At 41.8% G+C, this 72089-nt stretch overlaps 2 long non-coding RNA genes across 3 annotated transcripts in view; both read right to left on the reverse strand.

Annotated features, from left to right (window-relative positions):
- Positions 1–41482: 41482 nt before the first annotated feature.
- Positions 41483–43449, reverse strand: LOC127923008 (uncharacterized). The gene is made up of 2 exons (XR_008112939.1): positions 42330–43449; positions 41483–42235 (listed from the first exon to the last, which is right to left on the reverse strand). It is a non-coding gene; the product is annotated as an uncharacterized LOC127923008 (long non-coding RNA).
- Positions 43450–58356: 14907 nt separating this feature from the next.
- LOC118383501 (uncharacterized) overlaps positions 58357–72089 on the reverse strand; it is an 18266-nt gene continuing 4533 nt past the window's right edge. Inside the window, exons 2-4 of one of the 2 annotated variants that reach the window (XR_008112960.1) lie at positions 68532–68608; positions 59803–59874; positions 58357–59125 (exon numbers count right to left, since the gene is read on the reverse strand). This is a non-coding gene — a long non-coding RNA (uncharacterized LOC118383501). The remainder of the gene's footprint in view (positions 59126–59802; positions 59875–68531; positions 68609–72089) is intronic. The other variant, XR_004825622.2, reaches the window with a different exon arrangement.

Genomic DNA, 72089 nt, shown 5'->3' on the forward strand with positions numbered 1-72089 from the left:
AAACATATCGGTAGTCTTTTTACTTCTGACTATGGTTCACTGTTAAATCACGTGAGAGAGTAATTGTTTGCCAATTAAGTCCTTCCACACTCAGGTGGAAACCTACTGAATAAGTAATAGAATTGTAAGGAGAGGAGAGGAGTATTCACACTCTCCCTCTAACTAACTGCCTGTTGCTTGGTGGCATGCTCTAGTGTTGTGTACGAGAGCAGCTAAGCGACAGTAATGTGACTGTAATATCAGACGGTTGGCGTCCGGCCTGGGCTGATTAGTGTAGCCCAGGGTCTGACTTACTGTGTGTTGCCTTTGCTGAACATCCTCTCTAATCTGCTTTAGGTCCCAATTAGCAAAGACACAAGGCATCTAGTGAGCACCCTGAGCTGTAATTATACAGCATAAGTATTGGACTGCTAATGTTTTGGCTCTCGATTGCGCCATATGCTACAAACACAGAAAAAAGTTCCCATTTGTTTTGTTGTCTGGGAAATTGAGTGTGTTGTGTATGTCTGATCTAGGGAAATCGAGAGTGCTTTTTCAGGCATTTTTTTCTGATGCCAGCAGCCTAAGCTCTATCAGACCTCCACCAATTTGGTTCACACCAAAAACCTTCATACAAACAACACAAATTTAGGTCATACTCTAAAAATGTTATTTGCTTCCCCTCCCTAATTCAGCAAAACTCAGTCGTAAGCAGAACTTGAAATGCTTTTTAAAAGCACCTAACATCTCTCTGGTTTCTTCCCTTCCTCTCTGTGAGGCAGCCAAGTGTCTGCATGAATGAGCATATTGATCTGTTAGGTGCCATGCAATAGCCTCCTGCGTGTTTTTCCTCCTCTGTTTCAGTGCTGTGGGAACAGATGGCACAATCCTCCTCTATAGCTATGGGTTTTTCCTCAGGCAGGTGCCATGGCACTATAACATTATAACATGGCACTATAACACTATAATATTTTTTTGGTTTTACCTCACTAATGATGAGTTCAGATTTCAATGGCACTAGCATTAGCCTCCTCTATAGTTTATGTTTATAGCTGTGTATGTTTTACCTTAGATGATGCTAGCATAATGCTGTTAGATATAGGTCCTAGCCTCTGTAGCTATGGGGTTTTCCTCAGGTGCCATAGCACTAGCCTCTTGTATGGCTTTGTGTTTTCTCTACTATGCTAATATAAAAGTGGCAAAGCACTAGCAATAGCCTAAGCTATATTTGTGTGCTTTTTACCTCAGTATTCGCTGTACACTAGCACTATGGCACTAGCACTAGGCCCCTCTGTAGGTGAGTGTTTCTCCCATCACTATTCACTATACTGTTCAGTTGGGTCGTTGTTTATTCATTTCTCAGTAGAAATCTTACCAGAGAGCCATCACACCACCACCCAGATGTTCTCACTACAATGGAGAGAGACTCTGGACCACATATTGAATTATCAACCAGAGCTACAACACACCTGTATAATTAGGCTTTCAGGTTTTTAGCCTCAGGTTTTCTAGAGGCAAATCATCGGGGGAAGCACGCAATTGACTATCACATGACTGGCTTAGAAGTACCCAAGTACTCTCACCCCCTAAAATAGGTTACGAATAATTACAGTAATAATAACATCTCCTGTAGCAGATACATGACAGACATCTGAAATCCTGCATAATTCTCATTTCTGTACGGAACTCACAGCCTTTTACCAGTTGAACAAATACCAGTATAGTTCTCAGTGAAACAATGTAGGCTGTCTTCTACAGAGAGCCACTCGTGACACACACATCAGATAAACTACAACCTAATTACACTATAAATCCATGACTGACACTCTAAAGGCATATTTCACAACATTGTGAAAGATCAGGGAGCCTCCACCCAGCTCTGACAGCCAACCAACACCTGGGTTCACCTCACATCGCCTCAACTGAAGGCTCCAGACCCACCCTGTGACTTTTCCTGGTTGTATAAGACATAATGTTGCTACTCCCACTTGTAGACATAACCTGGGTTCAAATAGTATTTGTTTAATTTCAAATTTTTCAGTCGTGCTTGATTGAGCTTGTCTGGTACAATGGAAGCAATGGCGATAGTCCCAAAGGTGCAAACCCTACATATCCAGCACAAATACTATTTGAACCCAGGTCTGCTTCTATTTACAGTAACACAAACTGTGCTAATTCTTCTTGGCATTAGATCCATTGGGTGCATTACTAATGGATGTGATTGAAAAGAAAATGTATTCTGATGTGTAACAGTTATGCGATCCTCTCACCGCACTTCAAAGCAGGAATTAATGGAATTAGATGGTCAATGCTTAGAAAATGTAAACGGATTTAATCAGAAGCTGAAACTAGGACACGCTGAAACAAAGAGTCATTGCGTAACCTTTGGACATGGTTTGAATGTCTTTGCCCTTCCAGTCACCCAGACACTGTAGTTATGGCAGCGTTTCCCAAACTCGGTCCTGTGGATGCCAAGGGGTGCACATTTTGTTTCGTTTCTTGCCCCACACTACACAGCTAATTCAAATAATGAACTCTTCCTTCATCTAATTTTTTTTTTTTTAAATTAGCTGTGTAGTTCAAGGGCAAAAACCAAACCGTGCACCCCTCGGGGTACCCAGAACCGAGTTTGGGGGACTGAGCTGTGGTATCAGTTATGAGTCAAGGACTATATTGCAGGGGCTTTTGTATTATGTCTGCAGAAGAAGTATGTAGTCTATGTGATGCATACTGGCAAGCTGAACATGAACACACATACTGACACATTTCTTTCAACAGTGAACAGCAACAATGGAACATTTCCACATTCACCAGACAGAATTTGTCTGCTGTAAACAATAAAATGTACGCTGTAAATCTGACACATACTTACCAACTGAACAAGGCTAGACCAGCCTGGAACAAGAATAGTGGTAAATTCCCATCCACAGTGAAACAGGAATACTGGCAGAGTTCCCATTACCAGAAATATGTGTAGCACTTGGAAACAGTTGAGATTTTTTTCCCGTAACCATAGTAGTTAACTCCATCTCCATCTTGTCTCTAGCTGATCACTGGAATGGAATTTAAGTGAAACAATGATATGCATTTATCCTCCAATTCCCTGAGTTTAATCCTGTTAATCTATCTGTAAAATCCCTCAAACTCACACACTGTATTCCTCCTGCCCAACGTTTTCACAGATTTGTATATATATTCTGTGTCTCTATATTGTATTGCTTCAGTACATTGAGAGTCAAGTGGATTGTCATACAATAGTTGAAAAAAATACATTTTTCATTACATAGCACTAAGACTAGGGCTGTTAGAGTTTAGACTAGCGCTGTCATTTTAGTGCAAAACAGTGTTTTTACCACAGTTAATCTCATTGCCTGAAACCATTCAAAATACACTGAAAACATTTAAAATACACAATCTATTCAGCTAAAAACAACAATGCGATATCAAAACAATTTAACATTGAGGTTAAAGAAAGTGTGCTTTATCAATTTCCCCAATTTTGCTTACGGTTTACATTGGACAGAATAAAGACGTTAATATTCTTCTATGGCTTTTTGTATAAAATTCTTAAATTACAGCTCAACAGTAAATCCTGCTTGTTTTAATCATTTGACAGCCCTAACTAAGACACAAGTCATTATGATAATATTTGCAAAAGTAATTCATAATACAGTACCTAAGAAAGAAGCCACTGTGCCTCTTACTCCTACTGGGTCTCCTGAGTGGCACAGCGGTCTAAGGCACTGCATCTCAGTGCTTGTGGTGACTCTACAGACACCCTGGTTCAAATCCAAGCTGTATCACATCTGGCTGTGATTGGGAGTCCCGTAGGGCGGTGCACAATTGGCCCAGAGTCATCTGTATTTGGCCGTAGGCCGTCACTGTAAATAATAATTTGTTCTTAACTGACTTGCCTAGATAAATAAAGGTTACGTTTAAAAATATATATATATCATAAATGTACTAGTACCTGAACAACTACATGTGGATTGTTTTAATTAGACATGATATCTTAACTTGCGAACAGCCATCCTATACTGTAATTAGATTAAGCAGAAAAAAGCTCAAATCCCAAACGGTTGACTCTCACTGAAAGTGTAAATATAACACACTTAAGGAATTGTATGTGTGTGTGTGTGTGTGTGTGTGTTTGTGTGTAGGTAAGAAGTCTGTCTTCTTTAAGTAAGACTTCCAGTCTGGCCCCCCTGGGACTAGTCACTGTAATTTATCACATGCTAATTAATAGTTTAAAGCCACACGCTCTCTCTGTGAGAGAGAGAGAGAGAGAGAGAGAGAGAGAGAGAGAGAGAGAGAGAGAGAGAGAGACAACAATGAGATCATCACAAGATGCTGGCACCAGTGGAGCCATGAAAGCAAGGACACCACCATATGTTTGGATATATTCAGGAGTGATGTATAATGATTAGAGGACATATTTCTTGTCAAATCCAATTGTTATTTTATTTTTATTTTTTCTCTAGAGGGACATGGCGACTAATGCTATTTGAGTGGAAGGTCTGGTTCCAAGCCTTTTGTTTTCATTATGCTGAGAAATATGGCGAAACCCTGTTTCACCCACCATGTCAACACCTTGACTTTCCTTTTTTTTATATATAAATAAATAACTATAGATCCCTATTTTCATGAAATGCAATGAAATTGTGTCAAATAGAAAACCTTGGCTATAATGCAGACTTAAATGAGGGAAAAATCGTTGTACGTGTATCATGTATTATTTCTTACATCAGCAATACCTTAGACTAGAGCAAACACTTGGGGATGTGTTGCTAGAACAGAGAGTGTCTGTGTTCTGTGGTCCTTTTATGTCAATTGCTCCATGGTATCAGCGGTATCTCATGGAGGGATGATCACAAAAGCCAATTAAGTTAAGTAACGGAGGCATAATGTTTGTTAACAAACACAATCTCAACACTAAGATGATACATCAATCACTGATGTTTCTGCTTTCTTCGTTAATTATGTTTGGTCTGACAAACATATTGGACATGACTAACATCACAGGGTGTTAATTTATAAGAATATCAAAGAGAATATCTACTACTATAGTATTCTCAAATTCACATTAACATGCAATGTTTTGTTGTAATAATATGTATTTATGTCCCAAATACATTTTGATATAGATTATGCATGGTAGAAATTTGGTAATTTATAATGATTTTTTGAAATGTGGGATAATGTGGAACTCTCATAAATGTACATTATGAAAACAAGAGTGCAAATCAGGTTGCGACAACATACTAAGGAAAACCAGTTTAAACTTACACTAGAGCAACACATTTGAAAAACAAGAAAAACAGTATTTCTACTAGACAAGTAGCTATAACACTTGGGACCACATAGCATACATAGCTCTACTGAGTTGCGGTTAGATCTCGCTAAGGCAGTTGTAACTAAGAAGAAAGGGGCAATACAACACACAATGTAGCCAAGACTCATGGATCCCCTAAGGAGTAACTGAGTGTAAACTGGCCATCTTGACTTTAGCACAAGATGAAGAAGTGTGTACCCCACTAACTAACTGACTGAATGAATGAAGACTTAGATATGTAAGTCATACTTCACTTGGATAGTCATGATTTTCAATCTGTATTATCAACAAACTATCTGTTGATAAGCAACTGCGTGCTAAGGTTATGGTTAGGTTTAGAATACAGGTTATGCCTAGGATTAGGAAAAGGGTTACGGTTAGGGTTATAGCTAGGGTTAGTAGATAGTTACTTTAAATGTTACTGTCATATACCAGAAGGGACACAGGTCTCTGGTCTTGTACAGCTAAAAACAACATTTTTGTTCCTCGAAAACAAAGTATGGTAAAACAATTTGTCACTTCACTGTTGTCAAGGATGTTCAGTCACCTCCCTGACCAAGGACTCCACCAATTGCTCGGTTGCCCAGTTGCCCAGTTGCTCAGTTTGGTTTGGCGGCCAGCTCAAGAAAGTCTTGGTGGTTCCAAATGTCTTCCATTTAAAAATGATGGAGGCCACTGTGTTCTTGGCGACATTCTATGCTGCAGACACTTTTTCGTACCCTCCCCTAGAGCTGTACCTTGACACAATCCTGTCTCGGAGCATTACGGACAATTCCTTTTAACTCATGGGTTTGTTTTTGCTGACATGCACTGTCAACTGTGGGACCATATATAGACAGGTAAGTGCCTTTCCAAATCATGTCCAATCAATTGAATTTACCACCGGTAGACTCAAGGATTCTCCACGTAAAAAGGATCCAACTGAACTCAATTTAGAGTCTCATAGCTAAGGGTCTGAATACCTATGTAAATAAGATATTTCTGTTTTTTAAAGTTGTTTTGTGTGTAGCTTGATGAGGACATTTTCATTCAATCCATTTTAGAGTAAGGCTGTAATGTCACAAAATGTGTTAAAAAGGCAAGGGTTCTGAATTCTTTCCAAATGCACTGTATATATTCGAACTTGCATCCTTTTGGTTTAATTAGCTTCCCTATATGTAGTAGTTTGACCCACCCTTGTTTTGTGCGGTATTGTCTTTTGTTACGTGTGTACATATTAGGTCGTGGTGTATTTTATTTTCTATACTGGACACCCTGTGGTTTTGGGTTGTCTGGTATAGTGACCTGCGCCCTGTATTGTATTGGGCTTATCAGTTTGGTGTGCAATAGTAAAGCACTTTACTCCGTTACTCTCTTTCTGCGTCTGATTCCTGTACAAACACCTAGTCCCGCATGACAGTATGTCAGGTGACCTGGCTGGAGGTCCAGGTTGGCAGGGTGGGATGTAGCGGTTTGAGGTCAAGGGTGGAGCATTTCCCATACCAAGCTTTGATTCAGCCAGTCAAAATGCTGTTGATGGTGCATCTGTAGAGATTTTTAGCATCTGAGGGCCCATGCTAAATCTTTTCAGCCTCCTGAGGAGGAAGAGGAGCTGTTGTGCCTCTTCACGACTGTGCGGGTATGTGTGGACCACGTTAAGTGCTTATTTATGTGGACACAAAGGAACTTGAAACTCTCTACCCGCTCTATTACAGCCCTGTTGATGTGGATGGGGACGAGCTATCCCCTCTTTGTCCTGTAGTCCACAACCAGCTCCTTGATCTTACTGACGTTGAAGGAGCGGTTGTTCTCCTGGCACCACACTGCCAAGTCTCCTCCCTCTAGGCTGGCTCAGTGTGGCCGAGGTGTCAGCTTGGTGGAGGTGTTGTTGCCTACCCTCAACACGTGGGACCGGCCCGTCAGGATGTTCAGGATCCAGTTACAGAGGGAGGTGTTCAGTCCCAGGCTCTCGAGCTTGGAGGAGATGATGGTGTTGAATGCTGAGCTGTAGTCTATGAACAGCATTCTCACAGTTATTTCCCGTCTTTGCCAGGCGGGAGAGGGCGTGCATTTGAGATTGCATCATCTGTGGATCTGTTGGGGTGGTATGCGATTTGGAATGGGTCCAGGGTGTCTGCAATGATGTGTGTCATGACCAGCCTTTCGAAGCACTTCATAACTACAGACGTGAGCGCTACAGGGCGATAGTAATTTATGCAGGTTACTTTGGAGTTTTTGTGAACAGGGACAATGGTGGTCAGCTTGAAACATGTTGGTATTAATGACTGGGACATGGGTAGACTGAAAATGTAAGTGAAGACACTTGCCAACTGGTCTGCATATGCTCTGCGAATGTGCCCTGGTATTACGTCTGGCCCTGCAGCCTTGTGAGTGTAAACCTGTTTAAAAGTTTTACTCACATCAGTCATGGAGAGCGAGATCACACAGTCATCTGGAACAACGGGGGCTTTCATGCAGGACTCAGTTGTTTTCCTCGAAGCGAGCATAAAAATGTATTTAGCTTGTTTGGGAGTTCTGCATCACTGGGCATCTCACATCTGGGTTTCCCTTTACAATCTGCTATTATCTGCAAGCCCTGCCACATCCGAGAAGCATGTAATACGAATCCACCTTCCTATTCCACCTATTGTCCATTTGCATGTTTGATGTCTTGTCAGAGGTTGTGAGGCTTTCTTGTAAGTAGCGGTCGGTGCCATTTAAGATGAGGGAGATTAACGTTTGTATTATGAGCATGGTCTTATTTCTATTACAGCATATTGGATGACTGTGATTCATATTCCATTCACCCAGCTCAATGTAACATCGATAGGTTTAAGCTACTACATGACACTCAAACTGTTTCTATACCGATGATCATAAGGTTGCTACAACCTAGCCTATGAATGAGAGTTTACAACGTAGTTCACAGGTCGAGAAATTTTAGAAAATCAAGGTGACAGACAGTGACACATTTCAATACCGCCTTGCACACTCTTGTCTGAATCTAGCTGATCTAGGGTATAATCATTACTTATTTAACCTTTATTTATTTAATTAGGCAAGTCAGTTAAGAACAAATGTTTATTTACAATGATGGCCTACCAGGCAAAAGCCTAACCCGGATGAAGCTGGGTCAATTGTGTGCCGCCCTATGGGACTCCCAATCACGGCTGGTTGTGATACAGCCTGGAATCGAACCAGGGCCTGTAGTGACAGTGCCTTAGACCACTGTGCCACCTGTGAGCCCCAACAGTTGCAAATAAGAGTTTCTTAATGGACAAATTCAGGTATGTTTGTTCAGTTTGCTTCCGTTTAAGAAATGTTTTTCAACAGAATCTGAAAATGAATACACCCCTGATCACACTCAAACACATTTTACTTTCATAGCAGCCACATGCAAACAGCATGATCATTTTGTGCGTTGTATAATTCCTTCTCACATCTACACGCTTTCCTCCTCTCACCTATTCCCTTCACTTGTGGACTTCACTGCACAACACATCAGCTGTCTGTGACCAGGCAGAAAAAAAAATACAAACTTTCATATCATAACCCGCTAACCGCTACACAGAGCCTACATCATTGTCACCATATTAGTTAACTTCATAGTGTGCATTCGTAAATTCACTCTGGCAATCTACTTTGATTTCAGAGCATTCTCGTCTGAGTGTTCCATAGAGCAGATTAATTTATGAACGCGCAATGCCCGTTGAAAATGACCGGTGTCAGTAAACATTGACTAAAAAACTTAATTAAATTTTCATCAGCAGCACAGTTACACACTATATTTAACATGAAAACAACCTAACAAGATTTGCTAGGGTGAGTAAAATGGTCAGAGTGAGGTGTTCTCTCATTTGTGTCTGGAAGTAGCTTGCCAACTTTAGCCAGCTAGCTTGGATGCTTGAATGCCGTTCTGAGGTCAAAATGCTTAGATCAACCCTTCTCCCTGGCCAAAGCAGGGAGCAGGGTGTGTTCTCTGAATGCTCCGAGAGTGAAAAACTCTAAATTTACGAACGGACAATCTGACAATGCTCTGAATTTATGAACTCCCAGAGTGTACCAACACACCCATAGTCAACATAGCTTCCAGAACTAACACATTAGTAAACCCGCTAGCTACAATCATGCAGCATGTGCAGCAATTCCTTCACTTTTTGGAAAAGCATTCTAGATTAAGCTGGTTGAGAGAATGCCAAGAGTGTGCAAAGCTCTCATCAAGGCAAAGGGTGGCTATTTGAAGAATCTCAAATATAAAATATATTTTGATTTGTTTAACACTTTTTTGGTTACTACATGATTCCATATGTGTTATTTCATAGTTTTGATGTCTTCACTATTATTCTACAATGTAGAAAATAGTAAATTAAAGAAAAACCCTTGAATGAGTAAGTGTTCTAAAACGTTTTACCCGTAGTGTAAAAGCTTAGCTTGACAGTGTAGGATAGCTATAGCCAGCTAGCTAACATAGATGCACAATCGAGAGCATCCTGGCGGGCTGTATCACCGCCTGGTACGGCAACTGCTCCGCCCTCAACCGTAAGGCTCTCCAGAGGGTAGTGAGGTCTGCACAACGCATCACCGGGGGCAAACTACCTGCCCTCCAGGACACCTACACCACCCGATGTTACAGGAAGGCCATAAAGATCATCAAGGACATCAACCACCCAAACCACTGCCTGTTCACCCCGCTATCATCCAGAAGGCGAGGTCAGTACAGGTGCATCAAAGCTGGGACCGAGAGACTGAAAAACAGCTTCTATCTCAAGGCCATCAGACTGTTAAACAGCCACCACTAACATTGAGTGGCTGGTGCCAACACACTGTCATTGACACTGACCCAACTCCAGCCACTTTAATAATGGGAATTGATGGGAAATGATGTAAATATATCACTAGCCACTTTAAACAATGCTACCTTATATAATGTTACTTACCCTACATTATTCATCTCATATGCATACGTATATACTGTACTCTACATCATCGACTGCATCCTTATGTAATACATGTATCACTAGCCACTTTAACTATGCCACTTTGTTTACTTTGTCTACATACTCATCTCATATGTATATACTGTACTCGATACCATCTACTGTATGCTGCTCTGTACCATCACTCATTCATATATCCTTATGTACATATTCTTTATCCCCTTACACTGTGTATAAGACAGTAGTTTTGGAATTGTTAGTTAGATTACTTGTTGGTTATCACTGCATTGTCGGAACTAGAAGCACAAGCATTTCGCTACACTCGCATTAACATCTGCTAACCATGTGTATGTGACAAATAAAATTTTATTTTATTTTATTTTATTTTATTTGATAGCATCCCTATCTATTTGAGCAGGTGTTTGAATAGGCTGAACTAGCTAGTGACATTCGCTAGCTAAGTTAAAGTGAAAGGCTTCTGGCTTCTTTTAATTTTTAAAGAAATTAATTTGTTATTATTATTAATTTGTTCAAAAGCATTCAACTATTGTCTTTCTCTCTTTGAGTCAACTAGTCAACTACTCACCACATTTTGTGCACTGCAGTGCTAGCTAGCACAAAATATGAATTCTCTGATCCTTTGATTGGGTGGACAAAATGTCAGTTCATGCTATAAGAGCTTTGATAGTTTGGAGGACGTTCTTCGGAAGTTGTTATAATTACTGTGTAAGTCTATAAAAGAGAACCATGAGCCTCCTAAGTTTTGTATTGAAGTCAATGTATCCAGAGGGGGATCAAAATGTGTTTTTACTCAATCTGCACCATGGCACTACCCTACAAAGAGCTGTTGAGGCTACTGTAGACCTTCATATCAAAGCAGTGTGTTTAATTCAATTATTTGGTAAAGTGAATAGATTTAGGATATTCCCTTCCTCCTCTGAGGAGCCTTCAGTGGCCCAAGCCCAAACAATGGAGTAGGGTCTGGTGGAAACAAGGGAATATGTCACGGCTTATTTCCTCCTCTTCGTCTGAAGAGGAGATGTAGCAGGGATCGGACCAAAATGCAGCGTAGTTCGTGCTCAACATGTTTTAATGAAAGATGAATAACGTGAACACTACACAAATACAAAAACACCAAACGTGGCAAAACCGAAACAGTCCTATCTGGTGCAAAGAACACAAAGATAGGAAACAATCACCCACAAAGTACCCACAGAATATGGCTGCCTAAATATGGTTCCCAATCAGAGACAACAATAGACAGCTGCCTCTAATTGAGAACCAATCTAAGCAACCATAAACATACACTATACCTAGAAGGGGGACAGCCCCATGAACATACAAAAACCCCTAGACAAGTCAAGACAAGACACAAACATCACCCATGTCACACCTTGACCAAACCAAAATAACAAGGAAAACAAAGAATAATAAGGTCAGAGTGTGACAGTACTCCCCCAAAGGTGCGGACTCCTGGCCGCACACCTAAACCTATAGGGGAGGGTTTGGGTGGGCGTCTGTCCATGGTGGCGGCTCTGGCGCTGGACGTGGACCCCACCACACCATAGTCTTTGTCCTCTTAAGTCTCCTCCTAGGAACGGCGACCCTCGCTGTCAACCTAGGATTGGCAACCCTACAAAATGGTCCCACTGGACTGAGGGGCAGCTCGGGACTGAGGGGCAACTCCGGACTGAGGGGCAGCTCAGGACTGAGGGGCAGCTCGGGACTGAGGGGCAGCTCAGGACTAAAGGGGAGTTCAGGACTGAGGGGCAACTCAGGACTGAAAGGCAGCTCCAGACTGAAGGGCAGCTCCAGACTGAAGGGAAGCTCCGGACTGAAGGGCAACTCCGGGCTGGCTGACGACTCTGGAAGATCCTGGCTGACTGGCGGCTCTGGCGGATCCTGGCTGACTGGCGGCTCTGGCGGATCCTGGCTGACTGGTGGCTCTGGTGGATCCTGGCTGACTGGTGGCTCTGGAGGATCCTTGCAGACTGGCGGCTCTGGAGGATCCTTGCAGACTGGCGGCTCTGGAGGATCCTTGCAGACTGACGGCTCTGGAGGATCCTTGCAGACTGGTGGCTCTGGAGGATCCTTGCAGTCTGGCGGCTCTGGTGGCTCTAACAGCTCTGGACAGGCGGGAGACTCTAGCAGCTCTGGACAGGCGGGAGACTCTAGCAGCTCTGGACAGGCGGGAGACTCTAGCAGCTCTGGACAGGCGGGAGACTCTAGCAGCTCTGGACAGGCAGAGATTCTAGCAGCTCTGGACAGGTGGGAGACTCTAGCGGCGCTGGAGAGGAGGGAGGCTCTAGCTGTGCTGGGTAGGCGAGACGCACAGTAGGCTAGGTGCGTGGTGCCGGCACTGGTGGTACTGGGCCAAGGACACGCACCTCAGGGCGAGTGCGGGGAGGAGGAATAGGGAGTACTGGGCTCTGGACACGCACAGGAAGCCTGGTGTGGGGGGCTGCCCACCGGAGGTGCATTGAGGTGGCACTGGATAGACCGGACCGTGCAGGCGCACTGGAGCTATTGAGCACCGAGCCTGCCCAACCTTACCTGGTTGAATGCTCCCGGTCGCCCTGCCAGGGCGGTGAGGTGGAATAGCCCGCACTGGGCTGTGCAGGCGAACCGGGGAAACCATGTGTAAGGCTGGTGCCATGTACGCTGGCCCAAGGAGACGCACTTGTTGACCAGATGCGTAGAGCAGGCTTCATGGTACCTGGCTCGATGCCCACTCTAGCCCGGCCGATACGAGGAGCTGGTATGTACCGCAACGGGCTATGCACTCACACTGGGGACAACGTGCGCTCCACAGCATAACACGGTGCATGCCCAGTCCCTCTCGCTCTCCGGTAAGCACAGGAAATTGGCGCAGGTTTCCTACCTGGTTTCGCCATACTTCCTGTGTGCCCCCCACCCAATACATTTTTGGGGCTGACTCTCGGGCTTCCAGCCATGCTTCCGTGCATCCTCTTCAAACCGCCGCCTCTCCGCTTTGGTTGCCTCCAGCTCTGCCTTGGGGTGGCGATATTCCCCCAGCTGCGTCCAAGGTCCATCTCCATCCAGTATCTCCTCCCAAGTCCAATAGTCCTGACACCACTGCTCCTCCTGTCACTGCCTGTCACCACGCTGCCTGGTCTGGTAGTTGTGGGTGATTCTGTCATGGCTTATTTCTTCCTCTTCTTCTGAAGAGAGGTTTAACAGGGATCGGACCAAAATGCAGCGTAGTTCGTGCTCAACTTTGTTTTAATGAAAGACGAATAACGTGAACACTACACAAATACAAAAACACCATCTATCCTATCTGGTGCAGAGAAAAAAAACACAAACATCACCCATGTCACACCCTGACCTAACCAAAATAACAAGGAAAACAAAGAATACTAAGGTCAGAGTGTAAACAGGTCAGGGACAAAGTTGTGGAGAAGTACAGATCAGTGTTGGGTTATAAAAAAATATCTGAAATTTGAAGATCCCACAGAGCACCATTAAATCTATGATTCAAAATTTGAAAGAACATGGCACAACAAAAAACCTGCCAAGAGAGGGCCTCTGACCAAAACTCACGGACCAGGCAAAGAGGGCATTAATCAGAGAGGCAACAAAGAGACCAAAGATAACCCTGAAGGAGCTGCAAAGCTCCACAGCGGAGATAGGAGTATCTGTCTATAGGACCACTCTAAGCCATACACTCCACAGAGCTAAGCTTTATTGAAGAGTGGCCAGAAAAAAAGTAATTGCTTAAAGAAAAAACACGTTTGCTGATAGCCAAAAGGCATGTGGGAGTTTCTCCAAACATATGGAAGATGTCAGATGAGACAAAAATTGTCTGGCGCAAACTCAGCACCTCTCATCACCCCGAGAACACCATCCCCACAGTGAAGGATGTTTTTCATCGGCAGGGACTGGGAAACGGGTCAGAATTGAATGAATGATGGATGGTACTAAATACAGGGAAATTCTTGAGGGAAACCTGTTTCATTCTTCCAGAGATTTGAGACTGGTACTGAGGTTCATCTTCCAGCTGGACAATGACCCTAAGCATACCGCTAAAGCAACACTTGAGAGGTTAAAGGGGAAACATTTAAATGTCTTGGAATGGCCTAGTCAAAGCCCAGACTTCAATTCAATTGAGAATCTGTGGTATGACTTAAAGATTGGTGTATACCAGCAGAACCCATCAAACTTGAAGGAGCTTGAGCAGTTTTCCCTTGAAGAATGGACAAATAACCCAGTGGGTAGATGTGCCAAGCTTATATAGACATATCCCAAGAGACTTGCAGCTGTAATTGCTGCAAAAGGTGGCTCTACAAAGTATTGACTTTCTGGGGCTGAATAGTTATGCACAACTACGTTTTTTGTCTTATTTCTTGTTTGTTTCACAATAAAAAACATTTTGCATCTTCAAAGTGGTAGGCATGTTGGGTAAATCAAATGATACAAACCCCCCCAAAATACATTTTAATTCCAGGTTGTAAATGCAACAAAATAGGAAAAATTCCAAGGGGGGTGAAAACTTTCGCAAGCCACTGTAAATACATTTCAAATTATGTCAATATGTCCAAGGTCACAGATAACATGAAGTAGATATCTAATATAGTACATGCCTCAACAGGTCCTTGTGCATAAAGCAACATAGTTCGCTGTGAGCCATTGTCTTTATCTCACTAATCCCATGGCGTTAATATTGTCCTACTCCATCTACTCCCTCTCTTCATAGCCACGGTCAATATACAGTGCATTCGGAATGTATTCAGACCCCTTGACTTTTTCAACATTTTCAACACTTTTTCAATCTACACACAATACCCCATAATGACAAATTGAAAACAGGTTTTTAGACATTTTGCAAATTTATAATGAGTAAAAAAATATCTTATTTACATAAGTATTCAGAACCTTTGCTATGAGACTCAGAATTGAGCATGGTGCATCCTATTTCCAATAATCATCCTTGAGATGTTTCTAAAACTTGATTGGAGTGCAATTGTGGTAAATTCCATTGATTGGACATGATTTGGAAAGTCAAACACCTGTCTTGACAGTGAATGTCAGAGCAAAAACCAAACCTTGAGGTCGAAGGAATTGTCTGTAGGGCTCCGATACAGGATTGTGTCGAGGTACAGATCTGGGGGAGGGTACCAAGACATTTCTGCAGCATTAAGGGTCCGCAAGAACATAGTGGCCTCCATCATTCTTAAATGGAAGAAGTTTTGAACCACCAAGACTCTTCCTAGAGCTGGCTGCATGGTCAAACTGAGCAATTGGGGGAGAAGGGCCTTGGTCAGGGAGGTGTCCACGAACCCGATGGTCACTCTGACAAAGTTCTAGAGTGCCTTTGTGGAGATGCGAGAACCTTCCAGAAGGACATCCATCTCTGTAGCTCTCCACCAATCAGGCTTTTATGGTAAAGTGGCCAGATTGAGGCCACTCCTCAGTAAAAGGCACAAAAGGCACCTAAAGGACTCGCAGACCATGAGAAACAAGATTCTCTTGTCTGATGAAACCAAGATTGAACTCTTTGGTGCCATGTCTTGAGGAAACCAAGCACCTTCCCTACGGTGAAGCATGATGGTGGCAGGATCATTCTGTGGGGATGTTTTTCAGCAACAGGGCCTGGGAGGCTAGTCAGGATCGAGGGAAAGATAAACAGAGCAAAGTACATTGAGATCCTTGATGAAAACTTGCTCCAGAGCACTCAAGGGACAACTCAAAGGGACAACCACACAGCTAAAACAATGCAGGAGCGGCTTCGGGACAAATCTCTGAATGTCCTTGAGTGGCCAACCAGAGCCCAGACTTGAACCCGATCGATCATCTCTGGAGAGGGCTGAAAATGCCTGTGAAGTGACGCTCCCCATCCAACCTGACAGAGCTTGAGAGAATATGCAGAAGAGAATGGGAGAAACCCCCCAAATACAGGTGTGCCAAGGTAGCGTCATACCCAAGAAGACTTGAGGCTGCAATCGCTGCCAAAGGTGCTTCAACAAAGTATTGAGTAAAGGGTCTGAATACTTATGTAAATGTGATATTTCAGTTTTTTGTATTTTACAAATTTGGTCAAATTACTATAACTTGTTTTTGCTTTGTCATTATAGGGTAGTATGTAGATTGATGAAGGGGAAACATGGTTTAATCCATTTTAGAATATAAAAGGCTATAACATAACAAGATTTGTAAAATGTCAAGGGGTCTGAATACTTTCTGAATGCACTGTACAACTGTCACGGCGAGGAGAAGCAATGCGTTATCCATCCCCTTTGTGCCGCTTGTGGGAGTCCATCTGTTCGTTTAAATAGCAGGCATGATAAATGCAGCGCTACGAATATTATGCATAACTCTAGAGGAACGGGAACTGCATTTCTTAGCTTATCTCCCAGATAGCTATTCATCTTGCTGCCTTGGACATGTATCCACACCACTACCGAGGTAAATGATTAGCCAAGAAAGGCCCAGCTCTTTCTGTTTTCATTCATATTCCGTGCCAAAACTCTCACCGGAACTTCTTTCTTTATTTTCTGTGTATACATACTCCATGCATGGATCAAGATTTTAATTTAGAAAATATCATCAGCCCTCATTCACTGGGCTTAACAATGGACTTGATAATGAGACTGGGGAGGAATGCCAGTGATTGTCATGATATTCAATTATAGTCAGACTGAAGGACGGCTTATACCCGTGAATATTGTTCCCCCTATTTCTCCCAGTTGGCTTGTTTATTTTTGTCACATTGAATTCAGATATTGTTGGATGCTGTATTGTACTGTTTCCAGAGTCTATTGTAGTTTGGAGTGTGAAAAAAAAGTTGTCCCTAAATAAACGTATCAACATTCTTTTGGTATTCACCCAAGTACTGAGGTGGAGTATGATAATTAGTTTCTATGAAATCACCACTTCACCTGACTAACATGCAGGGGTGGGGTTCCATATACATATCCCATACTTACATACCATGCATAAAAGCCAGGATGCATGTGCCTTTATGGAGGTACGCAGATGTGCGATTCATGGAATTTATAGGCGACAAAAACAGTCCATCAGGAAAGCGTGAAGGTGTCTAAAGGAGGGAGGGTGAAATTGCCTGCTAATGGTCTCTCTCTCTCCGCAGCTGTGTGAGGCTGAGATGCAGCTGTATTGGACTGCATCCTAAATGACACCCTTTTCCCTACATAGTGCATTACTTTTAAGGACACTACTCTATGGGCCCTGGTCAAAAGTAGTGCACTATTTAGGGAATATGGTGCCATTTGGGATGCAGGTAGGTCTGGGACGCTGCTGCCTGAGACTTAAAGAGATGTGGCCCACATGGGGATCCCAGCATCCATAACACCACTCCCATTTCCCCCTAATTATTTGGCCACAAAATATTTATTTGGAACAGACCTGGAAAGACACGATACAGCTGGATGTTGGCTAACAGTCATGTAATGTGTTCTTAGTCTACTGTGTCTTTTGTACTAGGGAACTGCATGACTGAAAGTTCGATGAGGTGAGTAAACAGTATGGCCTAGATATTAAGGTTGGATAAATTGCTGGGGAGAGGCCTTGCAGGTGACTGATGACCACAATATGGAGAAAAAATATATCTTCCATTTAGTTTTTTTTCACAATGTTTATTTATATATATATATATTTTTTTTAAATCAACTGTATTTAACCAGGTTGGCAAGTTGAGAACAAGTTCTCATTGGCCAAGATAAAGCAAAGCAGTTCGACACATACAACAACACAGAGTTAGTTACACATGGAGTAAAACAAACATACAGTCAATAATACAGTAGAAACAAGTTTGTATACGATGTGAGCAAATGAGGTGAGATAAGGGAGGTAAAGGCAAAAAAGGCCATGGTGTCAAAGTAAATACAATATAGCAAGTAAAACACTGGAATGGTAGATTTGCAGTGGAAGAATGTGCAAAGTAGAAATAAAAATATGGGTTGCAAAGGAGCAAAATAAATAAATAAAATAAAATAAATAGAGTAGGGAAAGAGATAGTTGTTTGGGCTAAATTATACAGTGGGGAGAACAAGTATTTGATACACTGCCAATTTTGCAGGTTTTCCTACTTAAAAGCATGTCTGTAATTTTTATCATACTTAATTACATACATAATTTTTAGAAAGAAACGGTCCAGATTGTCCAGATTGTCTAGCCCGGCTGATTTGTAGGGGTCCAGATTTTGCAGCTCTTTCAGAACATCAGCTGACTGGATTTGGGAGAAAGAGAAATGGGGAAGGCTTGGGCGAGTTGCTGTGGGGGGTGCAGTGCTGTTGACCGGGGTAGGGGTAGCCAGGTGGAAAGTATTGCCAGCCGTAGAAAAATGCTTATTGAAATTCTCAATTATAGTGGATTTATCAGTGGTGACAGTGTTTCCTATCTTCAGTGCAGTGGGCAGCTGGGAGTGTTCTTATTCTCCATGTATATGTATATGTATATATATATATATATATATATATATATGTATACGGGACATGACAAGACGAGGACAAAAGACGACTGAATGCTATGCCATCTTTGTGACAATGTGGATTGACTGGATTCTGGACTTCAAGATGGGCCGCACGCAGTTGGTGAGGGGAGGCACCAACACATCTGCTACGTTGACCCTTAACACTGAGTCCTCTCAGGGGTGCTTGCTTAGTTCCCTCTTGTACTCCCTGTTCACCCATGACTGTGTGGCTGCACACAATTCCAACACCATCATTAAGTTTGCCAATGACTAGATGGTGGTAGGCCTGATCACAGACGAGGATGAGACAGCCTATAGGGAGGAGGTCAGAGACCTGGCAGCCTGGTGTCAGTACAACAACTTCTCCCTCAACGTCAGCAAGACAAAGGTGCTGATCGTGGACTACAGGAAACAGAGGACCGAGCACGCCATTCACATTGACAGGGTTGTAGTGGAGAGCTTCAAGTTCCTTGGTGTTCCTTAGTTCCACTAAGGACCAATTATGGTCCAGGCACACCAGCACAACCATTAAGAGGGCACAAAAACAACTCTTCCCTCTCAGGAGGCTGAAAAGATTTGGCATGGGCCTTCAGATCCTCAAAAAGTTATACAGCTGCACCATTGAGAACATCTTGACTGGCTACATCAAGGCTTGGTATGGCAACTGCTTGGCATTCGATAGCAAGGCACTGCAGTAATGCATACATCCCAGTACATCACTTGGGCCGGGTTCCCTGCCATACAGGACCTCTATAATCCCAAGTGGGGCAGCGGTCTAAGGCACTGCATCTCAGAGCTAGAGACGTCACTACATACCCTGGTTTGATTCCAGGCTGTATCACAACCAGCCGTGATTGGGAGTCCCATAGGGCCGCGCACAATTGGCCCAGCGTTGTCCAGGTTTGGCTGAGGTAGGCCATCATTGTAAATAAGACATTTTTCTTAACGGACTTGTCTAGTTAATTAAAGGTTAAATAAATATACCAAGCGAAGTCAGAGGAAGGCCCTAAAAATTGTCAAAGACTACAGCCTGCCAAGTCATAGACTGTTCTCTCTGCTACCGCATGGCAAGTGATACCAGAGCGCCAAATCTGGAAACAAAAGGCTCCTGAATATCTTCTACCCCAAGCTCTAAGACTTGTGAACATTTCATCAAATGGTTACCTGGACAATTTGCATTGATCACTTGTTTATGTTGCACTGGCTCTATGCACACACTCACACATACTACACTGACACTCCAACACACACATGCATATTGCCACACACACACACACACACACACACACACACACACACACACACACACACACACACACACACACACACACACACACACACACACACACACACACACACACACACACACACACACACACACACACACACACACACACACACACACACACACACACACTTCACACAAGCTGCTGCTACTCCGTTTATTATATATCCTGATTTTCTAGTCACTTTTACCCCTAACTACATGTACACATTACCTCAACCATCTCAACTACCTCGTACCCCTGCACATTGATACCGGTAATCTTTGTAAATAGTGACAGTATTGTTAGTTTATTGTTTTAATATATACTTTTTTTGTGTGCACATTTTCTTACTTTTTAACTCTGCATTTTGAGGAAAGGGCTCGTAAGTAAGCACTTCAGAGTAAAGACTACACCTGTTGTATTCGGCGCATGTGATAATAAAAATACAGTTTTATTTAATTTGACCTCGACAGCCTATCCAAATTATTCTTCATCGTATTATAATCTTCTTCTTCTATTGACCAAACTGAATAATCGGGGGAGAAGGGGCTTGATCAGGGAGGTGAACAAGAACCCTATGATCACTCTGACAGAGCTCCAGAGTTTCTCTGTGGAGATGGGAGAACCTTCCAGAAGGACAACCATCTCTGCAACACTCCACCAGTCAGGCCTTTATGGTAGAGTGGCCACTGTTGTGTTATCAGCAAACTTAATGATGGTGTTGGAGTCATGCCCCAGGACTACCTGACATGATGGCTCCTTGCTGTCCCCAGTCCACCTGACTGTGCTGCTGCTCCAGTTTCAACTGTTCTGCCTTATTATTATTCGACCATGCTGGTCATTTATGAACATTTGAACATCTTGGTCATGTTCTGTTATAATCTCTACCCGGCACAGCCAGAAGAGGACTGGCCACCCCACATAGCCCGGTTCCTCTCTAGGTTTCTTCCTAGGTTTTGGCCTTTCTAGGGAGTTTTTCCTAGCCACCGTGCTTTTACACCTGCATTGTTTGCTGTTTGGGGTTTTAGGCTGGGTTTCTGTACAGCACTTTGAGATATCAGCTGATGTACGAAGGGCTATATAAATACATTTGATTTGATTTGATTTGATATGCCTGGCCATGCAGTCGTGGGTGAACAGGGAGTACAGGAGGGGACTGAGCATGCACCCCTGGGTAGCTCCAGTGTTGAGGATCAGCGTGGCAGATGTGTTGCTATCTACCCTCACCACCTGAGGGCGGCCTGTCAGGAAGTCCAGGATCCAGTTGCAGAGTGAGGTGTTTAGTCCGAGGATCCTTAGCTTGGTGATGAGCTTTGAGGGTACTATGGTGTTGAACCCTGAGCTGTAGTCAATGAACAGCATTCTCACATAGCTGTTCCTTTTGTCCAGCTGGGAAATGGCAGTGTGGAGTGCAATAGAGATCGCATCATCTGTGGATCTGTTTGGGCGGTATGCAAATTGGAGTGGGTCTAGGGTTTCTGGGATAATGGTGTTGATGTGAGCCATTACCAGCCTTTCAAAGCACTTCATGGCTACGGACGTGAGTCCTACGTGTCTGTAGTCATTTAGGCAGGTTGCCTTTTTGTTCTTGGGTACAGGGACTATGGTGGTCTGCTTGAAGCATGTTGGTATTACAGACTCAATCAGGGACATGTTGAAAATGTTGAAAACAATGTGTGTAGATTGATGAGAGAAAAAAACGATTTAATCAATTTTAGAAAAAGGCTGTAACGTAACAAAATGTGGAAAAAGTCAACTAGTCTGAATACTTTCCTAATGTAATGTACAGTATAACTCTCACAGCGAGGAGAAACGATGCTTTATCTATCCCCTTTGTGCCGCTTGTGGGAGTCCATCCGTTTGTTTCAATAGGAAGCATGATAGATGCAGAGCTACGAATATGATACACACATCTATAGGAACGGGAACTGCATTTCTTAGGTTCTCCCAGATAGCTATTCATCTTGCTGCCTTGGACATGTATCCACACCACTACCGATGGAAATAATTAGCCAAGAAAGGCCCAGTGTTTTCTGTTTTATTTTATTTGACAGCCTATTGAAATTCTCCCACAACCTTTTTCCAACTTTGTTTGACACTGCAGTGTCACAAGAGGGAAAATAGTCCTGAATTCTATACAGAAATGTAATTACACTCATGTTTTATGTATTACACCTACTCACTGCAACAGCAAACAAACAAAACTATGACCCTCAGTGCTTGGCTCAGTCCCTCTGGCACAGACACACACAATAAAGAGGCTGTTGTGTCTGATGAATACAGTTGAAGTCGGAAGTTTACATACACCTTAGCCAAATACATTTAAACTCAGTTTTTCACAAATCCTGACATGTAATCCTAATAAACATTCCCTGTCTTAGGTCAGTAAGGATCACCACTTAATTTTAAGAATGTGAAATGTCAGAATAATAGTAGAGAGAATGATTTATTTACGCTTTTATTTCTTTCATCACATTCCCAGTGGGTCTGAAGTTTACATACACTCAATTAGTATTTGGTAGCATTGCCTTTAAATTGTTTAACTTGGGTCAAACATTACGGGTAGCCTTCCACAAGCTTCCCACAATAAGTTGGGTGAATTTTGGCCCATTCCTCCTGACAGAGCTGGTGGAGTCAGGTTTGTAGGCCTCCCTGCTCGCACATGCTTTTTCAGTTCGGCCCACACATTTTCTATAGGATTGAGGTCAGGGCTTTGTGATGGCCACTCCAATACCTTGACTTTGTTGTCCTTAAGCCATTTTGCCACAACTTTGGAAGTATGCTTGGGGTCATTGTTAATTTGGAAGACCCATTTGCAACCAAGCTTTAACTTCCTGACTGATGTTGTCACGCCCTAGAGATCCTTTTTTCTCTATGTTTGTTAGCTCAGGGTGTGACTCGCATGGGAAGTCTATGCTTTCTATTTCTTTGTTTTGGCCGGGTATGATTCTAAATCGGGAACAGCTGTCTATCGTTGTCTCTGATTGGGAATCATACTTAGGCAGTCCTTTTTCCCTCTTGCATTTGTGGGATCTTATTTTTGCATTGGTTGTTATTTTGCCCTGCATAACGTCACGTTCGTATTTCGTTTTGTTGTTGTCACAATGCTGCAGACACCTTGGGGAAACGGCAGAAAGTGTAGGCTCGTTCAGGGCGCATTCACAGCCATATAAGGACACAATGGAAAACAGCGCCTCAAAAATTTTGCTCACTTCCTGTTTGAAGTTTCATCTTGGTTTCGCCTGTAGCATCAGTTCTGTGGCACTCACAGATAATATCTTTGCAGTTTTGGAAATGTCAGAGTTTTTTCTTTCCAAAGCTGTCAATTACATGCATAGTCGAGCATCCTTTCATGACAAAATATCTTGTTTAAAACGCTAATGTTTTTCATCCAAAAATGAAAAGAGCGCCCCCATCTCGAAGAAGTTAACAATAAATTTGTGGATCGTGAAAAATGAGTTTTAATGACTTTAACCTAAGTGTATGTAAAACTTCAACTGTATATATATGGCTCAAATCTCAACTATATAATAAATATTTTGAATCACTAATTGTGACACTAGGCATCATTTGAGGCATCATTTGAGGCATCATTTGAGTGTTGTCACCATTTCACCAGTCGTCGCAACTTACTTTCAAAGTACTTCATGTTGTTTTCCACTCTCTACTCTTTTTCCCAAACTACTGAAATGATTTTATCCAATAATGACAACATGGCGTTGTATCTGTGGTGACCTAAATAAATCACTAGTATCTCTCATATGGAAACCACTCTGGCAGCAGTACAAGTTGCTACGCTCGCTCTTAGATTATGAAGGCATTTGAACTAGTTTCCCCCGACGCCCAGACTGGTTATTAATTCATCCATTCTTTTGAGAAGAGAGAGAGTCCTCATTATCATCCCGGCATCAGAGCGTCCTGTGCGAGAGAGTCGCCAAACGAAAAGTCGTTGATTTCACGCTACTGTCTCCACAACCATGTCAAATTAAGGGGGTCCTCTCACTACACTTTGAGGTACACTCTACAAAATAACAGAATCAATTAATTATGTAAGATCTTCTCTAAATATTGCATTCATAGCAGAGGGAACCAGTATCCCATATGCATAAGCTACAGTGCCTTCTCTTTCCTACTTGTGTTCTTGAAATCAATCAAAAAGACCTCACAATGGCACAATACAACAGAGATAAACACAGCTTGTTCAGTTCCAGTCCCCACAATCACACTGAACTGTTCTTCAGACCGTGGAACTCTGCTGTGTTTTCTTAGAGAATGGCCTGAAGGAGACGAGGGAGGAGAGAGGAGACGATCATTGATGATTGAATGAGATGCGTGCTTGGACTGGAGAGTGGCTGGGGCCGGATAACATCAAGGGTTCTTGGAAGATGGCCGCAGTTCTGGGAAGTGGGAAGCAAAATAACGTCCATGGGATGGTGATTCTTATACCTTATGTTTTTCAAAAATAGTTTCAGTTCAGTTCCAGACGTAAACATTCTGTTTTTAAAGACCGGAAATGATTTATAGATCTTATTACGCCACATGTAACAAATGATCGGGCAAACATCTAACTAGCGTATCAATAACCCATAGCTTCCTCAGCAGTAATAGACAGCACTCTCTGAAATGCATGCAAAAACGTGAGCCAATATGTAGCAGTCAAATAAAATAAATTGTTTTGTGAATACATCAAATATTCTGCATTCCATTAGTTTAACTGCTAATCACTTTTTTTGCCACACTGTTTATTTTATTGACCTATTTTATCAGATGCAGATCCCTGCTATTTTTCTGCATTCTTTTGTTTAGTTCTGCCCACCTTTCTCCCTGCAAGGCAAAATACAAAGATATTTAAATTGTGCCCAACCGGACGCTGATCAAACCCATATTCAAATTGGAGATGAAGTCGCACGGTTGGCAGTGAATCTTAATGTTCTGCCTAGATAAACCCTAATTGTTACCATTATAATTCGGGGAATAGCAACAACCGTGCTTCAGTGTGCTGCTATGAGAAATAGTGTACAGCTGTTCTAGAACAACATGGGAATCTATCTACCATTCCAGAGGGTGCATTGTGATAGAACACTGATTGATTTACTCAGTATCACAGTACTGCGTTCTGATGAAAGAAAACAAAATGCCAAGGTTAACATTGTAAACACATCTTCAAATAACCAGAGGGATCCAGCCGGGCGGCTAAAAGCTCTAAAGGTTGCTGGTTCAAATTCCAAAACAACAACTGCTCCCCAGGTGCTGATGATGTCGATTAAGACAGCCTACCCGCACCTCTCTGATTCAGAGGGGTTGGGTTAAATGTGAAAGGCACATGTATTAAGTAGAATGCATTCAGTTGTGCAACTGACTAGGTATCCCCTTTCCGTAGAATAAATGACAAACATATCAAAACACAGAGGTGCTTAGCCTTCAATCATTTACAAAACTTAACAGATAATCATTTTACTTCATGGATTTGGGGGATGTGTTAGTACATAAAACGATACACCCTAGAAGGCCCGAAGACTATGTGTTCACTTAGAAGAGTTAACCTAATTTGTACAGATGTGCTTATTATCCCCATTAGCCATTTTTAACATTTATAACATTACTAAATCTTGATGTGTCATTAAATAATATCCACTGTAAGAAATAATGGAGAATCCAGGGTGTTAGGGTGTGAGAGGTGATCCAATGAAAGGCTGCTGGCAACAGTGGAATACAAAGTTCAAGTAACTTCAAAGGGGCATTTTTCATGCAATAACCGATCTCACTGTATGTAAGAATGATTGCATAAATCAGTGGTTGTTTCCCAAATGGCATGCTATTCCCTTTATAATGCACTACTTTGGTCAAAATCAGTGTGCCATTTGTGTGCAATACAATGCCTCAGTGAGATCATTTTCCATAATGCCATAAAGTTCAAACGGTGACAGTCGATGATAAAGAACCACTGACCTCACGCACACTCATTCCAACTCATGTCTCTTCTTGAGTGAGGCACTTATACTGCTTAACTTGAGTCTTTGTTGTGATGATGGAAGGATAACTCCAATCTCATAAACACATTTTGTGGTCAAGGAGTAAAGATGTGTCCTCTGATTGCTTCAAACAGGGGCAGCTACCAGAAACTCCATGAATCCCAGGTTAACCAAAAAAAAGAGAGTGAGAGAACCCAGACTTGCACTTGTGCACACACGTACACACACACACTACCACATGCATTTCGCTAGAACCAAAATAACATCTGCTAAACACGTATGTGACCAATACAATTTGATTTGATTGAGTCCCAGGTTAACCACAATAAGAGTTAGGGATCCTCTTCCAATCAGAAGCGCCTCTCTAATCAGCCGGCGGCCCACTGCAAGACGGTAATCACATCCCTAGGTAAAGTAGTGCATTGTGGGTTTTAAAGAGCAAGTGAGGGCAAAACCATATACCAAAGCCATAACCTCAAAGAAAATACACACAAATCAGAGCTCCCATTATCTAATTGAAAATATGTTAAGATCTTGGCAAGGTGGACTTGACTCATTCTTTGAAGGAAAGGATATGTATGTGTGTATATATAGAATCAGCGAAGATTCATTGGCGTAATCATTCCACATGTTCACCATCTGTTGTTAGAGATGGAGGTTGAGGGCTGGCCATCAGCTCGTACAAACACAGCCACTCTGGAAGGGCTCAACTCAGCATCCAGGCAGCATTCGTTCAATTTCTCTTTTGCCATTAATCCATTACTGTTGTCCACGCTGCACAATGGCTGCCTCGATGCCAGACACAGTGTTGTATTGGGAAGAGCAAACTCTCTGGCGCCTGCAGTACCCACCCCCCTTGAACAGTGTGTGTGTGTGTGTGTGTGTGTGTGTGTGTGTGTGTGTGTGTGTGTGTGTGTGTGTGTGTGTGTGTGTGTGTGTGTGTGTGTGTGTGTGTGTGTGTGTGTGTGTGTGTGTGTGTGTGTGTGTGTGTGTGTGTGTGTCCACCAGCGCCAATGAAAACAAATGCACTCAGCACAAACATATGTAAACTCTGGCCCATGCCAGAGGAGTCTCAGTGTGGAAAGTGTCAATAATTATGTGATATTAGAGGCCTGACTGCTTTGTGTGTTATTGTTGTATTAGTGATGTAATATAGACAGCAGAGGACCATAGAGAAGTGTAATCAAAATGAGACCATCCTTTGTTTACATCTATGTCCACTGCAATAGAGCTATAAGGAAAAGTGAAACAAGTAAATCTATAGGCAAACACCGTTTCATATCATTGTCACATTTCATTTCACTTTAAAGTCAATCAAAAATGTGTAAGGTTGTCAAAACAGTTGGGCTTATTTTATGCAAATGCCCATCATGCTCTGATTTTTAATTGGCAAAGACCAAGATGCCAGACGATGCAGGTGGCAAGGCATTGTAGTAGCTAGCACTTTATTTTGTCACATACTGCGAGAGAATTATACATTCCACCCTGAACTGCATTGGCACTGCCATCTGTATGCTGAGAGCATCAGGCTCTGTGTAATCTCACTGTTTCTCAAAGCTCGGCCAGCTGAAAATAATGTAACACAGTAACTTCTGGTTTTAATACTAGAACAACCTTTGACAGGTAAGGAAAATGAGTCTTGTCCGAAGTCCATGGGTCTCTCTTCAATTTTGCCCTAAACATTGGCATAACAATGGCCGTAGCAGTTGACATACAGCACAAACAGATCTGGGACTAGAATAAGTTAACTTGGCTGCTCTGATTAGCTGTGCTTCTGGAGTGTGTCAATGTCATTAAGGAAAATGATCTGAATGGCACCTGGCCTGGATAGGTCTGTTCAAGTCCCCTCCTCAAGGCTTGGACATAGAATGAACCTCTGTATATACTGAACAAAAACATAAATGCAACATGCAAAAATGTCAAAGATTTTACTGAGTTACAGTTCATATAAGGAAATCAGTCAATTGAAATGCATTCAATAGTCCCTAATCTATGGATTTCGAATGACTGGGAATACAGATATGCATCTGTAGAAAAAAAGGTAGGGACGTGGATCAGAAAAAACAGAAAACTAGTCAGTACCTATTGTGACCACCATTTTCATCATGCAGCGCGACACATCTCCTTTGAATAGAGTTGATCAGGCTGTTGATTGTGGCCTGTGGAATGTTGTCCCACTCGTCTTCAATGGCTGTGGAACTTGCTGACATACACGTCGATCCAAAGCATCCCAAACGTGCTCATGTCTGGTGAGTATGCAAGCCATGGAATAACTGGGACATTTCAGCTTCCAGGAATTGTGTACAGATCCTTGGGACATGGGGCCATGCATTATCATGCTAAAACATGAGGTGATGGCGGCGGATGAATGGCACGACAATGAGCCTCAGGATCTCGTCACGTCATCTCTGTGCATTCAAATTGTCATCCATAAAATTAAATTGTGCTCGTTGTCCGTAGCTTATGCCTGCTCATGCCATAAATCCAACGCCACCATGGAGGGCACTCTGTTCACAATGTTACAATCAGCAAAACACTTGCCCACACGATGCCATACACATTGTCTGTGGTTGTGAGGCCAGTTGGTCGTACTGCCAAATTTTCTAAAACGACATTATGGTATGGATGTTATTGTAGAGAAATTAACATTCAATTATTTGGCAACAGCTCTGGTGGATATTCCTGCAGTCAACATACCAATGGCACGCTCCTTCAAGACATCTGTGGAATTGTGTTGTGTGACAAAACTTTAGAGTGGGCTTTTATAGTCCCCAGCACAAGCCCCACCTGTGTAATGATCATGCTGTTTAATCAGCTTCTTGATATGCAACACCTGTGAGGTGGATGGATTATCTTGGCAAAGGAGAAATACTCACTATAAATAAGCTTATGTATGGAACTTTTCTGGGATATTTTACTTCAGGTCATGAAGCATGGGATCAACAGTTTACATATTGTGTTTATAGATTTTTCAGTATACTATAACAAAGGAAACTTGTGTTTGAATCCAGTGACTAATGGAATCAAAGGAAATTATGGGATTAATTATTAGCACGTACCAAAACATACCAGGACCATTTCACTTCCTCTCTGATGTTGCTCCCTGAATTTAAATTTACATCTCAGAGATTATCCATTGTCAAATTCATGTTAGCATCAATCAATATCTATTTTTCTCCCTGGATCTAGGTAATCCAGAAAATTGATTTCTTTGGAGTGGGGTATTTCCTTAGACAAATCCTCAAAGACACAGCCTCTCTCTCTTTTTGGACCAACAGCGATCTTAACCAGGAGGCCAAATGTAAATTTCAGTCAACCTTGGAGTACCTGCATATACTGTAATATTGTTGCAGCACAGCACTGTTACAGTGATAGGCCTACACTGTGTATCTGGATAGAAAAGTAGCTTGTTCTTGCTGCACGTCTGGCTGCTAGCCTTGCAGAGAGTAATGACCACCAATGATGTGGTAACAGTGCAGGCCATGATCGTGATCTGAGCATGATTTGGCCTCTCTGTGGGCCATCTAGGGTAAACTCTGCAAATAAATGATGGTCTCTTTGAGTCTCAGTGACACACCCTCACACACAACCAGCTACATCAGTAGGTTAAAAGGGATATACATATTTTGCTTTTGACTGTCTCAGAAGACCCCTTTCCCAAAACTACAAACACGATTAAGTGCAAGGACTCCATAGATGTGGTTTGAAGCTCAGTACTGACTAAGCTTATACTTGTGCCGGATTTATTTAGGGCTCTCTGAAAACATGTACAGTGATTCAGGACCAACATTTAGTCACGGCATTGATTCCTCCCATTTTCATTAAAACACGCCTCCAAATCCAATTGAAGCTGTTCCCAGAAATGAAATGATTGCATTAAGGCTAACATTAGTACCTGCTTGCGAATCCATTGTGTGCCATGCCTGGCTTTAATTGCTGATGAACTCCATGCTTCCTAGGATTGTTGGAAGAAGGAAATACATTTCAGTGTGTGTGTGTATAGTTCCAGTATGTATCCTAGGGCTTATGAGATAACACAGAGAAAAAAAAACAGAAACAGCAGCTAACATGTGAGCTGAGATGATTAATAACAAACTCCATTATTGAAAGGCCTCACTCATAACATTTTTTACTCTCTCCCCACATAAACAACAACCCTGGGGGTAGAACGCAGGGGAATGTAAGCTTTGAAACACCTATGAGGCCTTCAATGAATCCTGAGAGCATGTTATGTTACAGATCCAGGTTGTGTTCCCTCAATAAAACATGTCTGGTTGGCTCCCTGCTGGTGGAAACTGGGGAATGGCGGATGACAAAAGAAACACAGCTGAATTCATACAAGCTGCATACAGGCTTCATACGAGCCACAAAGAGGATTCAGAAGACTTTCGCTAGGCTTTGATTCACCCCCTTAAAAAAATATAAAACAGGGATTTTGAACTAGAAATGAATAATGGGGGTGCAGATATGAAACAGACAATCATAATATCAGTCAAAAATATACAATTCCCAGTTTATGCTGCAAAAACAACTTTATAAGAGATAGGTTAACAAATAGGTTATACTTGACTCAACATTCCATGATGTACATTAAGGCATTGTTAGCAGAATAGATGCATGCAGTTCAATGCATTATTAATATAATTCACCAATACCTTTCTCGGTAGTCCCAAAAACACCCGTTGAATATGATTGGTGTGAGTAAACATTGGCAAGAACAAGTGATTTAGTCACGAACGCACTAGATAACATGTAAACAGCCTAACCAGCTCTGCTCGGGTGAGGAAAATGGTCAGAGTGAGGTGTTCTCTCAATTGTGTCTGGAAGTAGCTAGCTTGCCAACTTCAGCCAGTTAGCTTGGGTGCTTGGTTGGGACAAGCATGCATTGGTAGGCAAGCTGCAGAAGGACGAGTGGGCTACTTACTAATGCCCATCTTTTATCAGTGCAATTTTAACGGCAAACTAGCTGAAAAAGTTTGATAATATTTATCTAATGTTCCTTTGTTAGGTTTTTAGCTCATCTTGCTATGGCTTGTATTAGTTGTTGATCATGTTGATGTGCATATAGGGAAATATAGCCTACATTTTTATGGTTGTTTGATCAATAGGACTCTATATTTCCAAAATGTAAGAGGACTACTGTGGTATTTGCAATCATCCATTCAGGTGTATTTTGTGGCTTTTACCAAATGCATTCTAATGATCTAAAGTTGTGCTGTTGCAACTGCCTGTAAACACACAGTCCAGTTAAAACTTAAGGATGACAGGACCGTGTGGCAAATGGCTAGTTTGCATAAAGGCCAACTGTAGCTCTGACTGGCTAGCCTCTGGTCCTGGATGAAACAGATTTCACAGATTTCACTGCTTTCACAATCTATATTACTATAGCATTTTCACCAGTGACTTAGAATGTTTGGGAATTATGTATACAGTACTAAGAATTTATGAAAATGTGAAAAATGACCATATCTTAGTGCTTGCTTGTCAGAAGTTGTAAAAAAAATGGTGGTGTGTATGAACAGATTATAACATGATTTCATGTTGCTAAAATGGTGTCAGTTTAAACAATTGTCTAATCTACCAAATTCTACCAAAGCATACTACATAGAAAAACTCAGATTGCTTCGAATTAGAAGGACCTTTGGTACTTGTAGAAATTGGTTGATAGCATAGTTTCAGTTCACAAATAGCATTTTGAAAGCTTTTTGGAAGCATAATACACTGAGATATTTGTGGAGTGCACCTGGACAATGCTCATTAAATCCTAGGGTGAAAGCTCTCAGAAGGCACTCACACACATGGTTGGATAGGACCAATCACCCTTGTGAATCACTGCAGTAAAAAGGATGGCTACGGAGCTACTCAAGTGACTTGTTCATTCGAGAAGCAGGTCCTCTTTCTGATTGTTTTGACATTGGGTCAAGCCAACTGCCTAAAGACTCAGCTGCTAGTGTCAATATAACTTATATTTAGCCCATATGACTGATTAAACCTACTTCAATCTCAAACTCAACTTGTTTATATTGTAATTGAAAAGGGAGGAAAGTACTATGTAACATGATTGAGCAATACGTGACACCTACTCTCAAAATAGCCATCAGCCTCCTCTGTGAAGCGCAACTAACTTTGGCATTTAGGTCCAGCCATAATTATGTATATCTTCTATTACTTCCTGGATTGGAGTGTCAAGTTTTAACAGGGTAGATATGTGTCCCAAATGACACCCTATTCCCTAAATAGTGCCCTACATTTGACCAGAGCCCTATCCGCCTTGGTCAAAAGTAGTGCACTATAAAATAAATATTCACAATTCAAAGGAGAGACAGGCAAGCAGGCGTGTTTCATTACTTTAACCTTTATCCCTGTTGGGTTTATTAACTATATACTGTACCTGTATCACTCCCTCGTGACTTGTTAGCCAGGTGTACATTAGAAAGGAATTTGCCAGGCTATGTCTGGTGATAATTGGTAATCAAGCTGGTGTAAGCTTCACTTTATCAACTGCTTAATTCCTTATGCAAATTGCAAGGTCAGCGACCTTACACAGACAGGGGCACCCTATTTCCTACATCGTGCACTTCTTGTTAGGCAATAGGGTGTCATTTGGGACACAGGCAGTGTCTGGCTGATTCGAGTCAAAGTGAACACGTTTGTGATTTTGTGAAGAAATTTGAAATACATATTCTTCAGAGACCAATTGAATGTGTTTCTGTTTTTTAGGCTAGCTAGATGGAGGATTTGAATAAATTAGTCAGATAGTTCGAATAGAAATGTTCAAGGTCAATTGAAAGCAATCAGGTTGTTTCCACCTTTTACAATGCTTATTAAGGTGTTATCTTTTTGTCAACAAAAAAACATTCTCTTTGTCAGTTTTAAAAATACCAGTTCAAGTGTATTCTGTTTCTGCAATCAATTTCTTTCCTACCAAACAGTTGGCATTTTAACAATTAATGGGCCTTGTAGTGTTAATAAAAGTACATTTGATCCATTGTTCAAAACCAGTGGAGGCTGCTGAGGGGAGGACGGCTCATAATAATGGCTGGAATGGACATTTATGAATGTGTGTTTGATACCATTTAATTTCGGACATTATTATGAGCCGTCCTCCCCTTAGCAGCCTCCACTGTTCAAAACACTGTTTAACCTTAACCACCACAACTGATCCAGCTCGTGTTAAAGGTAAAAGAGAAACAAAGGAGTGGGAGAATCCAGCTCTTAGCTGTAGATGGGGGTGTGAAGGGAGAATCCAGCTCTTAGCTGTAGATGGGTGTGTGGGTAGTGTAGCAGGATCAAGGGTGTGGGGTTTCCATGTCACCAAGTTCAATAAATGTATAACTTCCTCCACCTTCTCAATGACTTCATGGGGCCGTTCCATCGGGCCAAAAACTTACATTCTGAGGTGGGGACACTTTGTCTCCTGGCTGAAAGTCCCTTCGTTGTGCCCCTCTGTTGTACACCCTCGCTTGAGCCTCCTGGACCTCCACCATGTGTTCCCATACCAGGGGCCACAGGGTTGCCATCCTATCTCTCATGTCTCCTACGTGTTCCACCAAGGTTCGGTGGGGCAACGGTTCCCAGGCTTCTTTAGCCACGTCCAGCCGTCTTCGGGGTCGTCTCCCGTACAGGAGTTTGAAGGGAGAGAATCCGGTTGAAGCTTGGGGCACTTCTCGGATCAACAACATTAGGTAGGGTAGCAACTGGTCCCAATTCTTTCCATCACCTTCAGGGTTTGATTGAACCTTTCCTCAATCCATCAGTCTGAGGGTGATACACTGAGGTGTTGAACTGGGTTATTTAGCTTGCACAGATCCTTCATGATTCGTGACATGAATAGGTTAGCCTGGTCGGTCAAAATCTCATCAGAAATGCCTGCTCGGGGGAACAGCATATCCATATATCTAACGTGCGATTCCCTTGGTGACCATGTTGCGCAGGGGAATGGTTTCCGGGTACCTGGGGGCATAATCCAAAATCACCCGTATGTATTGGTTTCCTCGGTTGCTCTTGGGTAGAGGTCCCACCAAGTCCATTGCAATCCTGCTGAAAGAAAATGAAATAATGGGTAGGGGAATTAAGGGACTGCGGAAATGGGGTTTTGGAGCCACTTCCTGGCACTCAGAGCAACTGTGGTAGTATTCATCCACTGCTTTCTTCACATCTGGCCAGTAAAATTGTGTCTTAATTCTGTCTAAGGTTCAATCCGATCAAGCGTTAACAGGCGATAGCGTACAGCCACATTGGCATTGGCAGCCACATTGGCAGTGTTGGAGGTGGAACTGCTTTGGAGCTGTGAAACCGGTGAGCAGATGCTCTTGTGCTCATTGTCACAAAGCCCCACAATCCCATTTGTCCCACTCGGGTTAGAAGTTGAGAACAAGAACGTGTAGGATACATATAAATAATTACTCAACTTAATTACATCTCACATTCCAGTCTTTGAACTTGTAAACAAGGACGCATGGGATTTCTCTTATTGAAATTCAGTGCAGCCAATGGCAATGTCCGCTTTAGGTATAATGCCTGGAGCCACTTGTGGATTTGAAAGCTCTAACGCAGTTGCACCTCTGACACCGACAACACGGCTGATTCGTGGAGATTGGCAAAAGCAAATCTGATTAAATAGAGCCCAATGTTGCAGACAAATACAGAGCTTTACATCAAAACATGCTGAAATCAAGTATAACATACTGTCAATATTTTACTGAATTAGATGACAATTAAAGGAGCATGCTTGTTACAATGAAACAACTGAACAAAATATTTCAGACTAATGCAGAGCTTTTTGTAATGGTAAACTGCTATCATAATTTTGCTGAATTAGATGGTGAACTTTCCAAATGTCGACAAAACTAAATACACTAGACAAGGTGGGATCTTTTTGTGTCTGTAAAATAAATAATGTGAGAAATGTTTGTGGAAACGGTTTTATGAGCAAATATTTAGATAACCATCATATTGAAGTAAACTTGGAGTCACGCAATGACGTGTTGTGTGACCCTCCCACTGAGAATCGTCGGGAAACCATGCAGTTTATTAGGCTATAGATGAAATAAGTTATGAACTTCACAGGGTGGTGAAAGTGCAAGGTGATGAGCTTGATGCTCTTTTCCAATACATATTTATTCTGGTGACAAGATCATCAATGCTTGGCTGCCATTTGAGAAATAAAAACAACCTAGAATATGTGGACATCTATAAGTACCTAGGTGTCTGGCAAGACTGTAAACTCTCCTTCCAGACTCATATCAAACATCTCCAATCTAAAATCAAATCTAGAGTCAGCTTTCTATTCCGCAACAAAGCCTCCTTCACTCACGCCGCCAAACTTACCCTAGTAAAACTGACTATCCTACCGATCCTGACTTCGGTGATGTAATCTACAAAATAGCTTCCAACACTCTACTCAGCAAACTGGATGCAGTTTATCACAGTGCCATCCGTTTTGTTACTGAAGCACCTTATACCAGCCACCACTGCGACCTGTATGCTCTAGTCGGCTGGCCCTCGCTACATATTCGTCGCCAGACCTACTGGCTCCAGGTCATCTACAAGTCCATGCTAGGTAAAGCTCCGCCTTATCTCAGTTCACTGGTCACGATGGCAACACCCATCCGTAGCACGCGCTCCAGCAGGTGTATCTCACTGATCATCCCTAAAGCCAACACCTCATTTGGCCGCCTTTCGTTCCAGTACTCTGCTGCCTGTGACTGGAACGAATTGCAAAATCGCTGAAGTTGGAGACTTTTATCTCCCTCACCAACTTCAAACATCAGCTATCCGAGCAGCTAACCGATCGCTGCAGCTGTACATAGTCTATAGGTAAATAGCTCACCCTTTTTCACCTACCTCATTCCCATACTGTTTTTATACTGTTTTTATTTATTTACTTTTCTGCTCTTTTGCACACCAATATCTCTACCTGTACATGCCCATCTGATCATTTATCACTCCAGTGTTAATCTGCAAAATTGTATTATTCGCCTACCTCCTCATGCCTTTTGCACACATTGTATATAGACTGCCCATTTTTTTCTACTGTGTTATTGACTTGCTAATTGTTTACTCCATGTGTAACTCTGTGTTGTCTGTTCACACTGCTATGCTTTATCTTGGCCAGGTCACAGTTGCAAATGAGAACTTGTTCTCAACTAGCCTACCTGGTTAAATAAAGGTGAAAAAAAAATAAAATAAAAAAATTATCTGCGAGCTGCTGGCTAGAGCGCACGTTTCAATACCAGAGTGGGCACACTCGCCAGAGTTCAAAATGTGATAACTTCTATTTTGTATTCGGTACATGGGAATTTAACCCCCAAAGGTATTTGTATGTGTACTACACCACGCACAGTATTTTATCTCAAACAAGTACATTTGATGGAAACACATCTCTGGTGGGAAAATGCACATATTATTTTTATGCAGATTTTAGAATATTTGCATGAAAATCCGTCACCAATGAGATGGAAACTTAGTTAATGAAATAACTCTGAAGAAATAGAGTGTGGTGGTATACAATAAGGAATTGTGAGATGCCCCAATGAGCTGTTCCTCTGACAAAGCAGACTGTGCTGTGACTGTGGCCTTTACCTGTCAATGTTGTGCCACATCAGACAGTACTCCAGTTCCAGACAGAGGAAGACGCAGGAAGAACTGTCACAGGATCCCTTATCGTTCTCCACCTCATTGTGGGTGTCAGGACTCTTTTCATTTCTTTGCTCTTTTCATTTCTCTCCCCTCTTTTTTCACTTCTCTCCCTTTTTTTTACTTATTCTCTCCCCACCTTTCTTTTTTTCTCTGGAAGCTTGGATGGAGGTGAAGGTGAACTATCTGCTAACCTGTGACTGTGGGCCTGGAGTGATAATCAATTCCAACCTGCCGGGGAAAATGGTTTTAATAACGTTGTAAAGGTAACATGTGTCTGCCTTATCACATGTGGCAGATGCATTGGAGGGGAGCGAAAGAATGTAACAGTCGAGAAAAGTAAGGAAATATAAAGAATCAGATGCTGATAACATTCCTCTCCCCAAGGAAGAATGAGTCTGTATTTAAAAATTGCTTCCTTCAGGAAAAGCTGAAGGGATTAGGTTGTCACTATTTCTCGTCACCTCATCCCCATCTTCCTCTCCTCCCTCATCCTCCTATTTAGCTGTTACCCCCTGGGAGGAGGATTTCTCACTCATAAAGTGCACCCACTCTCACCACAAGGCACACATTCCATTTTCATCTTGACTATCTAGGCTTTTGTTTTCTTCACTCAGTCCCAAATGGCACCCTATTTGCACTACTTTTGACCATCTAGGGCAGGGTTTCCCAAAAGGTCCTAGGGCTCGGTTCTGGGTGCATGTTTTGGTATAACCCTAACACTATACAGCTGATTCAAATGATCAAAGCGTGATGATTTGTTGATTATTTGAATCACCTGTACAGTGATAGGGGGAAAACTAAACGTTCACCCCTTGGTGTCCCGAGGACCGAGTTTGGGAAACACTGCCCTAGCACTACACAGCTGATTCAAATAACCAACTCATCATCAAGATTTGATTATTTGAATCAGCTGTGTAGTGCTAGGGCAAAAAGAGTTTGGGAAACCCTGATCAAATGAATAGGGTGCAATTTGGAACACATCCGTATCTCCTTTGGAAGGGTGTTTAGAATTAACAAAAAATTCTGGAGAGGACCAGACTTGTTAACTAGTTGCCTTGAGCGCAGCTCCCTAGCAACTCAACAAGCACCAGCTGCTACTAATTACCAATCAACCTCCACACCCGTTTTCAACACTTTAACTAGTTGCCTTGAACGCAGCTCCTCAACAAGCACCAGCTGCAACTCATTGCTGATCAGCCTCCACACCTGTCCTCACTCTCCTTAATCACCAAAGCCACCCCTGAACAAAAACAAACATTCCTCTTTGATTTCACGTCAGAAGAGTTACAGGCTGTGTTGAGTGGTGGTGTCCTGTCCTGTCCTTTCAGACTGTTGGCCTGATGTAGAGCTAGATATGTTTAAATAGTGGAGTAGGGTGGTGGGTTTTTAATTAATGTAAGGAAAGATGGTACAGTATCTGTTGATTTTATTTTCCTATTTTCAAACAAAGTATAAGGGAGTTAAACTCCAGTACAGTTGGTGGCGGTAATGCAATATTTATTGGATGCCGCCATTGAAGAAGACTTTCCTCCTCTTTTTTTCTGCAGTTCAAGTTGCATGACACTCTGGCTTACGAGTCTGATCAAGTTTTGCATCACTCCTCTCTTGGGTTCTTCCAAGGATTCCCTGGGAGGATTTACATCTCAGTAGCCTAATTTCCACGGCCGGATGATGTCTATCTGAGACTCCAAGCCAAAGTTTACATTCCACTAGTGGCGGTCAGTGCCGTTTTAAGATGGAGGATATTTTTTTAAGAGCATAGCCTTATTTCTAGTGTAGCATATTGGATGACTCTCATTCATTTTCCATTCATCCAGTTCAATGTAACAGCGATAGGTTTTGGCTACTACATGATACTCTAATTTTCCCTATACCTATCAAGAGATTTCTACAACCTATCCTATGAATACATTTTACAATGTAGTTGCACACAGGTCGAGAGACACATTTGAGGTCACAGATGGACAGACAGTTACATTTAATACAGCCTTGCAATATCCTTGCCTGTATCTAACTGATATAGGGTGTAATCATTAGTCTAACAGTAGCAAACATGTTTTTTTTTTACAAATTCTGGAATGTTTATCCCTGCTTTTGTTCGGTTTGCTTCTGTTTTAAGAAATGTTTTTCAACAGAATCTGCAGAATGAATATACCTCTGACCATGCATAAACATAGTTCACTTTCATAGCAACCACTTTGTATTCCTTATGACATCTATGTCCTCTCATCTCTTCAATTGTGGACATCAATGCACAACACATCAGCTGTAGGTGACCAGGCGAAAAAAAAATTCAAGCCAAACCGCTACACACAGCCGAACATTGTTGTCACCATATTAGCTAAAGAAAAGTCATAGTCAGCATAGCTAATAGAACTAATGCGTTAGTAAACCCACAACAATCATGCAGTAACGTTAGTGTACGTAAGTAAGCAGTTACACCGGCAGGCCCCGGCGGCAAAAATTAGTAAAAGCTTACCTTGACTTGGGATACTTCCAGTGTTGTGTTGAAAAGTCATAGTCAGCTAGCTAAAACTAGCTAGCTTCATAAGTAAAACTGAAATTATTTAAAAAAAACTTTCTCTCTTGTTTCTCCTTCATTTTGAAAGAAATTCCTTTATTTGAAACTGTTCAATTATTGTCTTTCTCTGAGTTAACCACATTTTATACACTGCAGTGCTAGCTAGCTGTATGTTATGCTTTCAGTACTAGATCATTCTCTGATCCTTTAATTAGGTGTACATGTCAGCCCATGCTGCAAGAGCTCTGATAGCTGCAAGAGCTCTGATACATAAGTACTGTGTAAGTCTATTGAATGGGTTGAGAACTATGAGAACCAAGTCAATGTATCCAGAGGAGGATGGAAGCTAGAAAAGCCCTTGAATTAGTAGGTGTCCAAACTTTTGACTGGAATTGTATATCTGTTGTTCCGTGCAGTGAATCTGTTATGCAATGTGTTTGTATGGGCTAGTAAGTAAGGCCAAATACAGTAAGGCCAAATCTTTTTTTTTTAATATATTTTTTGGATACTTCAAAGGGCCTTACAATTTCAAATCAAATAGCAAAATGATCTTTGGTATGACCTTCTTAAAACAATTCCATATAGCTTAGTAGAACCCACCCCCCTTCCCTGGCTTAGATAGAGCTTAGACTGTAATGGGTTTTAAAGTCACAATAAGGACACCAAGGCAATCAGTCTGCAATGGAACATGGATTCTTCACATGTACGACTTAAGAAAAAATCAGTTTGTTTCAGTAACATTTGGAAAGGTGGAATAGAGAGAGGAGAGAAAGAAAGAGGGTGATCTATTACCACTATTGCAGCCTTTTTTCTCCGCCGAATCACACTTTAAAGTGTTGAGTTGTGTTTAACATTCTCATTACACTGCAGACAAGAGAACTTAAGACACACAGGTCTCTTTCTCTCTTTCTTGTCTTTCTCCCTTCCTCTCTCTCTGAGGCATTTCCAACCACCTGCTTTTCAACTCGTATGTGTAAATTGTTACACTGTACGCCTAAAGGTATTAATTACATTAGCGTTTGTTTTTGTAAAAAAATTCAAATGTATCTCCGTTTATAGGTTGCATATGACAACTCTTTTACTTTTGTCTTAGTTTGCTGCTGCCAGTAAATTAAGTCGATTTTTTTTACCGGTTTTGTTTACTTCAACTGACATAGCTTTCAATAAAACAAACAGCTTTGCTTTGCCACATGCTGTCGTTCAAAAGCCAGTTGTGAGGCAACGGCAGCAACAGGCAGTCTATTACACACCTGGGGTTTCCGATAATAGTGAGAGAAAAATATAGGTGTGTGGAGCAAATCAATAGTATTGAAAATGGGCTGTTTTTCACCCATTCTAAGCTGGGGCCATTGGTGCTTGGGAACCTATCTAGCAATGATGTGCAAAGCAAGTCAATCATAGACAGAGATTTCATTGCACAAATTCACACAGCGAGGTACTGTAGGCTCTTGATCGCAGTGAAATAATGCAACTGCCTTTAACCTTGACATTCAAAGAGAGCTGTGATGGACTTTTGGCTAACTGAAAAGATCAGAAAATAATTGCGTCAAATCAAATCAAATGTATTTGTCACATACACATGGTTAGCAGATGTTAATGCGAGTGTAGCGAAATACTTGTGCTTCTAGTGTCACGCCCTGGTCTTAGTATTTTGTGTTTTCTTTATTATTTTGATCAGGGGCCTGTTGCACAAAACTAGGATAAGGGATTAAGCCAGGATATCTTGGTGATCCTGGCTCAATTGATCCGTAATCCGGTTGCACTAAAGATGGATAGGGGGCAGGAGGATATGTTATGGTATAAATTACCATGGAGATTTATTCTGTGGAGCTAGCCTGCTCCAGACCAGGCTAAATTCCAGGATCTATTTAATCTCATCCCTAATGTCAGTCAGCAGTCACCACAAATGGAAACCAATAGTTATTTCACTGCTCACTATACATTGTTATCACATATAACTAGACCCACTGTCATTATTTAAACGTTTGTGATCATTAATTTCAATGATTTTGGATAAAAAATTATTTTTAGATGTTGCTATCATTAGATAATTTACAGTTTCCCATAGACTATATATAAAATGATAGAATATTAGGGCCACAGAGGGAAAAAAAGACAAGTCATAATATTGTAACCAGTTGTTTTAAAGGAGGACAGTTGTTAAAATGACAGATGCGGGGCATTTCGTGAAATTGTACTTCAGTATGGTTTCATAAACAAAGACATGCTGATGTGCCAGAATATTAAGTATCACATTGTCATAAGTATCAAAACAATATGTAGCTTTTCTGCAGAAAGAACCAGCCTCATAAATTTATGACTTTATCCTTTTTCTTCAGTGTGGCCCTAGTACTCTGTCATATAAACAAATACACATTCCATATGAATATAAAAACACAATGTGTAACATTACGTTCCTTTATTGAATAAGGACAAAACAAAGCAGGTAAACCATCAGCTCCTTTCGAAACTGAAGTCACAGTGACTCTACAAGATGGAAAGCACAGAATCCAAGCATATTATACAAAATGATACATACACAGTCAAAGGTCTGTATATAACACACCCTGCATGTCTGCACACTAAAATAAATGCAGGACAAATCCATACACATCAACTGAACAGACAAATGAATGGATGCAGTAGCCTCCTGCAGCCTTGTATTACACACAGTATACCGCACAAACATCATAAGAGGCCAAATTCGTAAAAAAACGAACCCAAAAAAAAAAACCTAATTCCTCTGCCACCGCAGGACATATTTAACCAAAATTGAAAGCACACATACTAACTAAAATAATTCAACACATATTGGTCCCTCAGCAGCCGACCACTGTCGTCATCAGGGAAGATTGCCGGATTGTCCCAGTCCATGGCTGGTGGCACTCTGGGGGCCCTCTCCTTCCTCAGGCAGGCCACATTGTGGAGGACAGCACAAGCCACAGTAATATCATATGCCCTAACAGGGCTGACCCTTAATTTGTGAAGGCAGTGAAAGCGTGCCTTCAGGAGGCCAAAGGTCATTTCAACTCTGGCCCTGGTCCTGGCATGGGCATGGTTGTAGGCCTGCTGTGCTTCCTGGGGGTCTGTGAAAGGTGTCAGGAGAAAAGGCTGGCAGCCATACCCCTGTCTCCCAGCAACACACCAGAGAATTCACCTGTCAACACAAAATCTCATCATTACTACCTCATAAACACAGTGATATTCTTGACACAGCCATGATGGTTATAAATAGGGGTTGTGTGGCTTACCTTGTGATAGGCACTGATAGATTTCAGAGGCCCGAAAGATTCTGGAGTCATGGACTGAGCCAGGCCATTTTGCCACAACATTGCTGATCACACAGTCAGCATTGCAGACCATCTGAAATCATAAGATGAGGAATATTACACCAATCAATGCACATCACTGGCAGATTTTTTTGCTTATTTTCCTAGGTAATTTTGCTCAAGAAAATATTCAAGATGTTTTTTTAGATATTTTTTTTTTACTGAAAACAAGACAAAAATACTAAGTAAGAAAGACATTTTTGCAGTGCAGTGAGCAACCGACCTTGGGTCCTTTGAAAGGCGCTATATAAATTAAAGTGATTATTATTATAGCTCATCTATTTATTCAATTAAATTTTATTTATATAGCACTTTTCACAATTGTTTCATTCTGTCAAAGCAGCTTTACATTAATGAAAGCAGGAGAAACACAAAAAAACGGTGGACAACATAAGAAGCAGAGTACAACGGCTAAGATTAAACCGTACTGAGCGTAGTAACGTTAAATAATAATGTAAGGCTTTAATAATAATTTATCATAGCTTTATACAGTGTGATGGACTTACTTTACACAATTTCACTCATATCTGCAGTGCATTTCAATTAAAAATTTAACCGTTTCATAATTACAGTACAACTGCGTTTTTGGAGATGTGAATTAAATATTTGAATTGTAATTGTGATGTTTCAGCGGAGCGGTGAGTGTGTAATTGTGCACTACTTACGCATTCAGGCGGTTTGCAATACTTTGCCACGCTTTTCTCTTTGCTTTATCACTGTGGCGGTGTTGCCTTTCTTCTTAATTATATATTTTACCTCCTCGTATGCCTCCATGAGGATTTGTGCTTCCGACGGGGAAAAGTACGCGGCTCTAGTTGCCATGGTAAATCAGTTAATCTGTGATCTGTGGCGGGGTCTATTTAGTGAGCCGTGAGCGCGCACCTATCCAGGATTGGTTTCACCTGGCTTAATGAATCCGTGTCTGCTCATCCTGGCTTGGTCTTTGTGCAACCAATTAAGCCTGGACGCACATGTTTTGGCTTCATTGAGCTCAGCTTAGTCATTTATCCCGGATGTCTTAATTCTACTTTTGTGCAACAGGCCCCAGGCCAGGGTGTGACATGGGTTATTTTATGTGGTGTGTTTTGTCTCTGGGTTGTTGTTGGGATCGTGGTTAGTGGGGTTGTCTAGAATAGTCTATGGCTGCCTGGAGTGGTTCTCAATCAGAGGCAGGTGTTTATCGTTGTCTCTGATTGGGAACCATATTTAGGCAGCCATATTCTTTGAGTGTTTCATGGGTGATTGTTCCTGTCTCTGTTTGCACCAGATAAGGCTGTTTAGGTTTTCACGGTACATTTGTTTTGTATTGTTCATGTTCTCTTTTATTACGAGTTGAAATTTGAAATTTGTAAGTCGCTCTGGATAAGAGCGTCTGCTAAATGACTTAAATGTAATGTAAATGTATCGAAATAACCACGCTGCATTTTGGTCCGCCTCTCCTTCGACTGCAAGAAAACAGTAACATCTAGTTCCGACAATGCAGTAATAAGCAACGAGTAACCTAACCATTCCAAAACTACTACCTTATACACACAAGTGTAAAGGGATAAAGAATATGTACATAAAGATATATGAATGAGTGATGGTACAGAACGGGCAAGATGCAGTAGATGGTATCAAGTACAAGTATATACATATGAGATGAGTAATGTAGGGTATGTAAACATTATATGAAGTAGCATTGTTTAAAGTGGCTAGTGATATATTTTACATCAATTCCATCAAATCCCATTATTAAAGTTGCTGGAGTTGAGTCAGTGTGTTGGCAGCAGCCAATCAATGTAAGTGGTGGCTGTTTAACAGTCTGATGGCCTTGAGATAGAAGCTGTTTTTCAGTCTCTCGGTCCCAGCTTTGATGCACCTGTACTGACCTCGCCTTCTGGATGATAGCGGGGTGAACAGGCAGTGGCTCGGGTGGTTGTTGTCCTTGATGATCTTTATGGCCTTCCTGTGACATCGGGCAGTGTAGGTGTCCTGGAGGGCAGATAGTTTACCCCCGGTGATACTTTGTGCAGACCTCACTACCCTCTGGAGAGCCTTACGGACGTGGGCGGAGCAGTTGCCGTACCAGGCGGTGATACAGCCCGACAGGATGCTCTCGATTGTGCATCTGTAGAAGTTTGTGAGTGCTTTTGGTGACAAGCCGAATTTCTTCAGCGTCCTGAGGTTGAAGAGGTGCTGCTGCGCCTTCTTCACAACGCTGTCTGTGTGGGTGGACCAATTCAGTTTGACCGTGATGTGTACCCTGAGGAACTTAAAACGTACTACCCTCTCCACTACAGTCCCATCGATGTGGATTGGGGGGTGCTCCCTCTGCTGTTTCCTGAAGTCCACAATCATCTCCTTTGTTTTGTTGACGTTGAGTGTGAGGTTATTTTATTTTCCTGACACCACACTCCGAGGGCCCTCACCTCCTCCCTGTAGGCCGTCTCATCGTTGTTGGAAATCAAGCCTACCACTGTAGCGTCATCCGCAAACTTGATGATTGAGTTGGAGGCGAGCATAGCCTTGCATTCGTGGGTGAACAGGGAGTACAGGAGAGGGCTCAGAACGCACCCTTGTGGGGTCCCAGTGTTGAGGATCAGCGGGGTACCCAGTTGCACAGGGCGGGGTCGAGACCCAGCTTGATGACGAGTTTGGAGGGTACTATGGTGTTAAATGCTGAGCTGTAGTCGATGAACAGCATTCTCACATAGGTATTCCTTTTGTCCAGATGGGTTAGGGCGGTGTGCAGGGTGGTTGAGATTGCGTCGTCTGTGGACCTATTTGGGCGGTAAGCAAATTGGAGTGGGTCTAGGGCATCAGGTAGGGTGGAGGTGATATGGTCCTTGACTAGTCTCTCAAAGCACTTCATGATGACGGAAGTGAGTGCTACGGGGCGGTAGTCGTTTAGCTCAGTTACCTTAGCTTTCTTGGGAACAGGGACGATGATGGCCCTCTTGAAGCATGTGGGAACAGCAGACTGGGATAAGGATTGATTGAATAAGTCCGTAAAATACACAGCCACCTGACCTGCGCATGCTCTGAGGACGCGGCTGGAGATGCCGTCTGGGCCTGCAGCCTTGCGAGGGTTAACACGTTTAAATGTTTTACTCATGTCGACTGCAGTGAAGGAGAGTCCACTGGTTTCGTCCCAAATACTGTAACGCTGTATTCCCTATAATGTGCAATATGAAGTAAAATATATAAGAAAAAGTGGGGAGACTGAGTAAAGCCTTGCTGTAGAGAGACAACTCCCCGAGGTTCCCATTCCCATCTCCTTCTCCGTCACTACTCCATCCACACAGTGGTCCGCAGAGGGGAACTGTCTCACTCTACAAAAAGGCTTTACAACAAGTCTCCCCTCCCTGAGAAGAGTTTCCATTGCTTGATACATCTTCGCCCCCTTGATAAGCCATGCTGCTGACTATTTTCCCTTAATTCCCACCAATTGGATACCTCCAGCAGTTTCCAACTCCATCTCCCTAATCTCTCTGCCTCTCCCTCTGTGGCAGTCTGATGGTGTTGAGACAGACCCAGAACTCAGCATCAGTGGGATGCTCCAGTAGCTAGCCCCTAAGCCCTCCATTCCTCTTTGTCTGGACAAAGTGGAGGCTCAGCATCAGCAGTGGCAGAAAAACTTTTCATCCTGCAGTCAGTCTCTTGTTCTATTTTTTACACTCTCTCTAACTCGTTCTTTCGATCTTTCTCTCAGTCGGTCTCTCTCTCTCTGTCTGTCTGCTGTTTGACTGTTTTCTCATGGATACTGTGGTCATCACACCGTCAGGGGAGTGCAGACTGAACTAGAGCCTGATGATGCTGTGGCACAATGAAGGTGGAAACCGTCCACTCTCAGCCTGTTTACAGTTAAATTCTCCCTCCTGATGTGTGTGTCTGTCTTTTCGGTCCTTGTCTGCAGACGGAAGTGTGCTGTAAAGCAATGGAGAATAACAGGGCACACTTGGTCTTCTCACTCTAAATTTAATCTGTGTGAGTTTCTACATGCCCGCAAAACATGGTGTGACACATTCAGTATCTCCCTTTGGGTGTCAGGCTCTGCTTAATTTAATTAGACTTTGCAGACACTGTAACTCATGCAGATATCTGCCACCCAAGTTGAAAATTATAGGATAATTGTGTATTTCATCTGAGAATTTACCACACATACTTATTAAATTTGGTAACATTGAGCCTCGCAAAGTAATATGTATTCTGCAATCTTCATCCTCTCAGTAGTCACCCAATGCATCTCACTCAGTCCTCTCACAGGTACAGAATAGCTTTTGTCCGACTGGTACATGTGTCTGCCATCATCTCTTTCTTTCACATCCAATATATGAGGGGCTTTATGTTGATCCGGCTCTGGATGACATCTTCTTTCTACCGAGGAGATCCTACTTTCCAAGGGATTCGACCCCATCAATAAATCATATAGCATTACCTTAAAAATAACATACAATTATAGCTGTTTTTGGAAATCTATTGTTCCACTGCACTGTGTCACTGACTCGTCTAATCCTTTAGTATCAATATTTCTGTTTATTGATTTCAATATGTCTCCTGCTGCATGAAGAGAGACGAATACAATTCATCAACTCAATGGTGACCTTGTTTCTTCTCATGAAGGGAAAAACAAAAGTAGAAAAAACAAGCGTGTTTTATGCCGTGCATGGGTTGAGTTTTGATTACAGATTGACAGTGTGATATAAAAACATTGTGCTTTGGTTCAAATCTATTTGCAGATATTTTCTGGTTGCTAAAATGTCAGGCAGAGTAGACACTAGGTAGGCAGTTCTTCAGTGCGGTTCTGAGCCTGCCAATCAGTGGACTCTGGTTGTCCCAAATGGCATCCTATTCCCTTTATACAGATGGAGGATCGTAATATGAGCCAGTTTGCAACAGCAGGGGAAAAAATCATGCAGCAATAGGAAATGTGAATTATTATGTGGATGTTAACTAATAAACATTTTTATAGGGGTTGATACACAAACCACTGACATTTCTAAGTGGAAATTGCAAACTTCAGAAGCCTTTTAAAACACAAATGCACTACACTTTTTACATTTCCTGCATTGCAGGAATGTTCTCCTGCAAGGTGGTGATCAAATGAAGATCGTACATCTGTTGTGCACTTCAAAAGTAGTAGCGAATAGGGTGCAATTGTCCCCCACACTTGGCCTGGGATGAAATGCTGAAAGTCTGGTGGCGATACTGTGTGTGTAAGGCCTGCTTCGAAATAGGCCTACCACACCATTTCACATGCAACATGCCCTGGAGCCAAGGGGAGTTCTGTGCTGGGACATGCACCACTAATAAAGATAAGCATCCCCTCTGTCTGCACTGTTCCACAGCTTTCATGCTGTACAGTTGCTGTATCTTAATTTGATCATCCTGTTGTTGCAGGAAATGGAAATGTGTAGTGTATTCTAGCTTTAAAAAGGCTTCTAAAGTTTGTAATTTCCACTGTTTCTGCAGGATTATTTTCCTGCTGTGAGAAACTGGGTCAAATTAAGATATTGTATCAGTAAACATGTAGCTAATATAAAATACCACCAACAATGACAAATGCATAGGAACATTACACTATACCCACATGTGAGGTGAAATGACGATGGTTCTGTTCTAGCTGCTTTTTGCAAAGCTCTTATTTACACACTAGCAATGCTGGGTATTAGCTTGCAAAAAAACTGAATAGTCCACCGAATAGTTTGGAAAGAGTGTTTAATTTATGTTCTATCAATCATTTTTTTCTAAATTCGCCCTGCATGAGGACCTACGGACAAGTAGAAATGTTATTTAATTTAATTTCGGGCTTCCGGCAGACTATTCCATTAGGGTGTAAATAGCTAGTTCTGTTCCAACATCCACTCCATCATACTACCTAGTATGAGCAATGCATTGGGGATGCATTTTAAGTGGTACTGGTATGGATATTTGAATATCCTATGCCCCCAAACCCATTTTACTGCTCAAATATGTCCAGATTCTTCTGATTCGTTGGACTCTTCTGATTTTCACCGCTTTGACTAATTTGAAAGCCCCATATTCACCTTTGCTTCAGGTTTAGAGTGGCCTGGGCCTAATGTTAACTACAGTGTGACAGCTCTTCCCTGTCTCTCCCTCCCCTAGCTCGCCACTTCCATTAGCACCAGGGGCCCTGACTGCAGCCCTACCCAGGGGTGTAATTGCGGCACACTGAGCCTGAACACTGGAGAACCAGCAGACAATCACACATGATTACATTAAGGTGAACCCTAATAGATCAATGAGTCAAACATTAACCTAATAAGGAGCTCTCACTCTCTCTCGTGCTCATCTCTCTCTCTAACACTTTCCCCCGTCCTGACACAGAGAGAATCACCTTTTTTGTATGTATAACCCCCATTATGGTGAACTTTCATTCACAATGTCTTACTATAGAGGACACTGGGACTCTTTATAATGTTCTTATTTGACTGTTATTCTTAAGATCTTTCGTGAAGGCAGGTGTAATTTCCTAATTGTATGTATGTAACTGTCTCATCAAAACAGAATCAGCCAGTAATATGGCTTTGCTTCGGCCTCCACCTTGTCAGCACTCTGCTGCTACCCAGACTAACTACTCAACTCTGCCCTGCTAGTTCCATTAGGTCTTTCCTATCATTCTTTATGGTTGCCCATATAGGGCTCTGGTCAAAAGTAGTGCACTTTATACGGAATATGATGCAATTTCAGACAAATGGCTTTTACCCTGCTCATTGCTGCCAAAGATAGACAGAGTAATAATCCTATTTTAAGATAAACGGAATCACTTTTCAAAAGAATAATTACTTATTGCATTTATTTAGCAAGGTTCTGTTTTTTTTGAAAACACAGAATAAAACAACTATTCTTAATTGTACAGAAAAGTCATAATCAGACACATTGATATGGAGATGTATCTGACACTTGAAAATGTTCATTTCCATCATGTATCCATTCAGGGTAAATTATTAACAAGGATGACTGCCTTGCCTGGTTCACCAATTACTTTGCAGACAGAGTTCAGTGTGTCAAATCGGAGGGCATGCTGTCCGGTCCTCTGGCAGTCTCTATGGGGGTGCCACAGGGTTCAATTCTCGGGCCGACTCTTTTCTCTGTATATATCAATGATGTTGGTCTTGCTGCGGGCGATTCCCTGATCCACCTCTACGCAGACAACACCATTCTATATACTTTCGGCCCATCATTGGACACTGTGCTATCTAACCTCCAAACGAGCTTCAATGACATACAACACTCCTTCCGTGGCCTCCAACTACTCTTAAACGCTAGTAAAACCAAATGCATGCTTTTCAACCGATCGCTGCCTGCACCCGCATGCCCGACAAGCATCACCACACTGGATGGTTCCGACCTTGAATATTTGGACACCTATAAGTACCTAGGTGTCTGGCTAGACTGCAAACTCTCCTTCCAGACCCATATCAAACATCTCCAATCGAAAATCAAATCAAGAGTCGGCTTTCTATTCCGCAACAAAGCCTCCTTCACTCACGCTGCCAAGCTTACCCTAGTAAAACTGACTATCCTACCGATCCTCGACTTCGGCGATGTCATCTACAAAATCGCTTCCAACACTCTACTCAGCAAACTGGATGCAGTTTATCACAGTGCCATCTGTTTTGTCACTAAAGCACCTTATACTACCCACCACTGCGACTTGTATGCTCTAGTCGGCTGGCCCTCGTGACATATTCGTCGCCAGACCCACTGGCTCCAGGTCATCTACAAGTCCATGCTAGGTAAAGCTCCGCCTTATCTCAGTTCAATGGTCACGATGGCAACACCCATCCGTAGCACGCGCTCCAGCAGGTGTATCTCACTGATCATCCCTAAAGCCAACACCTCATTAGGCCGCCATTCGTTCCAGTACTCTGCTGCCTGTGACTGGAACGAATTGCAAAAATCGCTGAAGTTGGAGACCTTTATCTCCCTCACCAACTTCAAACATCAGCTATCTGAGCAGCTAACCGATCGCTGCAGCTGTACATAATCTATTGGTAAATAGCCCACCCATTTTCACCTACCTCATCCCCACAGTTTTTATTTATTTACTTTTCTGCTCTTTTGCACACCAATATCTCTACCTGTACATGATCATCTGATCATTTATCGCTCCAGTGTTAATCTGCAATATTGTAATTATTCGCCTACCTCCTCATGCCTTTTGCACACATTGTATATAGACTCCACTTTTTTTCTACTGTGTTATTGACTTGTTAATTGTTTACTCCATGTGTAACTCTTTGTTGTCTGTTCACACTGCTATGCTTTATCTTGGCCAGGTCGCAGTTGCAAATGAGAACTTGTTCTCAACTAGCCTACCTGGATAAATAAAGGTGAAATAAATAAAATAAAAAAAATTAACACAGGGAAAGAGAGTGGTAAGCAGAATGATATGACACACAATTACGCTGTCTTCTGTTTCCACACTCTCATACTCATGTCCCAGTTTTGTAGGTAATCATTTAGCATTTCACACCTCAGAACGAACACTAAACAAAGATCATACCCTCGACATGCTAACCTCTCACCATTAACCAATAACAGGGGAGGTTAGACTGTCTTGGGGGTATGCTCTTTTATCCTTTATCTTTCTCACTCATCAAGATTCACGATTTATTGTTGATTATCCAAAATCATGGTATTATCCACATTCATTTAGAAGTGTTTAGAAACATATTATATTCTTATTTACAATAAAAGTGACTCCAAAATGACAACACATTATTATGAAACACAACCAAAATTAACTGCAAAGGGATAAGGTTAGGGGAAAGGGGGGATATGTCGTCAGTTGTACAACTGAATGCATTCAACTGAAATGTGTCTTCTGCATTTAACCCAACTCCTCTGTATCAGAGAGATGCTGGGGGCTGCCATAACAGACATCCACGTCTTCGGCGCCCGTGGAAGGGTTAGCTAACATGCTAAGTAGTTGCAAAGTAGCTAAAAAGTAGTAAGTAGTTGAAAAGTTGCTAATTAGCTAAAATGCTAATGTTGTTCGTGATGAGATTTAAACTTGCAACCTTTGGGTTGTTAGACGTTCGCTTTATACACCAACCCATGCACCCTGTTGATTTTCCTTAACCCTTGTGTAGTATTCACATTCTGTATCCTCCCATTGTCCTAATGATAAAAAATGACCCACCTTCACTAAACCCCTAAAATAAAGCAGCTTCATTGAATTTTAAGTCCAAAATCTATTTTGCATGAAGAAACAAACTTTGTGAATATCTCAGTTTTCCCTCTTCACAATGCAGAATGACTGAATTTAATTAGTGGACACCACTCATTTTTTATTACAACACACCTGTCATAATTGTTTTCTTTACTAAAGTAGAGGTTTATTATTGTTACTATTATTGCTAATGGTACTGCATAGGTGTAAACATTAATTTGTTAGCAAGAGGTAGCACTTGTATAGCCTAAGAAAGTAGCAGAAATGTGCAGAAAGTTTGAATCCATTCTTTAACTTGTTTGGCAACAGAGTGATATATTCTTATATACTGTACAAAGAGGAATTAAACTACAAAATATTAGTCTTCTCACATTTTTTAACCATTGCCCCCACCCACAAGGTGTATAAACAGCAACAATAAATAAGAATAAAATAAGAGAATAGATACAAATGTGAAGAACATAAATCGATTAATTCTAATTAGCACATGTAGGACAGTATGCAAGTGTGTGTGCATGGACTTTGCAGATGTATTTCTCACATGTTCAGCACATAGTATTTGTTTTACAGTCCTTCTTTTGGGGGGGGGGCAGATTTGGCATCTCTACCTCTTGCCTGCCCCAGCTGCAGCCTCAGGTGGATCGGGACAAGATTCAGCACCTTGAACAGCTTCCACAAGCGCTGCAGAGGTTGTTGTGTGGGGGAGGCACTCCCTTCTTTGAATGTGTGGGGTTACAAGTGCCTTTTCCAGCTGCTCCAGGAACACCCTCTTGTTCTGCTTATCAGGCATCCAGGTAGGGTTGATCTTGTTGCATATCACAAAGGCATTGTATGAGGACACATCAATGATGTTATGGAAGATTACCAGGGACCAGCAGGAAGTCATCCTCCTGCAGCTGTAAGTTCCAATCACCTTGTCCAGGTTGTCCACGCCTCCTTTGTTGTGTTTGTAGTCCAGGATGATGGCTGGCTTCCTGTCCTCGCGATCACTGATCTAAGCTGTTTTGTGCAGTGTGCTCAGGAAGACCACATTCTTGTTCCTCTTTGAGAGGTACGAAACTAGATTGGTGGCAAACTTTGAAGAGAAGGCCTCTCTCCCCCTTGTTGCAAGGAGTGCAGGGGGGAGCTCAAGCTTGTTCTTTCTAACTGTGTCAACCATGGTGATCTTCCTCTTCAGGAGCTGCTGGCTGAGTTCAATGAGTAGCACACATAATCTCAATTTCTCATTGCGTGTGTGTTTGTCCGTGTTTTTTTGTGGTGTGTAAATTATTTTATTACTGCCAGGTCAAAAATGACCCTAAGACAATCTTTGTACCCTGGTGGTGTACAGCTTTCAAGGAAATATGAACAAAGGTGATGTTTCACTTTTTCTAATGTTGGGGTTACTCTCTGAAAAGTCATCAAATTTCAAGTTGAAAAAATATCATTTAGGGGGTTTTCTCTGCTGGTTAGTAAATTAAGCTGACACCGACCATAATCATTTTATGTGGGTGTCCCTTTCTTGCAAATTGCTTGATCTGCTGCTACATTGTTGTGGATGTATGACAGGTAAGCTTTCATACAATGTACAGTGGCTGAAGCTAAAAAATAAATAAATAGTGTAATAAGCTATTTTGCTTACTAAATAGTCAGAGTAATGGTGTTTCATTGTGAACATAATATTGCATTGCATTAGGACTGCTGGTGTTTTATTTCCAATGAGCAGGCTTGCGTTGTAATAAATTCATACAACACCCATGCATATTATTAAATGGCACTGATGTTCAAGATAGCTTGGTTTTACATCCACCTTCTGCATTGATAACTAATTGATAGGCAATATGATGCAATGCAACTAGATTCTAATGCCTAGAATACTTAATCCTAATGTAAGCTAAATGCAAACACTGGCATATTATAAAGGGGAACATGTCTAATTTAATCATATGCATTCATATCAAACAAGAGTATATATTAAATTAAATGGATAGACCACTGAAATATTATGAATGTCTTTCACTCTCATTGCAGATTAGAGAGAGGAACTGGAGCCTCCAGATACCAAACACTCAAAATCAGAACCGTGGGGTGGCATCAACACTTTTCCTGTATCTGTGTCTGAATCCTTAACATATTAAGTTGTACAAAAGAAGTCAAGTGGTGTGGTGTGGGGGCTGTGCTTTGGCAAAGTGGGTGGGGTTATATCCTGCCTGTTTTGCCCTGTCCAGGGGGTATCATCGGATGTCTCCTGACCCCTCCTGTCTCAGCCTCCAGTATTTATGCTGCAGTAGTTTGTGTCAGGTACTTCTCCTGTCTTATCCGGTGTCCCGTGTGAATTTAAGTGTGCTCTCTCTAATTCTCTCTTTTTCTCTCTCTTTCTCTCTCTCGGAGGACCTGAGCCCTAGGACTATGCCTCAGGACTACCTGGCATGATGACTCCTTGCTGTCCCCAGTCCACCTGGCCGTGCTGCTGCTCCAGTTTCAACTGTTCTGCTTGCGGCTATGGAACCCTGACCTGTTCACCTGACGTGCTACCTGTCCCAGACCTGCTGTTTTCAACTCTCTAGAGACAGCAGGAGCGGTAGAGATACTCTTAATGATCGGCTATGAAAAGCCAACTGACATTTACTCCTGAGGTGCTGACTTGTTGCACCCTCGACAACTACTGTGATTATTATTATTTGACCATGCTGGTCATTTATGAACATTTAAACATCTTGGCCACGTTCCGTTATAATCTCCACCCGGCACAGCCAGAAGAGTGCTGGCCACCCCTCATAGCCTGGTTCCTCTCTAGGTTTCTTCCTAGGTTTTGGCCTTTCTAGAGTTTTTCCTAGCCACCGTGCTTCTACACCTGCACTGCTTGCTGTTTGGGGTTTTACGCTGGGTTTCTGTACAGCACTTTGAGATATCTGCTGATGTAAGAAGGGCTATGTAAATACATTTGATTTGATTTTAAGTCAAATGTACAGGATACACATGGTCCAACAAAATGCTTACTTTTAGGTTCCTTCTCGACAATGCAACAACAATAAGAAATAATATAAGATAAGTATATAAACATAAAGTAAATGACTAAGTAGAATAATCTTTTACCATCCATAAGTGAGAGACATCAAAGTAATTGACACTCAAAAAGCTTGTTCAGTATAAGAGGGCAAATTTTGTCATGACAGCCACAGGTTTTTTATACACAGGACAGGAGTTTGCAGGTTTTTGTTCCAGAGTTTTACTAACACTTCATTCAACTAATTGTGGTCTAAATTGTAGACGATGAATAATTGAACATGGTGTTTGCTGGGCAGAAATAAAACTTGCACGCGGTGCAGTACCCTGGATCAGAAATCTCTCATGGCTGTATTTTAGAATGAGCTTCATATGTTACAGTGAGCTGACAATTCTGCATGATATAGAATAACGTGTGGATCTACTTCTAAAATAGTGAATCAAATCAACTGGAGATTGGTTCTCCTTGTTACTGACAGACAGGCACACAGACACTAATCATGGAATGGAAAGCTGTATCATCTGCATGTAAATGGATGAGAGAGCTTCCTACTGCCTGAGCTATGTTGTTGATGTAATTTGAGAAGAGCATGTGGTCTAGGATTGAGCCTTGGGGTACTCCCTTGGTGACAGGTAGTGTCAGAGACAGCAGAAGTTCTGACTTGAGAGAGGTAGTTAGCAAACCAGGCCAAAGACCCCTCAGAGACACCAAAACTCTTTAGCCGGGCCACAAGAGTGGAAATGTTTACTGTATCAAAAGTTTTGTCAAGTCAATAAAAATAGCAGCACAACATTGCCTAGAATCAAGGACAATGGTGACATAATTTAGGACCTTTAAGGTTGCAGAGACACATCCGTAATCTGAGCGGAAACCAGATTGCATACCAGAGAGAATACTATAGACATCAAGAGCGTTTTTCCAAATGTTTTGATAAACAGGGCAAAATAGAATTTGGGCTACAACAGTTAATATCAGCTTGACCTCCCCCTTTTAAATAAAATATGAACCGTGGCTGCCTTCTAATAATGGGAACCTTCCCAGAGAGGAGAGAGGCTCGGCGATGATAGGAGCTGCAACCTTAACGAAGAAATGCTCTAAACCATCTGACCCAATGTTTTTTGGGGTTCACTTTTAACCCGTTGGATTTAGGGGGCGCCATTTTAATTTTTGGATGAAAAACGTTCCCGTTTTAAACAAGATATTTTGTCACGAAAAGATGCTCGACTATGCATATAATTGACAGCTTTGGAAAGAAAACACTCTGAGGTTTCCAAAACTGAAAAGTTATTGTCTGTGAGTGCCACAGAACTGATGGTACAGGCGAATCCCAGATAAAAATCCAACCATGAAGTGCCGCATTTTTTGAAACCGCCTCATGCCAATGACTCCCTATATGGCTGTGAATGAGCTACGAATGAGCTTACATTTTCCACGTTTTCCCCAAGGTGTCTACAGCATTGTGACGTCTTTTTAGGCATTTCCCTTGAAGAATGGCTGTAAGGGACCATATATGGCATGTGGTCACATGGTGTCTCCAGCAGAACATTTTGAAAATCTGAGATGACAGTGTTGTTAACAAAAGGCTAAGCTTGTGTTTGAATATATTTATTTCATTTCATTTGCGATTTTCATGAATATGAAAAGTTTCTAGGGGTATTTATGTCCGTTACGTTATGCTAATGCATTTGAGGCGATGATTACGCTCCTGGATACCGGTTTGCTCGTCACAACCTTGAGCACCTCAGTCTCAGTGACCGCCTGCAGGGAGAAACTTTGCAGTGAGACAAGGGAAAAAGAGGGATAAGTATCGGGGCGAGTAACATTAGAAGGACTGGAAAATTAGAAAATGTTAAGGAGTCCTGACTGGGTCAAATAGGAATCCTGACTCCTCCTCAACCATGCACTTCTTGTCAGTAACAACCACATCAACTTCCTCTTAGCGCACCGATCCGTTTTTTTTGAGGTCACTCTCTTTTCAATGGAATTTCATTGGGAATCCAGATTTCTAAGGAACCTTCTTGCACTTCCTACCGCTTCCACTGGATGTCACCAGTCTTTAGAAATTGGTTGAGGTTTTTCCTTTATGTAATGAAGAAGTAGCCCTGTTCAAAACGAGGGTCACTTCAAGTGTACTGTTAGATAGAGGCGCGTGACCAGAAAAGTAGCGTCAGTTTGTATTCTTCCTGTGTTAAACACAGATCATCCCGTCTTCAATTTTTATCAATTATTTACTTTAAAAAATACCTGTATTACAAAAGTAGTTTGAAATGTTTTGGCAAAGTTTACAGGTAACTTTTTAGATATTTTGTAGTCAAGTTGCGCAAGTTGGAACCGGTGTTTTTCTGGATCAAACGCGCCAAATAAATGAACAGTTGGGATATATATCGACGGAATTAATCGAACAAGAGGACCATTTGTGATGTTTATAAGGACATATTGAAGTTCCAACAAAAGAAGCTCGTCAAAGTTAATCCAACCGCTTTGTCAGATTTCAAATAGGCTTCACGGCGAAAGCATACCATGCGATTATCTGAGGACAGCGCCCGCATACACCAGCATTAAAAACGTTTTCCAAACCAGCAGAGGCGTCACAAAAATCAGAAATAGCGATGAAATAAATCACTTACCTTTGAAGATCTTCCTCTGTTTGCAATCCCAAGCGTAACAGCTACACAACAAATGGTTGTTTTGTTTGATAAAGTCCTTCTTTATATCCCAAAAAGTCAGTTTAGTTGGCGCGTTTGATTCAATAATCCACTCGTTCAACATGCAGACAAAGGAATCTGAAAAGTTACCAATAAACTTATTCCAAACAAGTCAAACAATGTTTCTAATCAATCCTCAGGTACCCTAATATGTAAATAAACTATACAATTTCAGACGGAATGTAGTATGTTCAATTCCGGAGATAAATAATGAGGTGCGCACCCCCATCCACGCCCGCCACAAGACTACAGTCAAAAACAGAGACACTTTGAAAAACTACAATTACTAATTCATTTTTCAAAAAACAAGCCTGAAAACCTTTCTTAAAGATTGTTGACATCTAGTGGAAGCCATTGGAACTGCAATCTGTGAGCTATTTATTTGTATACCCGTAGACACGTGTTGAAATGGACTGTGACCTTTCGTCAGGGTTTTGCCTGTCATATCAGTTCTGTTATACTCACAGACATTATTTCTAACGGTTTTAGAAACTTCAGAGTGTTTTCTATCCAATGCTACCAATTATATGCATATCCTAGCTTCTGGGCCTGAGTAATAGGCAGTTTACTTTGGGCACGTCATTTATCCAAACTTCCGAACACTGCCCCCCTAGCCCTAAGAGGTTTTAAGGGACATGGGCAGCTGTGAGAAGCAGGGTTAATTCTCCAGGTCTTTCACTGTTTTCCAAAACTTCTTGGGGATAGACCCACAGAGAAAGAACTGCTCCTTAAAGTAACTGACTTTAGCTTTCCGGATAGCCTGAGTGCACTTATTTCTCATTTACCTGAACGAGATTCAATCAGCCTGAATATGCATGTGCCGAGCCTTTCACCAAATGCAAATTTTGAGGTGGAGTAACTCTACCAGATCATGGTCGAACCAGAGGCTGAACCTGTTTTTAATTCTTTTTTTTTATGGGGGCGTTTTTGTTAACAATACCACTGAAAATATCAAAAAAGAAGGTCCAAGCGTCTGTTCAAATTTCCATTGGTTCAAGTTGTTGAGAATCACAGCTACCTTTGTATATTAACAATGTTTTTGTAAAAATGTTGCATATTCATAGGCTTATCAAGTTGTCAGCAATTTACTTTTAATTGATCATTTCAATATTTAACACATTTTATACACAAGATAAAAGTTAGCTAACGTTAGGTAAACAGACACTGCATGCGTGTATTGACTGATCATGTAAGAATGCACAAATAACTTGGGTGGGTAGCAAGCCTAGATTGAACAGAACACAGCTGCAATTCCTACATTTGAATCAGATGTTGTCTTGCCTCAACCAGTTGGCCAAAACTATTTTGTCCTGCCAATGTCAGGGAGCGAAATGAACGCAGTTGCCATCTGTCCCCATAAAATAAAGATTTGCTACATTTGTCACCAGCTGGCTAGCAAGTTAACCAATTCAGGATAAAAAAACTGTACGGGTCTTCACAATTTTACAATTAGTTTGTTTAGTTGTTTATCGCTAAACAGCTGATAACCAGGATGAAATCGACTAGCTAGCGGTCTGATCTGAATTAAAAATGTATATGAAAGTAATTTGTCCAACATTTTAACAACATTTGGTGAAATAAATCAATGTAATACTTATATTTCACAATGTTATTCCTTATTCCTTTGGGTAATTTTCTCCCAAGCGGGGACTTGTCTGCCATTAATTCAGAGGTTTTGGGAATTTTCGCTTTGTCGCAATACATGGAATATCCTTCCCAGCGAAGGGAACATCAAAGTATCCTCCCATGCGTTTAGTGAAAGTGGGTATCTTTAACGGTGTTATCTCAGGGGAGAGATAATAGGGGAGTCATCCCCCTCTCACAGCTAAACGAGGCCAGCCAGGTTCTGTAAACAAAGGAACAAATGACAATGAATAATGTGGCATATATGGTGTTCCAAGTTTAATAATCATTATTGATTACTGTTACTTTACAGTAGTAGGAACAACTGCTGGAGGCGAGGTAGGTGCAGTCTGGACTCAAAGGAACATTTCACTTCACGCTCCCTCTCTATTCTTCTCTGTTGAATTCCCTTAAAATAAATTGCACTTACCCAACTCTTTTTTTCCCCTATACTGTCTGAACGAGGTACTGTATACAGAAGTGTAACCTTGGCTGCCTTGCAGTCACAGAGCGCATTAGCCTTGGGGGCTTACTGCTCTGATAAAAAAATATATAATCTGTGTTTTGTGTTTGCAGTTTGATGTTTCTGTGTGTGAGAGGAGAGAGAGGGTTTTACCGACTAGTGCGCCACGTGTGCTGGTTATATGAACCACAAACACACCAAGGGGAATTGAACTACGCTCTAAAACAATAACATCACTGCGTTGAACAGAGATGAAGAGCACGGAAGCAAAGACTTAAATCATAAGTGATCTCTGACCTGTATTGTGGCGTGCTGCAAAGGGTATTAGGCAAAGAGGAGCTGGTGGGTAATGGGAAATGAACAGTGCTGGGGGTTATTCTGAATAAGAACATGGAGTCTGTGACTCCTAGGTTTCTCTCTCTCGCTCACTTGCTCACCTGAGGCCATAGCTGGGAGATTGAAAACCAGTAGGAATTGTTTGATTGGCGCACACACACTTCCATGGTGATCTGAGAACATAGAGAAAAATACAATACAAGTTTAAGATACAGCATTTCAGTTCAGTCTGACTTATATACAGTCGTGGCCAAAAGTTTTGAGAATGACAGAAATATACATTTCCACAAGGTTTGCTGCTTCAGTGTCTTTAGATATTTTTGTCAGATGTTACTATGGAATACTCAAGTATAATTGCAAGCATTTCATACGTGTCAAAGGCTTTTATTGACAATTACGTGAAGTTGATGCAAAGAGTCAATACTTGCAGTGTTGACCCTTCTTTTTCAAGACCTCTGCATTCCGCCCTGGCATGCTGTCAATTAACTTCTGGGCCACATCCTGACTGATGGCAGCCCATTCTTGCATAATCAATGCTTGGAGTTTGTCAGAATTTGTGGGTTATTGTTTGTCCATCCACCTCTTGAGGACTAACCACAAGATCTCAATGGGATTAAGGTCTGGGGTGTTTCCTGGCCATGGACCCAAAATATCAATTTTTTGTTACCCGAGCCACTTAGTTATCAGTTTTTCCATTTGGCAAGTTGCCCCATCATGCAGGAAAAGGCATTGTTCATCACCAAACTGTTCCTGGATGGTTGGGAGAAGTTGCTCTCTGAGGATGTGTTGGTACCATTCTTTATTCATGACTGTGTTCTTAGGCAAAATTGTGAGTGAGCCCTCTCCCTTGGCTGAGAAGCAACCCCACCAATGAGTGGTCTCAGGATGCTTTACTGTTGGCATGACACAGGACTGATGGTAGCGTTCACCTTGTCTTCTCCGGACAAGCTTTTTCCTGGATGCCCCAAACAATCGGAAAGGGGATTCATCAGAGAAAATGACTCAGCAATCCAATCCCTGTACCTTTTGCAGAATATCAGTCTGTTCGTGATGTTTTTCCTGGAGAGAAGTGGCTTCTTTGCTGCCCTTCTTGACACCCAGGCCATCCTCCAAAAGTATTTGCCTCACTGTGCATGTAGATGCACTCACACCTGCCTGCTGTCATTCCTGAGCAAGCTCTGTACTGGTGGTTCCTCGATCCTGCAGCTGAATCAACTTTAGGAGACGGTCCAGGTACTTGCTGGACTTTCTTGGGCGCCCAGAAGCCTTCACCACAACAAATGAACCGCTCTCCTCGAAGTTCTTGATGATCCGATAAATGGTTGATTTTGGTGCAATCTTAATGGCAGCAATATCCTTGCCTGTGCAAAGCAATGATGACGGCACGTGTTTCCTTGCAGGTAACCATGGCTGACAGAGGAAGAACAATGATTCCAAGCACCACCGTCCCTTTGAAGCTTCCAGTCTGTTATTCGAACTCAATCAGCTTGACAGAGTGATCTCTAGCCTTGTCCTCGTCAACACTCACACCTGTGTCAATGAGAGAATCACAACATGATGTCAGCTGGTCCTTTTGTTGCAGGGTTGAAATGCAGTGAAATGTTTTTTGGGGATTCAGTTCATGTGAAAATTAATATTTGTGTAATTCTCAAAACTTTTTTCTACGACTGTACAGTAAAAATCCCAACTGAGAATGTAAACATGAGGATATTTCCAAAACTATTGATTGGAAATTCATCAATTGATTCCTACTCCAGTAGACAGAATAGTCCAGTATAAGTTGTGTGAACCCTTGGCAACAATATTGTTCATGCTCACTTTCAGACCGCCATAATTGCACTATTAAGTTATCAACACTTAGTAAAAGCCTGCATTCCACACCCAGCACAATGAAGTACTAAAATAAATATACTGCTGGCAATATTGTGAGGCAAAATTACCCACTCATTAAACAGATGGATGTGAATGGACTCATCACATGGTGACAGTGGGAAACAATCAATACCCCACAGAAACCAGGCACATGTTATATAATTCTTAGCACTGGACTAAAGTGCAAACAACCAACATTTGCATGATCATCATAGTGTTCAGAGACAAAAAATCCTCCCCCTCATAGATGTGTTTTTATATACATCAGCGACACACCTTTACAATTTCTGGCCTGTGTTGAAAACTCCATGGTGCGTCTCCTCATCCCAGCCCTCCTCAGCCTGGTGACTCACACAGATGGCCCTTCTCAGGGACCCCCTCCCTGGGTACTCCCCCGCAGGTGTTAGGGTTCTGCCCTTCTCCCATTGGAACCCCTCCATCGTTAAATAAATACCTCTCTAGTCTGCCCTAATTCTTTCTTTCCCTTCTCTTTCATGATGACACTATCCCCCTGTCTCTCTCAACATCTCACCATAAACACCTGTGTACAATAACAGAAACTATAGAACAATACTACAGTAGTATGCAACAGTGTGTAATCCAATATGTCCAGTAGGCATATGTTCCTTTTTCAGAGTGAGGGAATTTTAAAGGAAAAGTTCAATGGAATAAGGAGAGAAAAGAAATTGGGAGATATTAGGAATTCATCTTGACATTCCATGTCAATCCGTCTGTAATCGTGTCTCCGCAGAACCATGAGAGAGAGAGCTGCTCTGTACTGCTCTGTAAAGGAAGATCTTTTGGAAAGTTCAGCAAGGATTAATTTGGCACAACGCAGGGAAGAGATGGTAGCAGGCAAGGAGAAAAAAATAAAAAAACATTTCTTTGTGAGAGTAATTGCTCTCAGCCGTTCTACTGTGCAAACTGCTAGAGATTATAGGATTTATTCTGAGAAACGATTTGGAGCTTTTCTGCTCAACACACACATCTGAAGATGACTCTTCTGTATAAATCCGTAAATGCATAAATACAGAGTGACTACTATACTCTTTATTGCCTAAGACAGCAGAACAGGAGATAAATAATTGTCACAATAGTATGTGTCAAACTGGTTGGCCAACATGACAGTTTACAGTAGCGCCAAAAGTATTGGGACAGTGACACATTTTTTTTGTTTGGTTTGGATTTTAAATAACACCGTAAAAACGGTAAAAAATATCACAGAACTTCCTGTGTGTTGTGCCCCCATTTTTAGGGACCAAAAGTATTGAGAAAAATTCAGTTATACAGTATGTGTGTTGAATATCATACCCTTAAGACATGCTAACCTCTCACCATGACAATAACAGGGGAGGTTATACTTTTTATTGCAGGGGGGGGATTTGTGAGTTTTTCACTCATCATTATTCACGATTCATTCAGGATTGTCCGTAATCATGGTAGCATCCACAGTCAAGTAGAGGTGTTTAGAAACATATTATATTCGTATTAACAATGAAAGTGACTCCAAACTGACACAATATATTATTTGCCATTAATTTATACTGGGCACAAAATAATCTGAAACACAACGAAAATAAACAAATGCATACAACACATTTGTAGACTCACATGCTTAATATAGTCATTGTGTGCTAGGAATATGGGACCAAATATTAATCTTTTGAATACTTTAATAGACATATAAGTACATTTGCCCCAATAATTTGGTTCCCTAAAATGTGGAGACTATGTACAAAAAGTGTTGTAATTTCTAAACAGTTCAACCGAAAATTAATTAAAGCTGACAGTCGGCACTTTAACCTCATAGTCAAATCCAATGTGCTGGAGTAGAGCACTAAAACAACACAACATGTGTCACTGTTCCAATACTTTTGTGGCTCAATGTGTATTCATGTTGTATGGAAATAAGTAAACCAAAAATATACACTGAGTGTACAAAACATTATGAACACCTGGTCTTTCCATGACATATACTGACCGGGTGAAAGCTATGATCCCTTATTGATGTCACTTGTTAAATCCACTAGATCAAGTGAAGTGAAGGAGACAGGTTAAACAAGCATGTTTAAGCCTTGAGACAATTTAAGAATTGGATTGTGTATGTGTGCCATTCAGAGTGTGAATGGGCAAGATAAAATATTTAAGTGCCTTTGAACGGGGTATGGTAGTAGGTGCCAGGTGCATCGGTTTGTGTCAAGAACTTCTACGCTGCTGGGTTTTTCACACTCAACAGTTTCAAGTGTGTATCAAGAATCATCCACCACCCTAAGGACTTCCAGCCAACTTAACACAACTGTCCATGCCCTGCCCAATTGAGGCTGTTCTGAGGGCAAAAGGGGGAGGAGGGGTGCAACTCAATATTATCAAAGTGTTCTTATTGTTTTGTGCACTCAGTGTATTCTATAATAATTCATGTAGTGTTTTTGTGGATTGTAGTATACTGTGGTATTAACTATAGTGTTTTTGTTTTATAATCTTTGTCATAAAAATTGAGGCTGTACGGAAAACAGTATAGTCTATACTTGGCATGCATTTATGGGTGGCACAAATTGAGACATGGGGGAGGGGAATGGGCAGGGTAAATGCAAATTAAATGCTGTAGTATTTACTATAGTTAAAAAAGTGCAGTGTTTTTGCTGACTGTTGTAGTTTTACAGATATTACTGTATTATTTATTCCTGTGTTTCTTTTGTGGATTCAACACCCAGTTATTGACAGTTCTTGAAACCCTGTTCAAAGGCACTTAAATCTTTTGTCTTGCCCATTCACTCTCTGAATGGCGCACATACACAATCCACGTCTCAAAAAATCCTTATTTAACTTCATCTACACTGATTTAAAGTCGACTTAATAAGTGGGATCATAGGGATAATAGTTTTCACCTGGATTCACCTGGTCAGTCTGTCGTGGAACGAGCAGGTGTTCGTAATATTTAGTACACTCAATGTATACTACAGTTTTCTTTTACCAAAGTATTTATACTACAGTTAACTGTAAATACTACAGTATAATACACTATATTACATTAAATACTACAGTATTCACTGTAGTCTTTCTGTCGAGTTTAGTCCGCAAAAACACGATCGTGGCTTCTGACTTCTATACTTCAAATGATTAAATATCCTTATTCATGTCACTGATGGAGAGAGGGGAATGTAGAATGTTTATATTCCATTAGGATATGTTATTGTTAGCCATCAGCGATCCTATCAGAGGAGAAGAGCCAGTCTATTACAAGTCAACATGACAGCTGTAACAGTTTTCTTCAGGTGAAAGAGAGGCGGACCAAAATGCAGCATGGTTATTTTTTTTTTATATATGGTTATCTTTAATAAAGATGAAAATACAATCTACAAAACAAGAAATGTGAAAAAACAGTCCTATCTGGTGCCACAAAGACAGGAACAATCACCCACAAGAGACTTAAAGAATATGGCTGCCTAAATATGGTTCCCAATCAGAGACAACGATAAACACCTGCCTCTGATTGAGAACCACTCTAGGCAACCATAGACTTACCTAGAGTACTACTCTAACCACAATCCCATAACTACAAACAACCCCAGACGAAACAAACCACATAAATCCCCATGTCACACCCTGGCCTAACCAACATAATAACGAAAACACAGAATACTAAGGCCAGGGCGTGACAACAGCCATGAGTTGGGCAGGAGTGAGGAATTTGGGCAGAGGTCAGCTAGCAAGAGAGGTGTATTGGCTGTTCAAATGTGTAAGGAGGGGGCTCAGCATAGGATAAAGGATTACATACCAGTACTTGTGTGAATGTTTTCTTGTCTGTTCAGTAGTCCGACCCTTTGAGTGAATGAACTTTGTTTGAACTTTTATAGTATTTACCCTGTTATTTAGAACCTAACAATAGTATACTATAGTAGTTGTTGTGTCCTTGTGCATGTGTGAGCTGCATGTGTGAGCCTTCTATCAAGCCCAGATCTACTACTCATCACACCTCCAATTTGAGAAAACCACCCTGCTGCCTTAAGGCTGAATGACTGGTCTTGTCCTATTGTGCACTCTAAAAAAAAAAGGGTTCCTAAAGGATTTTTCGGCTGTCCCCATAGGATAACTCTTTTTTTGGTTCCAGGTAACACTTTTTGGTTCCATGTAGAGCCCTCTGTGTAAAGGGTTCTACATGGAACCAGGACCAGCCCCCAGGGCCTCCAGCCCAGTGGCCCAGGAAGAAAGGCTGTCCTGTGACTCCTCTGTTCGTCCCGGGGCCCTCTCGAGACCAGGGAGCGCAGATTTCATGGTGGGTATGGAGCTTGGAGGTCGACCAGGTTAGCAAACAGACATTTCCCTCCAATTTCATGGTGCATTTGCCAGGAGGAAGTGATGGGGATCCAGTTTAAATCCTTATCATTAAGATCCATGAATCAGAGGGCTTTCTGGTCTACATGTGCTCTCTCTCTGTCTTTCTCTCTCACTCTCTCTGTCTGGGCACACACCAAAGCTTTCACACACCACTCTCCATGGTTCAGTGAGAGTGATCCTCCCTCTCACCACACACACTCTCATTGATACAAACCGTCTCTTCAGATACACACACCAACCAGATGTTTCACACAAAGCTAAGGGGAAGAGCCTTTAGGAGGGGGAGTGAAGGATGGAGGATGGTTGAAGAATGGTTTGACTCCCCGCAATTTGTTTTCTCTCACTTCCACTAAGATTTATGACCATATTTTTGTCAATGCAGTCACAGCTTCCTCCCTGGAATTTGTGCCGGGCCTCATGGGTGACAGAAATGAGAGAAGAGAAAGGTTCCTCAACCTAAAACAGGTGAATCAGAATCAGCCTCGCCTCGCCAGGCTGACTGACTGGCTGGATGGAGTGGGGAGAGAAGAGAGAGTGGGACAGATTGAGAGAGAGAGATACGGGGGAGGGGATGGAGGGAGAGTTAAGATCAGCCTCACCCTGCACAACTGAAGAAAAAAACCCACACAGCTCACACGGATGGAAAGCATCAGCTTTTCATATCAACACACTTTCACCAAGAGAGCCTGGGTTTGTGGAAATGCCTTACAGGTTAAAGAGAACGGACTGAGTTCACTAATCAAATCAACTGGCGATTGATTGGTTGTGAGTCATGACTTCAGAGTCTGCTGTTGATAATAGAACTAGAAACCATTGAGCGTTAAACATTTTTTTATAGAGCATTATGCGGAATGTGTTGGGAAGGAAAGGGGGCATTAAACATTCAGCATAGCTGTTAGAGTATGAGTAATGGGTGGCACAAATGGACAGCTTTACAGTCATGCGTTAAGATTGACTGCCTGAGGGGACTGTATGACACACTATGACAGATAGAGTGGACATAATAAAGTCCTGTTATGTACATACTGTAAGACCAAGATTTAAGACCAGGATGAAATCAATTTGATTTATGAGGATATTTTAACTTCTCTGTCACTTGAGACAACTGTATATGATTCACTATTCGTCATTGTTTTCTAGTCAGTGATTCCACTCATTTCACTGCTAACTGGGACCTATAAGTTGTGCTGTCACTGGCTGAAACAGGATAAAACATCACAGGCCAGGAGGTGTTTAGTGTGATAGCACTGGGATAGAAAGTGTATGCTTCAGAAATGCACCCTATTCCCTATATAGCACACTACTTTTGCCAAGAGCCTTATAAGCCTTATTTAAAAGTAGTGCACTATAAAAGGGAATAGGGTGTCCTTTGGTACCCTCGCAATGAGTGTTGAACTAACACCCAGGTGGATCCTCTCAGATTCTGTTTGGTTTAGTGATACTCTGCTCCATCAAAAGCAGTGCTGGGGGAAACTCTTTGGTGTACAGAGCAAGGTTCATTCAGAGGGGAGTCTTTAGCGATTCCTCTATGGGGTTTAATGCAAGGTCCTATAAGGTGAGGGAGGATAAGAGCTATACTGAGAGCCAGGGAGATTTTACACAGTTTGACCCCTCTGACTTGATTCACGTGGTTCTCACCCTGAGAGAGAGAGAACATGAAGAGAAAGAGAGAGAGAGAGAGAGAGAGAGAGAGAGAGAGAGAGAGAGAGAGAGAGAGAGAGAGAGAGAGAGAGAGAGAGAGAGAGAGAGAGAGAGAGAGAGAGAGAGAGTTACATGGAAAAAGAGAGACTGAGATGACAGGGAGAAAGAGAGACTGAGATGACAGGGAGAAAGAGCGACTGAGCGAGAGAGAGAGAGAGAGAGAAAGAGGGAACGAAAGAGTCAAAGAAACCAAAAGAGGGAAGTACAGTTACAATATATCTGAGAAAGAGCGAGACAGAGAGGAGAGAGTTACAGTTACTTCATACCTCTATCCAAACTGAGGTGAATACTCCCTCTCTCCTCGAACACAGAACATCACCTCTCCCTTCAGAACAGTTGGATTCCTTCAACATGTCTCGCCTTTCATCCAGGAGATTTTACCAAACAACTTCTGGCAGATTCCTCTAGAAATATAAACTGGGCCAGTGCCAGCTTTACTAAAAACCTGCTGGTTCCCTGAGAGTGAGTTGAAAGTAATAAATTTGTCTATAGTCTTTATGGCTGGCTGAATCATTACCTGTCCCATTAGACTGCTGGCCAGCCTCGTCACGTGACAGCTCTGAGCCAACATTACAGTGTTACATTATCCGCCAGAGCAGTGGTTCCCAAATGTTTTATAGTCCCGTACAACTTCAAACAATCAACCTCCAGCTGCATACCCCCTCTAGCACCATTGTCAGCGCATTCTCAAATGCTGTTTTTTGGCATCATTGTAAGCCTGCTACAGACACACTATATGATACATTTATTAAACATAAGAATGAGTGAGTTTTTGTCACAACCCGGCTCGTGGGAAGTGACAAAGAGATCTTATAGGACCAGGGCAGAAATAATAATATAATAATAATCAATCATTTTGCTCTTTATTTAACCATCTTACATATAAAACCTTATTTGTTCATCAAAAATTGTGAAAACTCACCACAGTCTGCAATGTTGGGTTGTATTCTTCAGTCTTAACCCTTGTGTAGTATTAACATTCTGTATCCTCCCGTTGTCCTAAGGGTAAAAAATGACCAGCATTCACTAAACCCCTAAAATAAAGCAGTTTCATTGAATTTGAAACCCCCAAACATTTGCACGAAAAAACAACATGTCATTCATCATTCATTCATTCATTCATTCATCATTCATTCATTCAAACTTTGTGAATATCTGGGTTTTACATCTTCACAATGCAGGAAGACTGCATTTAATCAGAGGACACCATTCGTTTTTATTACAACACACCCTGTCATAATTGTTTTCTTTACTAAAGTAGGGGTTTATTAGTATTATTATTTCTAAAGGTACTGCATAGGTGTAAAAAAAAATTTTTTAGCAAGAGATAGCACTTGTATAGCCTAAGAAAGTAGCAGAAATGTGCAGAAAGCAAACAATAACAGTCTTGAACTATTTTGGCAACAAAGTGATATATTCTTATATAGTGTACAATGAGGAATTCAACTACAAAATACTAGTCGTCTCCCATTTTTTTTACCTTTGCCCCCACCCACAATGTGTATAAACAACAACAATAAATAGGAATAAGATAATCGATACAAAACAAAAACATGAAGAACATAAATCAATTAACTCTAATTAGCACATTTTTGCATAACTTGCACAGTTATGCAAGTTATGCAAGTGTGTGTGCATTGACTTTGCAGATGTATTTCTCACATGTGCAGCACATAGTTTGTTTTACAGTCCTTCTTTGGGGGCATAATTGACATCTCCTCCTCTTGCTTGCCCCAGCCTCAGGTGGATCAGGACAAGATTCAGCCCCTTGAACAGCTTTCACAAGTGCTGCAGAGGCTTCTGTGCAGGGAAGGCACTCCCTTCTTTGAATGTGTGGGGTTACAAGTGCCTTTCCCAGCTGCTTGAGGAACACACTCCTATTTTCTGCTTAACAGGCATCCAGGTAGGGTTGATCTTGCTCCATATCACGAAGGCATTGGATGAGGACACATTAATGATGGTATGAAAGATGACCAGGGGCCGGTAGTCATCCACTGTAAGTTCCGATCACCTTGTCCAGGTTTTCCACACAGTCTTTGTTGTGGTAGTAGTCCAGGATGATGGCTGGCTTCCTGTCCTCACGATCACTGATCTCAGCCATTTTGTGCAGTGTGCTCAGGAGGACCGCATTCTTCTTCCTCTTTGTGGGGTAAGAAACTACAGTAGTGGTGGGGGTGACTTTGATGAGAACTTTGAAGAGAAGGCCTCTCTCCCCTTGTTGCGAGGAGTGCAGGGGGAGCTCAGGGTTGTTATTTCTAACTGTGCCAACCATGGTGATCTTCCTCTTCAGGAGCAGCTGGCTGAGTTCAATCAGTAGCACACAATCTCAATTTCTCATTGTGGGCGGGTGTGTAGTATATGATTTAGGGGTTTTCTCTGAGGTTAAACATAGTGGTGGGTCATTTTTTTACCCTTAAGACTATCAGAACCAAGGAAAGACCCAGATGCAGACTGCCGAAGTAATAATGTTTATTGTATGAACAGGGGCAGTCAAAGGTCGATAATCCAGAGTATGAGAGCAAAGGTACAGGACTGCAGGCAGGCTCAGGGTAGGCAGAGGTCGGTAATCCAGAGGGGGCAGAGGTACAGATCGGCAGGCAGGGTCAGGGACAGGCAGAGTGGTCAGGCAGGCGGGCTTCGAGTCCGGACAGGAAAGGGTCAAAACCAGGAGGGCAAGAAAAGAGAGACGGGGAAAAAGCAGGATCTGAGAACACAAAACGCGGTTTGACTCAAATAAACAAGACAAACTGGCACAGACAGACAGAAAACACGGGTATAAATACATGGGATAATGGGGAATTTGGGCGACACCTGGAGGGGGGTGGAGACAATCACAAGGACAGGTGAAACAGATCAGGGCGTGACAAAGACAACACAAGGTTTAAATCATTTTCCACACAGTCTGTGCCTGTATTTAGTTGTTATGTTCGTGAGGGCCAAGAATCCACTCTCACATTGGTACGTGGTTGCAAAGGGCATCAGTGTCTTAACAGCGAGACTTGCTAAGGGAGGATACTCTGAGAGCAGTCCAATCCAAATATGTCAGTGGCTTCTGATTAAATTACATTTTCACAGAACCGCTTATTGAAATTTTGATGAGGCTCTCTTGTTCAGATATCGGTAAATGGACTGGAGACAGGGTATGAAAGGGATAACGAATCCAGTTGTTTGTGTCATCCGTTTCGAAAAGTACCTGCATAATTACTCACCCAACTCACCCAGGTGCTTCGCAATATCACATTTGACATGGTCCATAAGCTTGAGTTCATATGCACACAAAATATCATACAAGGATGGAATAACCTGTCTGTTGTCCTTGTTAATGCAGACAGAGAAGAGCTTCAACTTCTTAATCATAGCCTCAATTTTGTCCCACACATTGAATATATTTGCAGAGTCCCTCTAATCCTAGATTCAGATCATTCAGGTGAGAAAAAACTTCACCCAGATATGCCAGTCATGTGAGAAACCCGTCATCATGCAAGCGGTCAGACAAGTAACAATTATGGTCAGTAAAGACAACTTTAAGCTCGTCTCTCAATTCAAAAAGATACGTCAATTCTTTGCCCCTTGATAACCAGTGCACTTCTGTATGTTGTAAAAGCATTACATGGTCGCTGCCCATATCATTGCATAGTGCAGAAAATATATAAGAGTTCAGGGGCCTTGCTTGAATAAAGTTAACCATTTCCGCTGTAGTGTCCAAAAAGTATTTCAAGCTGTCAGGCATTTTTTTAGCAGCAAGAGCCTCTTGTTGGATGCTGCATTGTACCCAAGTGGCGTCAGGAGAAACTGATTGTATGCGCGTTACCACTCTACTATGTCTCCCTGTCATGGCTTCTGTGCCATCAGTACATATACCAACACACCTTGACCACCTAAGTCAATTTGATGTCACAAAGCTGTTCAGTACTTTACAAATTCCATCTCCTGTTGTCCTGGTTTCCAGTGTTTTGCAGAAGAGGAAGTATTCTTTAGTTGACCCCCATAAACGTAACGGACATATACCAGGAGCTGTGCCAGGCCCGCCATGTCTGTTGACTCATCCGGATGTAAAGCATAGAACTCACTGGCTTGTATGCAAAGCAGTAATTATTTAAAAACATCTCATGCCATGTCACTGATGTGTCATGAAACTGTTGTTTGATGAAGACATTGACTTTATAGCTTTTTGGGCCTTTTCTCCCAAGCATTGTCCCAGCCATATCCGCGGCAGCAGGAGTATTTACCTCCTGCACAATAGTATGGGGCTTAACTGTCCTAGCCACTCGGAAGCTCACCATATAAGATGCCTCTAGCCCCTTCATATTAATGGTATCTGTTGCTTTATACATGTCTTACTACTCAAAAGTCGTCTTACTTCCCTCTTCAAAAACTCCCTTGTTTTGTTTCTAAATGTCTGCGCAAGAGTGAAGGTTTCATGGAGTTTTGCACATATAACACACGGTGGCTGAGGAAAGGCACTAATCCCAATATAAGT

The sequence above is a fragment of the Oncorhynchus keta genome, chromosome 4 (assembly GCF_023373465.1).
Source record: "Oncorhynchus keta strain PuntledgeMale-10-30-2019 chromosome 4, Oket_V2, whole genome shotgun sequence".
NCBI classification, from domain to species: domain Eukaryota; kingdom Metazoa; phylum Chordata; class Actinopteri; order Salmoniformes; family Salmonidae; genus Oncorhynchus; species Oncorhynchus keta.